The sequence below is a fragment of the Vigna unguiculata genome, chromosome 4 (assembly GCF_004118075.2).
Source record: "Vigna unguiculata cultivar IT97K-499-35 chromosome 4, ASM411807v1, whole genome shotgun sequence".
NCBI lineage: Eukaryota > Viridiplantae > Streptophyta > Magnoliopsida > Fabales > Fabaceae > Vigna > Vigna unguiculata.
Window position 1 is genome coordinate 34157235 of NC_040282.1, and position 72089 is coordinate 34229323.

The following is a 72089-nucleotide window of genomic DNA, read 5'->3' on the forward strand; positions in this document are numbered from 1 at the left end:
AAAATAATCCACTAATGAATAATAATTCTGATTCTTGATCATGGTGCAAGTTTTTAAAGCTTTCTTTCATCATCGTGTCCACTTCTCAACACAATCATAATTGCAATGTCAAGATTTCTCAACTGCCAGTTATATGTTGTTATTTCCAGAGTAAAAACCAAAAGAGGCTGTTCGAGGTAAAATCTAAATTTTCTAAATTTTTCAACAAACAAAATTCAAATAAAACTCATGCTTCAATCAATATTTATTAAAGTTTAATAAGTTAAATCCATGAATGAAATATATTCATTTGCTTCCTCATTCCAGGACTTTGTCCCACGTCTTAAAAATTTTAGAGTACAAAAAAGATTTATAATTTAAAATTAAAAAAAATCATAATGATAACTAACAAATATTTCTATATAAATATTAATAGTTTCTCCTTTTTTATAGACAAAGTTAGTTATTTTTTATTTTTTTTAAAATAATATTACATATTACACTCTTTGTGAATCTGATTAATTAATAATTTGTTATTAATAAAAATGCAAATAATTTTTTTTACTTTAAATACATTTATTTACCAAATTAAAAATTTAAACTTTTTTTTACTTGACTTGCTAGATATGCTTTTTATATTTTTCAAAAAATACTTTTCATCTTCCAAAAATTAAAAAATGTTGAGGAGAATAAAAACAACTTTTCAGTTTCTTTCAACACTATTTTCAAGATAAAAAATTTTCTCTTCCAACACATCTTTATAATTAATTAGCATTAATTATGAAGAAACCAACAACTTTTTTAGTGTCTCAATACAATGTTATATTTGAATTTATTGTATTATAATTTTAAATGAAAAATATTTTAAAAAAATCTACATACCTTCTTGAAAAAGTTTTATACGGGGTCCAAAAATCTTCTCAAATTAAAGTCATTTTGAATGACCAAAATCTCTAATAGTATCTAATCTAATATATAATTATATACAATTGCAAAGCTAACAATACTCTTTTGAATTCTAATGTGCATTGTCCCAAAATATACATAATTGGTGATCTTCATAATTAATATTTTGAAGTAAGAATGACAAAATAACAACTTTAGTAACTTTTACAAAGTTTCTTGGAGAAGGTAGCTAATTTTTATAAAATAAATCTAATTAAAAATTATAATATAATAAATTAATTAGGATTTTGTGTGAAATTTACGAATATTACACGACTGAAATGTTTTGTAGCATCAAAGAGTGAATACTTTAAAATATAATATTAAATCTTATTTGATAAGATAATATTTACTATTTCAGAATTTTTATAGTGAAGTAAATGCAAATCATAAACTACATTTTATTTTTATAATAAATACAAATTATAAAGGCATAATCCAAGTTTTTAAATTTTTGAACAAACAAAATTAAAATAAAGTTCTGACTCCATGAATTTGTCTCATTAATGATAACATAGACTTTTAAAAAGTTCAAAGTAGAAGAAATATTTATAACTAACAAATATTTTTTATATAAGTATTAATATTTTTTCCTCTTCTACAGAAAAATTATGTATTTTTTTAATTTATTTTAAAAATAGTCATTACATATTACACTTTTCTTAAAATCTGATCGATTAATAGTTTCTTAATAATTAATAACAATATTAATAAATGCAAATAAAATTACTTACCTTAAATATATTTAATTACCAAATTAAAAATTAAGACTTTGTTTTTTTTATCTAGCTTACTGAAAAATATATTTATATTTTTCAAAATCTACTTTTCATCTTCAAAAAATATAAAGATGTTAAGAAGAATTAAAACAATTTTCTAGTTTTTTCTAACACCACTTCCAAGCTATATTTTTTCAACATCTCAAAAAACTTTTCAGTTTCTTCCAACCTACTTTCAAGATATATTTTGACGGCTTTTCACATATGAATGTCTTTGCCATTAAATAACATTAAATATTAGAAACCAACAACTTTTTGTGTTTCTCATTGCAATGTTACATATGAATTTATTGTATTAAAATTTTAAATGGAAAATATTTTAAAATCTACCTACCTTTTTAAGAGAGCTTTATACAGTTTTCAAAAATCTTCTTAAATTTCAACATAGCTTATTGAATAAACTTTATAAATCAACACTTATGTCTTTCAATATAAATGTCAAAAATATAAAGAATAAATGAAAAACTTTTCGTCTTCCAAGAATTTTACATTTTGAAATATGACTTGTGGGACTCAATGAATCATGAGGTATCAATCAAACACATAATTAGAGTTTAAGACATTCACCAAAAATATTATTTATCAATTTAAAGTATATAAAAAATATAAAAATTTTATATCATCATGTTGTTTTTTGAGATGTTATATGCTTCTTTAAATAGTAAAAACATATTATTATATGCTTCATCTTCTTATAGGTATGTAATTTATTATTTTTGATTTCAAATTTAACTTATTAGTTTGTAAAAACATACATAAACTTATTTATCTTTTTGCTTCTTCTTCAATTGTTATCTTTCAAAGTATTGCATGTTCTGTTCCCTATTGGAGGAAAATCATTGTCTTTTAAAGAAATAATATTTTCAGCATAGCTTAACATTTCTATCAGTAATATTTTTTGTGTTTGTTGTTGCAGATAAAAAATAAATAAACAACCAAAGACAAAATGAAATACAACAACAATGCTTCTCAAAGCAACAACAATATGTTTTTTTATTATGTTCTTAATTCATTTATCTTATGTTTTCTATTTTTACACTTGACAATTTTTTTAAGACATCATATTTTCATATATAGATTATTGCATAACACTCATTGTTCATTACTATTACAAATATATAAAATCTAAAAAACCCAGCACGGGTAGAAAAACTAGTTCTTTAATAATTAGTAAAGTTTTTTCAGCACAATTGTAATACAATTTTGTAAATAATTTTAGATAGGGCCAGTATGCTAAACACGGGTGTGGTCGAACAGACCCCAAACATGAAAATGGGTTGCAGCGTGGAACTCGTCTCGCAAAAGAACATGATAACGAATTAATCCGTCAGTTATCACAGAAAATGGTACACACAATACACAATAACACACTTCATAAACACATAATATTAAAGAAACTCTAATCCAAAAAACCAAAAAAGGCAAATCAAGGGACCACATGGAAAAATCAGACAACCAAAAACCAATGGCGAAACATACGATATGAAAAATCAGTAAAACTCCAGAACAATCAAGACAATTACAAAACAAAATCATCTAAATCAGGACAAGGGATAAATAAATAAACATATGCGTGTGATCGTCACTGTTTAAACAAATTTTATTTACTATTATATAATAGTTTAACGTGATTGTTATAAGTTTTGTTATCATGATTCAATATATTGTAGTTCAAAAAATAAAAAATTTATTTTAAATTTTAATTATTAGTTTAATTTTTGTTTTTTTTGTGTAATTTTGTCTAAGTGGTATATTATAAATTTTATTAGTGTGTAAAAATAAATTTCATTATATTTAAAAGAAAAAAATGAAAGTAAAGAGACATATAAAATACTTTTTAATTTGAATATATATTTTCCTTATAATATATACATGTGTGACATTTTACGATGATATATACGTTTTCATTTGAGTAATATATTCGTCTCACATAGAACATATTTATTTTAAAATATGTTTATCGATTATTGATGTTTTTATTATCTTAGTTTTGGAGTACATCATGATAAATATAATTAGATTTAGTAAATTTTGAACTAGCCCACTCATTCTCTTGTGTTTTTATGGAAGCATATAGTACTAGTTAATACAACTCACTAGAGCCAATCCTGAAATTTTAAGTATATATACCTCTTTAGTTTTGTTCGGATGCTACAAATCGCATCAAATTTGGAAACTAAAACAATTGCACAGACATTTTATTTTAAAATCAAGTCTTCATAAAAGTTTATTAAAATTAAATCATGGAGAATTTTCACAATATGTTGTCCTCTTTTTGATTCAAATATACAACTCGGAATAAAGAAAAGACATGAAGAACCATAAAATAATTTAAAATTTGATTTTGAAAAAAAAATGTAAGAAAACGAAATTTAAATTGTAGAGAATACCGCAACCATATACCAAAAGAAATAACCTCTTACTAGTTAACATTATTTTTTTTTATTAGAAGCATTAAAATTAGTTTCTCCCATAAATTAAAATTAATCTATTTCGAGAACTAATTCATGTGTTAATTTCATAGAATATATATATATATATATATATATATATATATATATATATAATTTTTTTATTTTGTATACACATTAATTTTTACTTATAAAAAATCAAATTCATGTTTTTAAAAGCACGTATACAAGTTTGTTTCAAATATACCCTACGCAAATATCCAGAAATATGATAAATTTTCTGTTTCTGTTAATGAGAAGGGTGGAGAGAGCAAAACAAAAACACTATAAAAAAATCATTAAATATTAATTAATTTTAAAAATAAAAGTTAATTAGTTTTAATATAATTTATGAATTAAAAATTAGTAATATTTAAAATAGTTTCTATTATAAATAAACATTACAATTAATTTGTAAATTAGAGTCTAAATTAATTTATAATATTAATTACCAAAATTTTAATTACTAAAAAACTAATTTTTAAATTAATCTTTAATTTAAAATTAGAAGAATGCTTGAACATTTATAAAACGTTAGAAAAAGAATCCAGCTAATAAAAAGTATCAAGTATTGGAATAACAAAACATACAAAAAAGAAATAAAAATATATAACGTAATGTATAGGTTCTTCTTGGAGTATAATGAACGGCTCTGTGTCGATTAGCCAGACAGACTATGAGGCATATAAATTTTATCAGTGTTGTAATGAATAATAGTTCACAACAACTGTTTACTATTTTATATCGGCAACTACATAATGCCTAATCATTATCTGAAACTGTTTTATGTACTTCTCCCGCTCTTGCTGCGTGGTGCAGCAGGATCCATGATCGGATTCAACAGTAGTGCAGAAATAAAGTGCATTGACAGGGAAAGACAAGCACTTCTGAACTTCAAATATAGCCTCGTGGATTTCTATGGCGTGCTGTCTTCATGGAGAGATGACGACAACAGTCAAGATTGTTGCAAATGGGAAGGCATTCAATGCGACCAACAAACAGGTCATGTAACCATCCTTCGTCTCCCTGGTCACGATGCACACTATTTGAGTGGTACACTCAATATCACTTCATTGTTTGTCTTGCAAAATATTCAACATTTAGATCTCAGCTACAATCTTTTTTTAGGGAATTTCATCCCACAACTCATGGGCTCTCTTACCAACTTAAGATATCTCAATCTCTCATATTCTTATTTTTGTGGCAGCATTCCTACCCAACTTGGAAACCTCACAAATTTACTGTCTCTAGATCTAAGAGGCAACCGTTTTCTATTTAGAGAAATACCTTATCAACTTGGAAGTCTTGCACAATTAAGGTATCTCGATCTCAGTTACAATTATCTGGATGGGGAGCTTCCTCGTCAACTTGGAAATCTGTCACAGTTGAGGTATCTTGATCTCAGTGCAAATTCATTTTATGGAGCACTCCCATTCCAGGTTGGAAATCTTCCTTTCTTGCACAGTCTTGGACTTCCTGGCAGATTCTATATCGAACCTAAAGATGCTGAATGGTTGTCTAATCTCCATTCCCTAACAAATCTAGCCTTATATTCTTTATATAATCTTGACTGGTTGCCAACCATTGTTTTTTCAAACTTAAAAGAGTTGGGACTAGTTGGTTGTTCTCTTTCTGATACCGATATTCACTCTCTGTTTTATTCACGTTCCAACTTTTCCAATTCCCTTACCATCCTTGATCTTTTTTCTAATATGCTCACATCCTCAACATATCAATTATTGTCAAACTTTAGCCTTAATCTTCAAGCGCTTTATCTTTCTCATAATTACATCCATTCGCCTCCTCTCTACTCAAATTTTCCTTCTCTAATTACCCTTGATCTTTCTTACAATAATATGACATCATTTGAAGGTACTTCCATCTTCACTTCAAAACTTCAAAATCTTTATTTGAGAAATTGTAGTCTTAGAGATGATAATTTTGTCATAACAGCTATTACAGTTGTGAACTCTTCATCTTCCCTTGCCTCGCTTGATCTCTCCTCAAATCTGTTGAAATCACCATCCATATTTGACTGGTTTCGTACACTTGAACTTTATGATAACATGTTGGAAGGTCCCATTCCAGATGGATTTGGGAAAGTAATGAACTCTCTTGAAGTTCTTTACCTCTCTCATAACAAACTACAAGGGGAGATTCCATCTTTCTTTGGGAACATCTGCACATTGCGGATATTATACCTCTCAAATAACAAGTTGAGTGGGGAAATTTCAAGCTTATTTCAAAATTCTTCATGGTGCAACAGACACGTGTTTCAGTATTTGGATTTATCCCTTAACAATTTTACAGGAACATTACCTAAAAGCATTGGATTACTATCTGAGTTGCTGATGTTGTCCTTGGATGGAAATCATTTGGAGGGTGATGTCACTGAATCCCATCTTTCCAACTTTTCCAAATTAGAGGAATTATCCTTATCAAATAACTATCTGTCTCTAAAATTAGTCCCTGATTGGGTTCCTCCTTTCCAATTATTTTACTTGGGACTAAGATCTTGCAAGTTGGGACCCACTTTTCCCAGTTGGCTGCAGACTCAACGCTCCTTAACTTACCTGAATATTTCTGATACCAGGCTTAACGGTTCAGTACCAGAATGGTTTTGGAACAACCTACAAAATATGGAAATTTTGGATATGTCACACAACAATCTAACAGGTCCAATTTTCAATTTGCAACCAAAGCTTCTTTTCGGTCCCCTTATATTTCTGAATTCAAATCAATTTGAGGGTATAGTTCCCTCATTTTTGCTACAAGCTTCATTCCTTCTGCTCAATGAAAATAAATTTTCCTATTTGCCTTCATTATGTGACCAAGGCACAGCTACAATCTTGATGATTCTAGATTTATCAAACAATGCAATAGAGGGGCAACTTCCAGATTGTTGGAATTCTGTACACAATTTACGGATTCTAGATTTAAGCCACAATGAACTATCAGGGAAGATTCCCGAGTCCATGGGCTCCCTTGTGCACTTGAGTGCATTGGTTTTACGAAACAACAATTTGATGGTGAATTTCCTTCTACTTTGAAGAATTGCAGCTATTTAGTTGTGCTGGATGTGAGTGGAAATATATTATCCGGCTCAATACCATCATGGATTGGAGAAAGTATGAACCAACTAGTCATCTTGAATATGCAACAGAATAACTTCTCCGGAAGCATTCCTAATGATCTTTGTAATTTGAAGCACTTGCAGTTGTTGGATCTTTCGTGGAATATGTTATCAAAAGGAATTCCAACATGCTTAAAGGGTTTGACTGCCATGTCTGAACAAGGATTCAGTGGAAATACTATGTTACATTATGCAGTTAGTGCAAAAGGATACATGTTCTTAGATATGGATGCTTACATGTTAAACATAATATCGAGGTGGAAAGGTGTGAAACATGAGTTCAAAATTCGACGACCGTCTCTCAAAAGTATTGATCTTTCTAGTAATAATTTAACGGGTGAAATACCAACAGAGATCGGATATTTGGTTGGGCTGGTTTCTTTGAATTTATCCAGAAATAATCTGAGTGGAAAAATTCCTTCAGAGATGGGAAATTTAAGTTGGCCTTTGTGGTGAACCACTTAACAAACCTTGTCCTGGAGATGGAAATCAGACAACAATAAAGCCTCATGAACATGGAACATTCAATGATAACAAAGATAGTGTTTTCTATGAGGCATTTTACATGAGCATGGGGATACTTCATTGGATTTTGGGGCTTATTGGGGCCAATACTACTTTGGCGTCCTTGGAGAAATTATTACATCAGATTTGTGAACAGACTGATAAACTATATATATGCGTGGTTCTGGTGAATGTGACAAAGTGTTCCTCTCGTAGCTCAAAGGCAGAAGCTATGTTATAGCTCCCTTATGAGATTCCATATTTTTACTATTAACGAGTGAATTAGTTTTTGAAAAGTTTTTTCTCCTAGAAACTTGGTAAAGCGAGATATAATACTCAAATCACAGTACTTCTTCTGCTTATACTTATTTTCTTTATGCAGCCTTATGTACTTTACGAGCGATCTTTTGTAACATTTTAGTTCATATTTGTTCGTTTCAGGATCTGAGAATCTCTTTTCTATGGTCCACAATTCTCTTATACTGCAGTTACTAACTATAATTTTTCGAAACAGTTTTCGTTTCTCTCTTGAATGCTGAAAATTTTGATTTATTTATTACTACCATTAGAAAACATGGTTAACGGATAACCTTAGTCTTCAAGCATACAATCACATAACGAAATTAACCCTAAACTATGAAAGAGTTAGATGGAAATACGTAGAAGGATTAGTCCTTAATTTCTCGTTAAAGGATTTCTGAGTAACAAAAATGAAAGAATTCATGTTATTCCTAGAGCTGAGAAGGTTATTCCAAAATCCCGCAAAACTTGTACATATATTTAAATATATTATGTCTTTATCTTATAATTCGCCGAATTAATTTTTGTTTAAAAAAAGAATGCAGGTGTTGCAGATGCTCTACACGCTTCTTGATCAGAGAGAAAATCAAAGTTGGGTTGCACAAGTGCAAGATATTTATTTAGTTTTGTCCTTTACAGAATTTTGTGTGTAAGGAATAAATTGAAAAATCTTGTTTCCAGAAACTTGTTACGATTTGGTTGTATTTTATGGTATATTCTATATCACTATAATAATATATATATATATATATATATATATATATGAAGATTTCTATTTTTTTTTACATTTTCATATACTAATTTTACTTTTTAAAATATAATTATTTATTAAATTTTTAAAAATTGATCGTTATTTTATATACTTTTCTAAAAAATGGTCTATTTTTATTTTTTATTTTTTGTTCTATTTATCAATCGTTATTCTCTCATCTTTTCTGATATATTTTATTTTATTTTTAATAAATATAATTATATTTTATATATTAACTTAAAAACGTTATATTATCATCACCTATTAATATAATATCACGCATATTTAAAAAAATATATAAACACCGACGCGACAACATGTGTATGTACACTAATATTAAAAATATAATGTTATCTCCTATTCAATTAGTACTTATATGTGTGATATATCATAGGCGATAATAGTATGATTTTCATTTTTTGTTTTTATTTTTTATTTTTTAATATGATTTAACATGAGTTATTGATTAATGAACTATTATTTTTTTAAGAATTAATAATTCACACTGAATAAAGAAATAGGAATTAAAGTATAATTTTTCTATTCTATAATTTATCTTGCGCGTAGTTTCCTGTTATTTCTTATTTGTAACTCCGACTTAAATTTGTGATGTAAAGAAGAATACAAGAAGATAACTAACATCCCCACGCTTTGCGTTAGACCCCTGATCATATACATTTCTCCGTAAAAATTTCGACGCATATCATTCAAATTTGCATCAAACTGTAGTTGTGATCAAGGGGTTTGAGATTCAATCTATGATGATCTAAATTTTTATGAATTTATATTTTTGGAATTTAAATCTAATATAATTAATTAGATTTTTTTTTTTTTTTGAATTTTAAAATTGAAAATGAAGGTGGGTCTAAGTCTTGCTAAAGTAGTTGAGGACATTAAATAAAACCGATCTAGAAGTACAAAAAGTTCAGATTTAATACACGAACTTACCAATTATTTTAGAAATTCAAGACTATTAAATTGTTTCCATAAAAGACCAAAATTCAATTACTTTATTATCAATGGTATTTTTAATGATATTTATAATAATACAAGCAACAGTTTTTTTATTGTAATATAAAATACTAGTATATTTATTTAGTTTAAATATTATATATTACTTAAATAATTTGATATTGAATTTCATATATTATTTTTTCATCATATATTATAGTTTTAAATTATGTATATTTATCAAACATATTATTACTTTCAAATAATAACAAATATATATTGATTTAGCACAAACATGGTTGTTGTATTATACATTTTCTAGCTTTTCTTGTGGGTCAGAAAGATAGGGAACCACATAAAAAACTTAAACGTAAAACAAACGAACAGACTTTGATGTTTTAGTCTATGCAGAAATTTCATGCAAAGACAAATTTTGGTGATAATTTGAAATGATACCTAACCAGTTCTATAAGAATTTATAGGACAATTTTTCTAAATATACAATGAAAAATATTGCTGAAAAGTTGTTATCATTACTATATTTTTACATTTATTATGTTTTTATCACCGTATAATATTTCCACTACTTACTTTCTCTAAATCTGTCTATCTATCTATTTAGTTATCTAATTATCTCTATATAAAAAAGAATTAATGTGTTTTATAGTTCTCAAAATATATATAGTTGCATTTGTTTCTTCTAAAATATGTTTCCTAACTCTTTTAATTGTTTGGAAAACTGAATGTGTTGTCACATTAAATTTGAAATTGAAACAATTACAAAGACTTTGAGAAGTCTCTGCAGAAATTTTGTATAAAGACAAATTTGGAATTTGAAACAATTACATGGATTTTGAAAAGTCTCTGCAGAAATTTTGTATAAAGACAAATTAAACTTTCACATTCCTTGTTTTTCCTGAAATCTCATCGCTTGAGAAAGACCATCATTGTCATAAGAATAGAGTATGTGGAGGAGCGGATAATAAAATGGTGGTTCTAAAAGATCTTACAAAAATTAAAAAAATAAAAATAGCGCATTGATATATTCGATGTAAACTTTGTAAGAGTTTTGAAAAAATAATGTGTTTTATTTTATATGGACTTATAATTTTCCCATTCCCTAATAATTAACAAATTTATTTCAGCACAATAACAAATCAGTTTTTAGAGTATTCATTTCATCTTTTAATTTTGAAACTCTATTTTTATGTCAATTATTTATCCTTCTTTCTGTCTATTAACAGGACAAACTTATTTGATTCTTAGTACATTTCATTAAACGTGTCTCCTAGTTATCGCTATGTTAGTTGATATTGACATCAGCGCAAGAAAGGGTTTTAGCATTGATTTTTTCGACATTGTATTTCGGTTTTCAATTCAAAACACATTAAGGTGAAATAAAATAAAAAAAACTCTTTTGATTTTTTATTACAAATGGAAGCATGCACATCAACAGTAGACTTCATTATCTCTAAAATCAAAGCCCAAAACAATATAATTTTATAAAAAATAAATAAAGGAATAGGTTTCAGTCCTAAAAAACAACCGAAGCAGATTTGATTGTACGCTTTGGTTCACTAGGTAACCGAAACCTATTGTCGTATTAAAAATAAATAAATCATTCACTAATTCTCGCACTGTATTAAATAACTTCAAAAATTAGACTAAAATTTAATATCACCATATGAACTAGAAATAAGCAACATAGGTAAAATTTGAGAATTAGTACTCAAATAGATTTACATGCAATTTTGATGCCAAGAAGAGAAATAGAGAGAAAAGAGAAAAATTGGAAACGAAGGGTGCGCAATAGCGGCGCAATGTTGTGACAAGGAAGTAACTTTTCTAAAAGTTTAATCTTAAGTAGAAGAATATGCTTCGATTCTTTGTAGAACCTATATACTAGTATAGACTTCAGTTATTTTAGATCCGAATTCTATAGTTGTGCAAATAATTTAAAAAATGTCACTACCTTTTGAAAGACTTTTTATTCTTGAAACTAAAGCCTTTAGGTGATTTCAAATGTGTTTTGTGCACTATGAAGAAATCATATCCTCCCATCAAACAAATATATACTTCTTCATTCTCCCTTGATGAAGCACTTGGTGAAGACTTATCATTATCTTTACAAATTATATATGTTCTTCTACCTTTGCCTCCTTTCTCAATCTTTTTACATTATCTTGATCCTATTGCTTTGATTGTTTGGACATTCAATTTTGATATATCCCTATTTTTCACTATCAAAACAAAGTAAAATTTGTTGAATTAAAATCATATTTCTTATTCACGTATTTTATTTAAGGATAGTTTTTGTCATTGTTTCTTTTCTTCAAAAACCCTTCAAATTTCTTAACAAGTAAAGATAGATTTTGAGCCAATGTGTTCATCATTGTTCTTCACCATTTTCATCTTTTTACACAATTGTCTTCAAGGAAAGACTCTTATTCTTCTTCTTGTCACAACCTCCAATTTAACCAATAATCTATTTATTTCCAACTCATGTTCTCTCAATTTTCCAAATAAGGATATTACAGTCATTGAAGACAAGGCCTTCATAATGATAGTGTAGTGACTTTAAGTTGCCTGCTCCTATATGCATTTCAACATCCTTGATATTCAACTAATTTTTTTTTTTCAAAAACTTTTCCAATTCCAATAAGAGGATTTACAAGTTGTCTAATGGGTTTATGCACATATGTAATGATTTTTATTGCTACATGGTGAAGAGTTCATAGTCTTGGATCAATGAATGCTTTGTAGCTCTAAACGTTCAGTGTACCTTCATTTGTGACTTCTAGTGTATTCCACATGTCCTTTGTTGAGATGCACTAAGACACTTTAAATAATTCATCAAGATTTAAAACATATCTCATATTTTTTTCATATAGTCATATTAAGCCTTTTTTTTTCAGCATTAGACCATCTATACCAAGGTTTTTCAATGAATTCATTGTCAACAACATGCATAGGGATGAAAGTATCATTTTGAATTGCATCCTAGATTCCTTTACCAATGGATTTAATACATATATTCATTCTTATTTTCCAAAACTAGTAACTAACCCTCTAAATATAGGTGGTAAAATGAAACTTGTTCTCAAGTATTTTCTTGAAAACCATATTGGGGCTTGACTAAATTTCAATAAGATGTTGATACTAATTGTTAAATTTAGGGTTTGAGTTTAAGAGAGGGAACACAATGAATTGAACTAATTCCAATTTTTGAAATAAAATAACAAATGGTTCTCTCCTGCTTACGTATGCAAGCCAGAAAATCAACACAAATCACAACCAGACTCATTCTTATACAATCAGAGTCATCAAACGTGCATCTTAAATATAAAATAGAGCCAAAACATACAAGATACTTCAAGAAAATGTGAAAACTCTATCTTCCCTTACCTTGACAAAAGCTACTATGAGGAGGAACCTTAAGAGGAAGGAACACCAAAACCTGGAACTGCTTAAGAAACTGAAAACAGAACATAGGAGGGCGTAAAGGAAACTAGTTCAGAGTTGAACATGGAACTAAAGCTTAGGGACAAAAAATGAAAATGGAACAGAAGTTGGAGATTTATTTACTTGGAAGAAAAATGTTCGATGAGCTCGAAGTAAGAGCTCGCACTAGCCCTAACTCAGCTTCTGCTTGAATAAGTACAAGCAAATGAGTTAGAGCGGAAAAAAAGAACTGTGAAGAGTAAAGATATTTGGAGGATGAGCTATGGTAGAAAATCTAAACAATTTTTCTGAAAATACCAAAAGCTAAAAGACTGACTTGACTTATCACTTGACCTGGATCAAGTTAAGGGATAAAAAGTGGATCTCACTGTGAGAAAAGAAGTCCCACATCGATGGGAACTTACTTGGGGCTTACTTTTAATGTTATAAAAGGAGTCCAGTGTTTCCTTAGGAAATCATTCCAAAGTCTCTCCCTTTCTATTCCTTTTGCTTTATTGGCTTGAGAGAAGAATTAAGAGAGAATATTAGTTTCTCCTCTAAGAGAGAAGGTTAGTTTTTCCTTTAAGGTTCTCCTTGTATTAGTTTTTCCTATTTTCAAGAGAGGGGTTGTCATTGTTTATCCTTGGAGTTAGAGAAAATGGTATGTAATTTTTCCTTTCCTTGAATAAATTATATTCATTGCCTATTATCTATTTTTGTTCCTTTATTTTCATCTTTTATTTTAGTTGTGAGTAATTGTACTAGTACTCTGATACCCAAGGTATCAGAGCCGTTGGTTCATGTGATTATATTCCGTTGATATTGTCATTAGAATAGTGCTGTGATAGTGGATAAAGTGTGGTAGTGTGAAAGTGCATGTCAAGGAAAGTTCTGGCTAGGAAAGACTTGGTACTTAAGTGTGTCCATTAGTGACCCACCTTTCTTTCCTGGGAATTACTTGGTGCACCAGTTCACGGTCTGCCTCCATTGTTCTAGTAGACAGTACTATTCATAGTGAGAAGTGCATAAGTCGATTTTAAAGCCATGACAACAAGATACGAGATAGAGAGGTTCAATGGGAAAAAATTTCTCATTGTGGAAACTGAAGATGAAGGCAATTTTGAGAAAGGACAATTGTTTAGAAGCAATTGAGGAAAAACCTGAGGGCATTACAGATAAAAAGTGGAAGGAAATAGATAACAATGCTATAGCAAATTTGCACTTAGCATTGGCAGATACGGTTTTATCCAGCATTGCGAAGAAGACTACAACGAAGGAGATTTGGGATACTCTCACAAGCCTGTACGAGGTTAAGTCACTTCACACAAGAATATTCTTGAAGAGAAAACTCTATACTCTTCGAATGAGTGAGTCCACATCGGTGACATACCACATGAACAATCTAAATACATTGTTCAGCGGCATATTTCAACATAATTGAAAATGAACGTGCGGAGCTTCTACTACAGAGTTTACCTGATTCGTATGATCAACTTGTCATCAACATTACAAATTACAACGTTGCTGACCTCCTACACTTTGAGGATGTTGCCGGAGCTGTTCTTGAAGAAGAATCCAGGTGAAAGAACAAAGAGGATATGGTGGAAAGTGCAAGGCAAATAGAAGTTTTGGTGATGACGAGAGGTAGATCAACAGAACGTGGATCTAGTGGGAGTCAGTCTCATGATAGATGTCAAAATAAGAAGCATCTCAAATGCTACCATTGTGGCAAAAGAGGGCATGTGAAGAAAGATTGTTGGCATTTGAAGAATGGAGGAAAGAACTCTGAGGCATCAACCTCACAAGGTTGTATGGAAAATACCTCGGAGGACGAAGATATTCTGTGAAGAAGATGAGAGATCTGGTAAGTCATGAAAGCTCAAAAGATCATGGTAGACGTGTATGTGCTTTTGGGAGATACGTTGCAGGATGCTAATGCAATGATTGCATCGACAAGTCAAGAAGAAGCGGTGTTGACGTGACATCGTAAAATTGGGTATACTTGGGTATAAGTCAGAGTGAAGTTTGCAAATCCAGGCAGAACGTAATCTTTTACTCGGGCTCAAGAAGGTTGTTTTTCCTCTGCACGAGCACTGTGTGGTAAGCCAACAAACATAGTCATAGATCGCAGATTACTAGTTTGACTACCGGGAAAAAGGAAAACATAAGAAGACTTGATTTATTCTGATGTAAGGGAATCACCAGAGTTATCACTAGGAGAATCAAAGTTTACTCCAGGAGATTGTGGGTGTACTACATCAAGAGGAAGTCAAATGTGTTGTTACCAGTTCAAGGAATCTAAAGCACGAATAGAGCTTGAAATTAGGGGAAAGTAAGTGCTTGGGCTATGCTAACAATGTGAAAGGGTACCACCTGTGGGTCCCACTACCCACAAGGTTATTATTAAGCAGAAATGAAATGATGCTCCAACCAGAAGGCGTTAAAAAACAAGAAAACTTGGTTTGCATGGTTGAACAAATCTCAGTACGGTTTAAAGTGAGCGCTCGGGTGTTCGTACTAGAGATTTGATTCCTTCATAAGCCTCGGTTACAACAGACTGGGTGTTTAGACCATTGATGTTGTATGTGGATGACATGTTGGAGGTAGGCCCCAACAAAGTTCAAATCTAGGAATTGAAGGCACAATTGGCTAGGAAGTATGAGAAGAAGGACTTGGAACCAGCAAACAAGGATTTCAGGGATGCAAATTCACCGAGACAAAAAAAGATAGGAAGGTTTGGCTTTCTCAGAAGAAATACTTACTGATAATCTTGCGGCGCTTCAACATGCAAGACTGCAAGCCAATTTCTACCCCACTTTTTATCAATTGTTCCTCACGTATGAGTCCTAGCAGTGAAGCGGAGAGGACGGAGAAGTCTCAAGTACTGAGTGCATCGGTGGTGGACAACCTTATAAATGCTATGATGTATACAAGACCAGACATTGCACAAGCAGTGCGAGTGGTTAGTAGGTTCATGGCAGGTTTGGTGGACAGTAGTGAAGTATTGACAAGAGGTCCTTAGATAGAACCTCAGGTGTTGCATTGCGTTCGGAGGATCAGAATTATGTGTCAATAAAGTCTATGTGGATTTGATCCTACTGAAGTCTATCAGATGAACAAGCAACATGAAGGCAGAGAATAAAGCATGGTGTGAAGATTTGATTAATTTCATCAAAATCTTCAAGTGGGAGATTGTGAGAAAAGAAGTCCCACATCGATGGGAACTTACTTTGGGGCTTACTTTTAATGTTATAAAAGGAGTCTAGTGTTTCCTTAGGAAATCATTCCAAAGTCTCTCCCTTTCTATTCCTTTTGCTTTATTGGCTTGAGAGAAGAATTAAGAGAGAATATTAGTTTCTCCTCTAAGAGAGAAAGTTAGTTTCTCCTTTAAGGTTCTCCTTGTATTAGTTTTTTCTATTTCTAAGAGAGGGGTTGTCATTGTTTTATCCTTGGAATTAGAGAGAATGGTATGTAATTTTTCCTTTCCTTAAATAAATTATATTCATTGTCTATTATCTATTTTTGTTCCTTTATTTTCATCTTTTATTTTAGTTGTGAGTACTTGTACTAGTACTCTAATACCCAACACTCACATAATATTTTATTTTACCTTTTTCTCATAAAATTTATGTAAAAAAATTATGTTAAGGGAAAAAATAAAAACCATTATGTAAAATATGTTTAAAATTTCAGGAGTAAAGAATATTATTTAAAATATTGAATTATCAATATATATAAGGAATTCAAGAGTCTTGAAATATTGACTTTTAATTGAAATATTATATATATATATATATATATATATATATATATATATATATATATATATATATATATATATATATATATATATATATATATATATATATATCCTATTTAACAGAGTGGCCTACATTAATTTATTCTATAATGAAGATATTACACATTTTCAATCCTGACCACTAGATTAAAGAATATAAGAAGGTATTACTTGTACCAAGATAAGAGTATGAATTGAAATGACAAACACAAAAAATGAAATTTTATAAAAGAAATAATAATCACCTAATTATCATTTGCGTGCAAGGAATGCAATCACATCAAATTTAAAAGTTTTTTGTAATCAAGCATTTCTTAGAAAGGGACATTTTCAAAACGTACTTTAAGGTGAACCACACATGTCAACTAGTGACCTTTTTTGATATTGTAATTAAAAAGACTAGGTTGCTATTTTTTTTTTCAAAAATGCTCTTGATAATATAAAAAAGAAAGCAGTTGATTGGTTGTATACTTTATAAGAAAGTTAGAAATGATCTCAGATAATAAAAAGTATAAATAAGTATTAGCATAAACAAGAGAGAAAGAAAAACGAATTTAAATTGAATACCACCAAAGGGTAGTTAAGGAAATAAATTATATACACGTTAATCCGCTAGCCACACTATCAGCCATATATATAAATCCTATTGGTTGGTTTTGCCATGAATAGTTCAAAACCTCTGTTTTAGTGTTACTTATTTCATCAGCTACTACATAATGTGTAGTTATTATCTGAAACTGTTTTATGCACTTCTTCTGCTGTTGTTGCATGCTGCAGGACCCATTCTCGGGTTGAACAATAGCGCAGAAATAAAGTGCATAGAGAGGGAGAGACAGGCACTTCTTAACTTCAAACATGGCCTCATAGATGCCTATGGCATGCTGTCAACATGGAGGGATGATGAAAACAGTACAGATTGTTGCAAATGGAAAGGCATTCGTTGTGACCATATAACAGGTCATGTAACCATCCTTCGTCTCCCTGGTTCGAATACACAATCACAATTTTTGAGAGGTGCACTGAATGTCACTTCATTGTTTGCCTTGCAAAATATTCAACATTTGGATCTCAGCTACAATTATTTCATAGGGAGTCACATCCCACAACTCATGGGCTCACTAACCAACTTAAGATATCTCAATCTCTACAATTCTTTTTTTAGTGGCAGCATTCCTATCGAAATTGGAAGCCTTACACATTTACGGACTCTGGATCTTGGTAATAACGCTTTTTTCTGTGGGAAAATCCCTTATCAACTTGGAAACCTTACACGCTTAAGGTATCTCGATCTCAGTCACAATTTTCTGGACGGGGAACTCCCTTATCAACTTGCGAATCTGTCACAGTTGAGGCATCTTGATCTTAGTCATAATTCATTTTCTGGAGCACTCCCTTTCCAGGTCGGGAATCTTCCTTTCTTGCACACTCTTAGACTTCCTGGCAATTTTGATGTCAAACCTAAGGATGCACAATGGCTCTCTAATCTCCATTCCTTAACAAATCTTGCCTTGTATTCTTTACATAATCTTGACTGGTTGCAAACCATTATTTTTCCAAATTTAAGAGAGTTGGGGCTAGTTGATTGTTCTCTTTCAGATGCCCAAATTCAATATCTCTTTTATTCACGCCCCAACTTCTCCACTTCTCTTACCATCCTTGATCTTTCTTCTAATATTCTCACATTATCAACATTTCAACTTCTGTCAAACTTTAGCCTTAATCTTCAAGAGCTTTATCTTTCTAATAATAACATTGTTTTATCATCTCCTATCTACTCAAACTTTCCTTCTCTTGTGATCCTTGACCTTTCTAATAATAATGTGACCTCATTGGTCTTTCAAGGTAGTTTCAACTTCAGTTCAAAACTTCAAAATCTTTATTTGTCAAATTGTGGTCTAAGGGATGATAACTTTCTCATCTCAGCTATTTCAATTTCGAATTCTTCATCTTCACTTGGCTCGCTTGATCTCTCCTCAAATCTGTTGAAATCATCATCCATATTTTACTGGCTCTTCAACTCCACTACCAATCTTCGTACACTTGAACTTAGTGAAAACATGTTGGAAGGTCCCATTCCAGATGGTTTTGGGAAAGTAATGAACTCTCTTGAAGTTCTTTACCTCTTTGATAACAAACTGCAAGGCGAGATTTCATCTTTCTTTGGGAACATCTGCACATTACAGGAGCTAGACCTCTCAAAAAACAAGATGAGTGGGAACATTTCTAACTTGTTTCAAAACTCTTCATGGTGCAACAAACAAGTGTTTCGGTGTTTGTTTTTATATGATAACCAGATTACCGGCATTCTACCTATAAGCATTGGATTGCTATCTGAGTTGGAGTACTTGTTCTTGAATGGAAATTGCTTGGAGGGTGACGTCACTGAATCCCATCTTTCCAGTTTCTCCAAATTAGTATTCTTGGAGTTACAACATAACTCATTGTCACTAAAAATTGGTCCTACTTGGGTTCCTCCTTTCCAATTAATGTCATTGAGATTAGGCTCTTGTAATTTGGGCCCGAAATTTCCAAGTTGGCTTCAGACTCAAAGTTCCTTAGTGTTTCTTGATATTTCTAATAGCAAGCTTAATGATTTCGTACCAGACTGGTTTTGGAACAACTTGCAAAATATGGAAAAGTTAAATATGTCTAACAATAATCTCATTGGTGCAATTCCCAACTTATCATTGAAGCTTCTGTATAGACCGTTCATATTTCTGCATTCAAATCAATTTGAAGGCAAAATTCCACCCTTTTTACTGCAAGCTTCAAAGCTCAATCTCTCCAAAAATAAATTTTCAAATTTGTTTTCATTCTTATGTGATCGAAGCATATCTGCAAATTTGGCTTCTTTAGATTTATCAAACAATCAAATGAAGGGAGAACTGCCAAACTGTTGGAAAAATGTTGATCGGTTATTGTTTCTTGATTTAAGCAACAATAAATTGTCAGGGAGGATTCCTGTGTCCATGGGCAGCCTTGTTAAATTGGAAGTCTTGGTTTTACGAGACAATAACCTAATGGGTGAATTACCTTCCACTTTGAAGAACTGCAGTAATTTAATTATGGTGGATGTGAGTAAAAATATGTTGTCTGGTCCAATACCATCATGGATTGGAGAAAATATGCAGCAATTGATAATCTTGAACATGCGAGGGAATCACTTCAGTGGACATCTTCCAGTTAATCTCTGTTATTTGAAGCGTATTCAATCATTGGATCTTTCAAGGAATTACTTATCGAGAGGTATTCCAACATGCTTAAAGAATTTGACTGTAATGTCTGAAAAGATCATCGACAGAGGTGCAACTCTAAATAATATATATTGGTCTACCAATCTTACTTACCATGAACCTTTTGCTGCTTTTTTATCCAGTTCTGATAATTATACACTTAACATAACATGGATGTGGAAAGGTGTGGAACTGTGGTTTTCAGATCCAGAGTTACAACTTAAGAGCATTGATCTTTCAAGTAATAATTTAACAGGTGAAATACCAAAAGAGATTGGATATTTGGCTGGGCTAGTTTCTCTAAATTTATCTCGAAATTATCTAAGCGGAGAAATTCCTTCAGAGATGGGAAATTTAAATTCACTGGAATCCCTTGACTTATCAAGAAATCATATCAGTGGAGGAATTCCTTTTTCTCTTTCTCAAATTGATGATCTAGGTAAGTTAGATTTATCACACAACTCTCTTTCAGGAAGAATCCCACGAGAAAGACATTTTGAAACCTTTGAAGGCTGTAGTTTCGAAGGAAACAGAGATCTTTGTGGTTTTCAACTGAACAAAAGTTGTCCTGGAGATGGAGATCAAAGGACAGTAAAGTTCCCAGAAGTTGAAGCAATCAATGGTGATGAAGACAGTGTCTTTTACGAGGCATTATACATGAGCATGGGGATAGGATTCTTTACTGGATTTTGGGGCTTATTAGGGCCAATACTATTTTGGCATCCTTGGAGAAAGGATTACATGAGATTTGTGAACAGACTCATAAATTATATATTTGAATGGTTATAGGGAATGCAACAAAGTAGAAGGTATGTTGCAGCTTCCATGATATTCCTTATTTTTATTATTAATGACTGAATTAAATTCTTGAAAAAAAAAAATCTCTTAGAATTGGTAAAGCGAGATATAATTCTCAAATCACTACTTCTTTTGCTTACACTTGTTTTTTATGCACCAATATGTACTTTATGAGCGATCTTTTTTAGTTCATATATTCGTTTCAGGATCTTTGAAAACCTTTTTCTATGGTCCACACTTCTCTTATACCATAGTTACTAAATTCTACTCAAATGCAATGATTACTATAATTTTTCTAAAAAGTTTTCGGTTTTCTCTCAAATTCACAAAAAATTGAGAAACTTGATTAGTACCATTGGAAAACATGTTAACAGAAAACCTTAGTCTTTAAGCATATAATCAGATAACGAAATTAACCCTAAAGTATGAAAGAGTTAGATACTAAATACGTAGAAGAATTTGTCGTTAAAGGATTTCTGAGTAACAAAAACGAAAGAGTTCATGTTATTAGCTGAGATGGTGATTACAAAATCCTGCAACTTCAAAACTCCTACATATATATTTAAATATATTATGTCTTTTTCTTGTAATGCACCGAATTAATTTTTGTTTAAAAAAAGAATGCAGGTGTTGCAGATGCTCTACACGCTTCGGATTAGGGAGGAAATCAATGTTGGGTTGCACAAAGGCAAAATATTTATTTAGTTTTGTCGTTTACAATATTTTGTATGAAAGAAATAAATTGAAAAATCTTGTTTCCAGAAATTTGGTTGTATTTTATGATATAATATATTGTAATGTTGTTTCATGTTCAATTACTGCTTATATTTGTGACACCCGATAATTCATCTTCAGCATTGTTTTTCTGTTACTTCTTATTTGTAAGAACTCTGAACTAAATTTGTAATGTAACGAAGAATGCAAGAAGATACCTCATTCGTTCATAGTTACTGCGTTTAGCTCCTTTCCCCGAGATTCAAGAAGTATATTGGACTTTTGTCAAACACTGTGGCCTAATTATTTTTAGCCGTTTCTATCAGCACCTCCAATAATTTAATTTTTCTAAAATTCCTAAAATAACGTTTTAACTTTGTTTTAACTTTGGCCTGCTCACTAATATACACATCTAAAAAAGTACCGAATGTTAAAATATAACTGAATTTCGACATATTATATATATATATATATATATATATATATATATATATATATATATATATATATATATATATATATATATATATATATATATATATATATATATATATATATACTAGTGAAAATATATGTGTGTTCATATTTTTTTATTTTTGTAGAAATTTGAGTTAAAATTAATAAAAATGTACCTGTCCAGAGATGTGAATTAGTATGGTCACCAAACCAACTCAGAGCTGGTGATATATCAAGAAAAAGAGTAGTGTCGTCATAAAACCGACTCAAAGTTGGTGATATATGAAGAAAAGGAGTAAGGTCATCATAAATCTGAGGCAAAGTTGGTGGTATATGAATAAAAAAGAGTGGCGTCATCATAAAGCCGACCAGAGTTGGTGTTATACGAAGAAGAATATTAGCATCGTCATAAAGCCGAGGCAAAAATGTTGATATATGTAGAAGAAGAAATATCTCCATAAAACCGAGGTCATTGCAAGAAGCTAGAATGAAGTCTTACTAGGAACGACCTCTCTGAAAGAAGCTAGGATTGAGGAGATGGTGTGCGAGGAGATGGTGCGTGTGAAGATAGAATCGGGATCTTAGATTATGTAAAGTAATTATTTTAGTTAAGAAAATGTTTAAAAGAAGATATGTTAGTTGTTATTTGGGAGAATAATTTTAGATTATCTCTAAGCACCAGTGCAGGAAGGGCCTTTGGCAGCGGTTGTTTATCATATTCTGCACCGGTTCGGGAACCGAAGCATATTGGGGCGAGGCCAAAAGAGCACAGCTTTTGGCCTCGGTTAAGAACCGAAGCCATAGAGTGCCCTTCTGCCTCGGTTCAGACGAACCCGAGGCCATAGAGCCCACCTTTTGGCCTCGGTTTTCTGTGCCACCCGAGGCCATATGAGCTTCTTTTTTTTTTTTTTTTTAAATTCGATACCCTTTTGGCCTCGGTTTTGGTTGCACCCGAGGCCATATGGGCTTCTTTTTTTTTTTTTTTAAATTCGATACCCTTTTTGGCCTCGGTTTTGGTTGCACCCGAGGCCAAAAGTTTGCTTTTTGCTTCGGTTCTGGTATGAACCGAGGCCATATGGGCTTCTTTTTTTTTTTTTTTAAATTCGATACCCTTTTTGGCCTCGGTTTTGGTATGAACCGAGGCCTAATACGCTGTTTTTTTTTTAATGCAGTTTCTGATTTGGTGTTATTCCCACATTTGAACCTGCAAATTTTATTCAGCACCCAGCACAGACCAGAATAGACCAGAACAGAATATTTTAAAACACATCTACAATTCAAATTCATTTAAAAGACAATTACAAATCTTTTGTAATCAACATACATGTTCTAATCAATACTATGGTACATTTCAATTATATATTTGGCACATGCTATCCTACCAAACTTGATGGACTTTGCGGGAATTGCTGCAGGACTCTTGAATGTCTACAAAATAATAGATTAAGTTAAGTTAGTATATAAAAAGGAAATATTGCAAAGTATTCATTTTAATTCAAATATATATTACTGTTTCCCAATTTGTTGTAATACGAGCACGCACAGTGGTTGTCATCCATTGCATTATATAGTAACCGCACTCATATGAGCCAGTTTGTCTATTACACTACATTATATTAACAACGTTACAATTAATTAATGAAGAAAATCAAGCAAACAATCATGAAGATATGGATAGAAATATCAAACCTGGAGAGAACACCATACAAGACCTTTTGCCTTAGCCGTTGATCTCCCTAACAACATGTTATGTGCAGCAATTGAACTATGATATAGGGAATAAGTTAGGATATTTTTATATAACATGTCATATTCATAAGATTGATATTGAGGTTCTTACCAATCTATCACTTGTCTAAGATGGTTGGGGGGAGGGCGATGCAAAGAGCAAAACCACACAGCAAGGTTCTCCCTTAGGGAAACCACAAGTAACTGCCAATGACGCCTGATAAGAAAATAAATTCATTGTTATGCATTAAAATGACTTATTATATTCATATAAGTTAACAAAAATGACTTACCCAGCAACATAAGGGACAAAATAAATTTCTTTTCCACGTTGAAAGCATTTGGTCACATATGCTTGAATGTCATCAAACTTGTTGCCTTCATGGGTGAGTTGGGGGTCTATAAACCCATATACATCATTCAGCCCCATAGTTTCAGTGACACCAGACAGATACCTAAACCAAAAATTGATTTGATATAAGTAAATACATAAATATATCAAATAACTATATATAATGACTAAAAGACTTACATCATCCATAATTGAATAATGGTAATATTGAGTTCTTCTTGTCCTCGTGCAAGCTCCAAGACATCTTGGGAATGCAAGTAAAGTGGGATGTCAAGATCTCTCCCAAAAATGTTAGAATCCCAAGGAACCTGCATCGGCTTATCAGCTATGATTTCTGCAAGTTGGAGCAATGCACCAAGAGGATCATCCAAAGAGAGAAGAATCTTCTTTGATTGAGGTTTTTTCTATATTGATGCAATTTCAGTTAAAATGGAATATAATTTAAGTTTGAATATAATAAACATGTAAACTTAAAAATGTAGTATATTTATGGGTTTAAGAGTTTGTACCGGGGGGTCAGTATCAACCAAATCTCTAGGCCAGGCGAGGAAACACTGGAATGCCTGTGCCATAGTATACACCTCATATGTTGGCACAGGAACTAAAGCATACGGCATGAGAACCTCCTCTACCGTGACCTTAACCTCATCCTCTGATAACTCCATGCCATGAAGAACTGTGGCTGCCTCAAATACTTTTCCACGAGCCACTAGTGTCTTCTCTGTACCATCCCAAATATATAGCTGACATGGATGAGTGTCATCCATGTCATCCCCGGGTGGAGCTGAACAACTCCCCTTTCCGCTTCTACCTGTTAGAGCCAACGATTTATTAATGTTATTCAATTACTTTATTAAATATCATTTATTCAATTCATAACTTATAGAAAACAAATTTACCCGTGGGAGGCACAAATGGGTCTAGTTCTGGCGGATGATCCACTGGCGAACGAATGCCATAATGCTCAAATTGGCGCATTAGTTCTTCTCTCACTTGCGCCGTGATCATTTCCTTTAGTCTTTGTTCATAATCAGCACCATGACTGCATGAAGACTGACGAGAGGAGGAACCAAAAAATTGGCGTATGCCGACTCCTGATCCAGCACCACGCACACGTCCAGGGTGCTCAGGTCGTCCAATTGCAGCAGCAAGTATGTTATGACGACCTTCTGGAATGAATCCTCCTTGGGAGGTCTGCTCAACCAACGAATCCTACAAGGTAACAAAAACATTTATAAATCAAAATACAATATAAAACATGAACGAGCAATTTATCTTCACTGTTTCTTTTCTGCTTGTACCGTGATGACCCACACTTTGGACATTTTTTCAAATCTTCAAATTCTTTTCTGTATAATATGCAATCATTAGGACATGCGTGTATCCTTTTATACTCCATACCCATCGGACAAAGAATTTTCTTGGCATCATAGTTTCGAGTGGGTAGAGTATTTCCTTCGGGAAGAATTTCATTCAAGAGCACGAGCAATTCTGTGAAGCTTTTATCTGTCCAACCATTGGTCGCTTTCAAATTCATAAGTCTTAAAACCGCTGATAATCGCGTGAACTTAGTTGAACCAACATACAACGGAGTTTCCGCATCAGCAGACATCGTCTCATACACATGCGCTTGTGCAAAAGCTTCTGCGCCAACATCCCGTATCATGTCCTCTATATTGTCTTCTTCTACTCGCTCTTCACATCGCTCTTCACATCGCTCTTCCCGTCGCTCTTCTCGTCGCTCTTTCATGGAGGAATTGGCAAGATATTCAGATCGAGAAACAGTTGGAATGTGTATTAATTCGCCGTGCCATGTCCATATTGTATAACTTTTAAGGAAACCATCACAAATAAGATGTTCCCTAACTTGAGTTGCATTCAATTTTCTTCCATTCAAACAGTTGACACACGGACATCTGAACTTCACCTCATCATCACTTCTCCCCTTATAACGTTGCGCAAATTTTATAAATTCTTCTACTCCATTCTCATACTCAGCGCTAATACGTGGTAAATTAATCCAATCTCGATCCATACTGAAATTGCGTGAACAATTTCAGTAATCTTTGAATCAATGCTCACATCGTAATCAAGGTCTGACCCTATCCCGTTTAAGAAGATTCACTTTCCTTATTTTATTGGTACATATTACTTTTAAAATACATATCTTAAATTTCACGAAATTTTGCCAGCATTTCGCATTGGCCTTCAGGATACACGAAATGAAAGTGATTATAAACCACAATCAAATATGCACCCGAAGATCAATACAAAACACAATTGACAAATATTCATGAATTTTAAGATATGTATTTTAAATATATATGCACTAATAAATTACTAGAAAGTGATTAATCTTCTTAAACTGTCCAATCGGACAATTCAAGATTCAATACATTTAAATTATTAGTATTGTATCCCCTTATATCTAATTTTAAAAAAATGTAATTTTTTCAAAATGAAAACTCGGGGACAATACATAATTTACGTATTGAATCTCAAACGAGAAACTAAGGCTAACTCACATATAAGAAAAAACAAACAACATGTTTTAACAAATAATTAATAAAATATATAAAGCAAACAACAGATTGGCATCATAGGAAAATATTAGAATTAGGAACCTGGGAGCGCATAAAAAGAGCAGATGACACTGGAAGATGATGTAATTCACCGCGTTCGAAAGCTACAAGAGATAACAAAAAACACAAGAGAAAGTCATAAGTAACAAATAAAAGCAAAAACAACAATTTCCTTAACATCATATATTACCTATTTAATTATAGTGTTTTTACAATTCTCTTAAATTAAATTCAGACTTAATGCTCTACGTCTGAAGACACAATGCTCTTAAATTGAGACTCAATCCTTTCACAAAATTAATCAAAACACTCCAAAAAATTTCTATCTCAATCCAAATTAACACTCACAATAACTAAAATTTAAAATTAACATACACAAAAACAGAAAATCAAACAAAAACGCGTTCGAAATTTACCTTAAAGAAAACCGCGGCGCGACAATTGCGGCAAAAGAACGAAAGTGTTCGCGTGGTGGTAGAGGGACGCCGGAACACTTGCAGAGAGACAAAGAGAGGGACGAGACAGCGACAATGGTCTCGCATGGTGGTGGACGGACGCGAGACGAGACGGCGGCAAGAGCTCGCGTGGTGGTGGCTGGAGGCGAGACGAGACTGCGGTGGCTGGATGCGAGACGAGACGGCGGTGGTGGCAGGAGGCTCGCGTGGTGGTCTCGAGTGGTGGGCTCGCCGGAAGTCGTGGAGAGAAGAAGAAACAGCGACGACGGCAGCGCAACAGCGGCAGTGGCAGCGGCAGCACGAGAGGCGGTGGCAGTGGCAGCACGGGGCTCGCGTTGATGGAGTGGCCGGAACTTCCAGAGAGTCGCCGGAATTTGCAGAGAGAAATGGCCGGAATTTGAGCCCTAATTAAACAATATGGCCTCGGTTCCACGTAGAACCGAGGCATATAACCCCTCTTTGGCCTCAGTTTCCTAACACCCGAGGCCTATAACAGGTTTTGGCACCGGCTTTTCCCTAACCGAAGCCTATAGGTCCCAACGTCAATGGCATTTTTGAAATTTCTGGCAATCTTTTTGGCTTCGGGCCTCCTTAACCGAGGCCTATTACAGCGTTTGGCACCGGTTTCTTAAGAACCGAGGCCTAAAGCTACATTTGGCACCGGTTTTTGGCTGAACCGAGGCCTATAAGTTGCCTTTAATTTCAAAATTGCCACCGCACCGTTATATGCTTCGGTTGCTCGTCAACCGAGGCCTATAAGGCGAGGTAAAATCCCAAATCTGCACTAGTGAAGGCTATTGTTATTCATTAACTGATTATGTACATCTACAATATTTGTAACCGATTTATCTTCTATAAATAAGAATGTTACTCTCCACCTCCACCAAATCTAAACATAGAAGTACAACAAGAAGAAAAGGTGAACCGGAACGCAACTCAAGAGAGACCTACGCGACAGCAGCAAAGCATCTTAGAGTTACAACGGCAGAATAAAGAAATCAAATTAAAAGCCGAGGTTGACCAGGCACGTACGATATCCTCTCTATAAATTAGAATAATGAAATGTGGACATAAAAGAGGATATCCTCTCTATATATTGTTATAGATATATTAAAAAAATAATTATTTTTATTTCAAAATATTATTTTTTCTAATATATTATATAAAAACAAAATCAAAAAAATTTACATATACATATAAATTAATATATTTTTTCTAAAATATGTATTAAAAATTAACCTATATCAACGTAAAACGAAATTTAAAAAATGACGTAAAATTTGAAAATAAAAAAGTAGAAAGACTTCAAATTCTAGTCTACACAAGTAAAGATATCAATCTTGCTGCGTTTATAGTCGTTAAGGGTGTTACACATCTCTTAAAAAACAATGTAAGACAAGATATTGTATTGTAAGTTCTACAACATTTCTTATATCGTGTGCTAATTATTATAGGTTTAATTCCACTTACACATTTATAATATAATACAGTGTGGTAAATCTTTTTCACATTGGTCATCAACTACGGTTTCTCCATTTTAGAATTTCAGAGGCTTTCCACTAAACTCCTATCACACTGCATGATGGTCTTTTTTTTATTGGTAGTGGGTAGTTCAATAAACCATGTCTGATGAAGGGATGAGAAAATATGAATCAGTGAGCATGTGAACGCTGGGAATAGATGCCAACCACCACCTCTTTACTCTCCCAAACTCCTTATATAACAAATCCTTCCTGCTTCTGCCTTTCACACTTCACAACTAAGAATTAGCTGAAATAATGACTCGTTTTCTGGAACCATTTTATGCACTTCTCCTGCTTCTCATGCATGCTGCAGGACCAGTCCTCGGATTCAACAATACCTCTGAAATAAAGTGCAATGAGAGGGAAAGACAAGCACTCCTCAGCTTCAAACTTGGCCTCGTAGATGTCAATGGCATGCTGTCTACATGGAGGGATGATGAAAAGGGTCGAGATTGTTGCGAATGGAAAAACATTCAATGTGACCATCAAACAGGTCTTGTAACCATCCTTCGTCTTCGTGGTTCTGAGACACAATATTTGAGAGGTGCACTCAATATCAGTTCATTGTTTCCCTTGCAAAATATTCAATATTTAGATCTCAGCTACAATTTTTTTATGGGCAATGAAATCGCAGAACTCATAGGCTCACTTACAAACTTAAGATATCTCAATCTCTCCAATTCTTTTTTTAGTGGCAGCATTCCTATCCAACTTGGAAGCCTTACACAATTAAGGTATCTCGATCTCAGTTACAATTATCTCGACCAGGAACTCCCTTATCAGCTTGGAAGCCTTAAATATTTAAGGTATCTCGATCTCAATTATAATTCTCTTGAAGGGAAACTCCCCAGTCAACTTGCAAATATGTCACAGTTGAGATACCTTGGTCTCAGTTGTAATTACTTTTCTGGAGCACTCCCTTTCCAGGTTGGGAATTTTCCTTACTTGCAAACTCTTATACTTGCTGGTGATTTTGATGTCAAACCTAAGGATGCCAAATGGTTGTCTAATCTCTGTTCATTAACACATCTTGCCTTCGATGGTTTACATAACCTTCACTGGTTTCAAATGTTTCACTGTACTAAGCTAAGAGAGTTGAGACTAGTTGACTGTTCTCTTTCAGATACCCATATTCATTCTCTATTTTATTCACCTTCCAACTTTTCCAATTCTCTTATCATCCTTGATCTTTCTTATAATATGCTCACATCCTCATCATTTCAGTTGTTGACTAACTTTAGCCTTAACCTTCAAGAGCTTTATCTTTCTCAAAATAACATTGTTTTCTCATCTCCTGTCTTCTCAAGTTTTCCTTCTCTTGTGATCCTTGACCTTTCTTATAATAATATGACATCATTTATCTTTCAGGGTAGTTTCAACTTCAGTTCAAAACTTCAAAATCTTAATTTGCGAAATTGTAGTCTCAGGGATGGTAGTTTTCTCATATCTGACATTTCAATTACGAATTCTTCATCTTCTCTTGCCTCGCTTGATCTCTCCTCAAATCTGTTAAAATCATCATCCATATTTTACTGGCTCTTCAATTCCACTACCAATCTTCGTACTCTTGCCCTTTATGAAAACGTGTTGGAAGGTCCCATTCCAGATGGATTTGGGAAAGTAATGAAATCTCTTGAGTTTCTTGACCTCTATGGTAACAAACTGCAAGGCGAGATTCCATCTTCCTTTGGGAACATGTGCACATTGCAGAGATTAGACCTCTCATATAACGAGTTGAGTGGGGAAATTTTAAGCTTATTTCAAAATTCTTCATGGTGCAACAGACACGTGTTTCAGAGTTTGGATTTATCTAATAACCAGGTTACAGGCATGGTACCTACAGTCATTGGATTGCTATCTGAGTTGGAGTACTTGTACTTGGATGGAAATCGTTTGGAGGGTGACGTCACTGAATCCCATCTTTCCAATTTTTCCAAGTTAAGACACTTATATTTGTCAGATAACTCTCTATCTCTAAAAATAGACCCTAATTGGGTTCCTCCTTTCCAATTATATGTTCTGAAACTAAGATCTTGCATGTTAGGCCCCACTTTTCCTAGTTGGCTTCAGACTCAACGCTCCTTAGCTTTTCTTGATATTTCTGATAATGGGCTGAATGATTCAGTACCAAAATTGTTTTGGAACAACTTGGAAAATGTGCAATATTTGAATATGTCTTAGAATAATCTCACCGGTGCAATTCCTAATACATCGATGAAGCTTCTCAATAGACCATTTATAATTCTGAATTCGAATCAGTTTGAAGGAAAAATTCCATCGTTTTTACTACAAGCTTCAGAGTTGAGGCTTTCTGACAATAAATTTTCAGATCTATTTTCATTCATATGTGACCAGAGCAGCTCTGCAATGACTATTTTAGATTTATCAAACAATCAATTGAAGGGAAAACTCCCAGAGTGTTGGAAACATGTAAATCGGTTACTGTTTCTTGATTTAAGCAATAACAAATTGTCAGGGAAGATTCCTGTGTCCATGGGCAGCCTCGTTAAATTGGAAGTCTTGGTCTTACGGAACAATAACCTAACGGGTGAATTAGCTTCCACTTTGAAGAACTGCAACAATTTAACTACATTGGATGTGGGTGAAAATATGTTGTTTGGTCCCATTCCATCATGGATCGGAGAAAGTATGAAGCAGTTAATAATTTTGAACATGCGAAAGAATCACTTTTCTGGAAATCTTCGCAGTGAACTCTGTTATTTGAAGCATATTCAATTCTTGGATCTTTCAAAGAATATGTTATCAAAAGGAATCCCAACATGCTTAAACAATTTGACTGCAATGTTTGAAAAGAGCATCCACACACGTGGGTTTATAAATTATATAAAATTGCTGAACATGAATGGTGTATCTTATGCAAGTTTTCCTTCGGGCGAGTATACTCTTAACATAAGCCTGATGTGGAAAGGGGTTGAACAGGGATTCAAGAACCCAGAGTTAGAGCTTAAGAGCATTGATCTTTCGAGTAATAAGTTGACAGGTGAAATACCAACAGAGATCGGATATCTACTTGGGTTAGTTTCTTTGAATTTATCAAGAAACAATCTGAGTGGAGAAATTCCTTCAGAGATAGGAAATTTAAGTTCACTGGAGTCCCTTGACTTATCAAGAAATCATATCAGTGGGGGAATTCCTTTCTCACTTTCTGAAATTGATTTTCTTGGGAAGTTAGATCTGTCACACAACTCTCTGTCTGGAAGGATACCATCAGGAAGACACTTTGGAACTTTTGATGTCTCTAGTTTTGAAGGGAATGTTGGTCTTTGTGGTGAACAACTTAACAGAACTTGTCCTGAAGATGGAAATCAGAGAACAATAAAGACTGAAGAACATGGAAATGATGATGAAGATAATGTTTTGTATGAGGCATTGTACATGAGCATGGGGATTGGATATTTCACTGGATTTTGGGGCTTATTCGGGCAATGCTACTTTGGCGTTCTTGGAGAAATACTTATCTCAGATTCCTAAACAGGTTGACATATGCTATATATGTGTTGTTGGTGCTCTGATTGCAAGAAGAAGGTACGTTTGTCATATATATCAATACCTGCTTCAAAAAAATATGGAATACATATTTTTTAATAGAAAGCTCTAATTAAATTAAATGCATTCCGATTGTTAGGAGTAGTTTGTTTTATTTGATCCTAACTTAACTAATTCAGTAATCACTCTTTACTATAACACTTTTTGCTTTAACTATAGTGTGTAACTTAGAGAGAGGAAAAAAGAAAAAATAGTTTACATGATTGAACTGTGTTTAATTTTGTTTACTAATAATGATGAAATAGTTATATGTATCAAACGCAACATATTTTATTAGATGTTTTTTTTTTTTAGGTTAAAAGAAGAATATCGAATTTTTTTTAAATATGATTTTTTCGAACAGTTAAATTTTATTTGAATGCTAAAAATATTATTAAAATATTAATTTATTATCACATTAAATGATTTAATAAAAATACTATTTTTTTAGAAAAATGTTTCATTTTAATTCACACAAATTAAATTCCCATATTTTATTTATGATGTAATAAACGACATCAATGGTTATACAAAAATTGCAGGTTATTGCAGTTGTGCTACACGCGCATCCGATTGATCTCGGGTGAAGGAAATCATGATTGGTATCTATACAAGTGCAAGATATGTATTCAGTGTTATAGTTTGAATGTTTTTAGTAAGTAATTTATGTCAAAATGTTGTTTCAAGACTCTGATTTCACTGAGTTGTTTTGCATAATACATTTCTAACGTCGTTACTTTTTAATTTTGGTTAAAATATATTTTTTGTTTCAATTTTCACGTCAAGTTTTTTTAAATAAGTCATAATTTTGGTTTTGTATTTAAATAGGTCCCAATTTTCGTCAATTTTGTTCAATTGGATCTTTTGTACTAACACCGTTTAAATCATTAACGGCCATGAACAGTGACTGCCACGTGTCACTTCGTGGTTTTTTTGAATTTTTTTTATTTCTTATTTTTTTTTACAAATTTTAAAAAACTTTTTAATATTTTTTTTAAATATATACGTGTCAACCCAGGAGCGTGTCACGTGTCACTTCGTGGTTTTTTTTGAATTTTTTATTTATTTTATTTTTTTGAATTTTTTTTAAATGTCCACGTGTCAACCCAGTAGTGTGTCATGTGTCAAAGTCAATATTCTATTTTCAATTTGGTCCCTATATTTGTTATTTTTGTTCAAAAAGGTTCCATTTTTGTTAACATTAATCAATTTGGTCCCTATCGAAGATGTGACCAAATTTAATTTTTATATCAAAGTTATAATGATGTGAATTTTAATATATTATATAAAAATATTTAATAAAAAATGTGAATTTTAATATAAAAATTAAATTTAGTTTTAATTTGGAGAGGGACCAAATTGGTTAATGTTAACAAAAATTGGGACCTAATTGAACAAAAATAACAAATATAGGGACCAAATTGAATTTAGAACATTGACTTTGACATGTGGCACGCTACTGAGTTGACACGTGGACATCTAAAAAAATTAAAAAAAACTAAAACAAAACAAAAAAAAAAACCACGAAGTGACACGTGGCACACTCCTAGGTTGACACGTGTACATCTTAAAAAAATTAATTTTTAAAAAAAAAATAAAAATAAAAATAAAAAAAAATTCAAAAAAATCACGAAGTAACACGTGGCAGTCACTCTTCATGGCCGTTAATGATTTAAATGGTGTTAGAGATGTCAAAATGAGTTTCAACCCGTGAGCCAACCCGGCTCACCACGGGTTCGAGCCGGGTTGGGTTGAGAAAAATTCAACTTTTTCAAAAGTGGGTTGAACTCAACCCGGCTCACTTAACCCACGGGTTAAACGGGTTCGAGCCGGGTTGAAGGTGGGTTGGCCCACTTAACCCACCAACATTTTTTTACAATTTTTTTAATTTTTTTAAATTTTCTTTTATTTTTTTTAATAATTATTTACTATTCCTATTATATTTGTTCACAATTTCATATTTTTAAATGCTAGAATGTTGCTTAATTATAATTGAATAGTTTAAATGTTAATTAATTTGATTGTCAAGTTATATATATGTTGATACTTTAATCTTTAACTATAATCTTTATAGTAAATTACTCAAGTAACCGTCTTATAAACAATTTTTTCTAAATTAGCATGAAAAAAATATATAGTTTTTTTATTTATATTTTGTTGAATAACATGACAGAAAATTTGTAATATTAGCCATGCTTCCTTAGACTAATGGATACTTTCTTGGAAATAATTCTTCATATATTGGTGGTGAGCATGATCAAAATATTGGTTCTTGATTTTACTATGATTGTCATTTCATGGGTTACTTAAAAATTTATTTAAATATTTGAATACTAAAAAAAAAAAAATTTTTAGGTGGGTTGGTGAGCCAACCCACTTAACCCACCAACCCGTGGTGGGTTGAGCCGGGTTACAGAATTTCTAACTCACCAGAAAGTGAGCCGGGTTGGGTTCACTTATTTTCAACCCGGTTCGTGGTGAGCCAACCCGTGTGAGTCGGGTTGACCCACTTTGACATGTCTAAATGGTGTTAGCAAAAAAGGACCCAATTGAACAAAATTGACGAAAATTGAGACCTATTTGAACACAAAACCAAAATTAGGACTTATTTGAGAAAACTTGATGAAAATTGGTACCAAAAAGGTATTTTAACCTTTAATTTTATATTTTATTTTCAACACAACTTTTCTAATAACTCTAAACCTAATATGATTGAACATACCCGTTTATTTATTTATTTCTAGTTAAGGGTCTGGTGTCGCAGCGGATGATAATGAATAAATACAGTTAATATTAATCGGAGTATGTCAATTCATAAATTTAATAAATTTATTTAAATATTATTCTGTTTATTTGATGTGTGTAATATATAACTTGAATCAAAACAATAGAACCATATACAATTCAACATCCATTTTTTTATTCTGTCAAATTATCTCCTGAAAGTTTAGTTAATTAGCAACTTGCACGTTTGAAGAAGAGTTTTGGCCCGGAATTAACATACGAATCAGTTAATTTCACAATTATATTGCTATTAAAAAATGGTTGTACATTCTATTTTTGTTTTTTATTTTTTTGAAGAATGACAAGAATATGTAAGAATCAATTCCAAGAGGCGTGTCCGTAGTCGTATGCGTGTGACATGATGTGTACATGGTCATGATTGCTGCAAACGGCAAGACATTGAATGCAACAATGAATTTGTTCAATTCATGTACACATGTTTCATATTCTCGGTAAATATTCAACGTTACAATCATAATAACTATTTTTTCTTCATCTCTTGTTTTCATCCCCAATAATTTTCTCAATACTTTTCATTCATGTTTCAAGTCAAGTCAACTATCACTTTCTATTGTACAGAAACTGTTTCAAAGTCTCCGTCACGTTTCCTGGCATTATTTTATTAATAATAATAGTATGAAACATTTGACGTTAGTTATGAAACGTGTTAGTCTATTTGTCATAAGTTATTGGTGTGAAAACTCCTTTTCTGTTTGATCGCACAGAGCCCAACAAAAATTCTACACATGAATCATGATGATGATATTTTGAGTGCATGTAATTAAAAGTAGTGGGTGCATCAAAAAGCATATTTGGTGGAAAAAATGACACCACCCCAAGCACTATACTCTACCAGAACGCTTATATATATTCAATCGTTTTGGTTTTGCCATTCACACTTCACGATTAAGAGTAGACTGATCAAATTCAAGATCCTTGTTTCACTCTTACGTATTTCATATCACCAAAAAAGTCATGACTACTTGTTTTCCTAGACTCTGTTGTGCACTTCTCCTGCTCTTGCTCCATGCTGCAGAATCCATTCTCGGATTGAACAATAGCACAGAAATAAAGTGCATTGAGAGGGAGAGACAGGCACTCCTCAACTTCAAACATGGCCTTATAGATGACTATGGCGTGCTATCCACATGGAGCAATGAAGACAACAGTCGAGATTGTTGCAAATGGAAAGGCATTCAATGCGACCATCAAACAGCTCATGTAACCATCCTTCGTCTCCGTGGTTCGGATACACAATTTTTGAGAGGTGCACTCAATATCACTCCATTGTTTGCCTTGCAAAATATTCAACATTTGGATCTCAGCAACAATTTTTTTGAATGGAGTGACATCCCACAACTCATGGGCTCACTAACCAACTTAAGATATCTCAATCTCTCCTATTCTGATTTTGGTGGCAGCATTCCTATCCAACTTGGAAGCCTTACGTATTTAAGGTATCTAGATCTCAGTCATAATAATCTTGATGGGAAAATCCCTTCTCAACTTGGAAATTTGTCACAGTTGAAGTACCTTGATCTCATTGGAAATTTATTTTCTGGAACACTCCCTTTCCATGCTGGAAATCTTCCTTTCTTGCACACTTTTAGGGTTGATGGCAATCTTGAAGTCAAACCTAAGGATGCACAATGGCTCTCTAATCTCCATTCCCTAAAAAATCTTGCCATGTATTATTTACAAAATCTTGACTGGTTACAAACGATTACTTTTCCAAATTTAAAAGAGTTGAGGCTAGTTCACTGTTCTCTTTCAGATACCCAAATTCATTCTCTGTTTTATTCACCTTCCAACTTTTCCAATTCTCTTATGATCCTTGACCTTTCTGATAATATGCTCACATCCTCAACATTTCAATTACTGTCTAACTTTAGCCTTAATCTTCAAGAGCTTTATCTTTCTCAAAATAACATTGTTTTCTCATCTCCTGTCCACTCAAACTTTCATTCTCTTGTGATCCTTGACCTTTCTGATAATAATATCACATCATTTGAAGCTACTTCCATCTTAGCTTCAAAACTTCAAAATCTTTATTTGTCAAGTTGTGGTCTAAGTGATGATAACTTTCTCATCTCAGCTATTTCAATTACGAATTCTTCATCTTCACTTACCTCGCTTGATCTCTCCTCAAATATGTTGAAATCATCATCCATATTTTACTGGCTCTTCAACTCCACTACCAATCTTCGTACACTTCAACTTTATAATAACATGTTGGAAGGTCCCATTCCAGATGGATTTGGAAAAGTAATGAACTCTCTTGAAGTTCTTCACCTCCATGGTAACAAACTGCAAGGCGAGATTCCATCTTTCTTTGGGAACATCTGCACATTGAAGAGTTTAATCCTCTCCAAGAACAAGTTGAGCGGAAAATTTTCTAGCTTCTTTCAGAATTCATCATGGTGCAACAAGCACGTGTTTCAGATTTTGGATTTATCCTCTAACAACATTACAGGAACATTACCTAAAAGCATTGGATTGCTATCTGAGTTGGAGTACTTGTTATTGGATGGAAATTGCTTGGAGGGTGACGTCACTGAATCCCATCTTTCCAGTTTTTCCAAATTAAGGTACTTATCTTTGTCAAATAACTCATTGTCTGTAAAATTTGTCCCTACTTGGGTTCCACCTTTCCAGTTACAAAATTTGGGACTAAGATCTTGCAAGTTGGGTCCTAGTTTTCCTAGTTGGCTCCATACTCAAAGTTCGTTAAGTGACCTCGATATTTCCGACAATGGGCTTAATTACGTACCGGATTGGTTTTGGGACAACTTGCAAAATATGAGAACATTGAATATGTCTCACAACAATCTCAGTGGTCCGATTCCTAATATATCATTGAAGCTTCACTATGCACCATCGGTAATTCTAAATTCAAATCAGTTTGAAGGCAAAATTCCATCATTTTTACTACAAGCGTTTGATTTGAGGCTTTCTAACAACAAATTCTCAGATTTGTTTTCATTCATATGTAACCAAGGCAACTCCGAAATGTGGACTTTAGATTTGTCAAACAATCAATTGAAGGGACAGCTCCCTGACTGTTGGACATCTGTTGATGGGTTATGGTATCTTGATTTAAGCAACAATAAATTGTCAGGAAGGATTCCTTTGTCTATGGGCAGCCTTGTTGAATTGAAAGTCTTGGTTTTACGAAACAATAACCTGACAGGTGAATTAGCTTCGACTTTGAAGAATTGCAGCAATTTAATTATGTTGGATGTGGCTAAAAATATGTTGTCCGGCGCCATACCATCATGGATTGGAAAAATTATGCAACAGTTGATAATCTTGAACATGCGAGAGAATCACTTTTATGGGAATCTTCCCATTGAACTCTGTTATTTGAAGTATATTCAATTATTGGATCTTTCGAATAATATGTTATCAAAAGGAATTCCATCATGCTTAAAGAAATTGACTGCCATGTCTAAAAAGGGCATCCACACACGTGGCACTCTAAATGGTATGTATTTGATATATATCCCTTATAGTAAAATTTATGACTATTTTGTTGAGGAAGAGTATTCCTTTAACATAAGCTTGATATGGAAAGGTGTGGAACAGAGGTTCAAGAATCCAGAGTTAATTAAGGGCATTGATCTTTCAAGTAATAAGTTAACGGGTGAAATACCAAAAGAGATTGGATATTTGGCTGGGTTAGTTTCTTTGAACTTATCAAGAAATAATCTGAGTGGAAAAATTCCTTCAGAGATAGGAAATTTAAGTTCACTGGAATCCCTTGACTTATCAAGAAATCAAATCAGTGGAGGAATTCCTCTTCCTCTATCCGAAATTGACAATCTAGGCAAATTAGACTTGTCACACAATTTTCTTTCTGGAAGAATCCCATCAGGAAGACATTTTGAAACCTTCGATGCATCTAGTTTTGAAGGAAATATGTACCTTTGTGGTGAGCAACTTAACAAAAGTTGTTATGGAGACGGAGATCAAACAACAGGAAAACTTTCGGAAGCGGAAGCAATAAATGATGATGAAGATAGTGTTTTCTATGAGGCATTGTACATGAGCATGGGGATTGGATACTTCACTGGATTTTGGGGCTTATTAGGACCAATACTACTTTGGAGTTCTTGGAAAAATGCTTATCTGGACTTCTTAAACAGATTGACAATCGGTATGTATGAACAATGTGGCAAGTGTAGGTGACCTGATTGCAGGAAAAAGGTATGTTAGTCAGATATATCAATATTTGCTTCACAAATAAATAAATCAGAATACATATTTTGAACAAAAAACTGTAATTAAATATAATCTAATTATTAGGAGAAGTATTTTATTTGTTCATCCTAGTTTAACAATTTTAGTAATCACCCTTACTATAAATAATACTTATTGCTTTAACGGAAGTGTATTACAGAGGGAAAAAAAGAAAAAAATACATTTCATGACTGAATATTATGTTTCATAATTCAATGATGAAATATTTATTTGTATCTAATCATGTAACATATTTTCTCAGATGATATTTTTATTTTAAAAGAAGAATATTGAATTTTCGTAACTATGATTTTTTTAAATATTGTTAAATATTTAATTTATTATCATATTAAATGATTTAGTTAAAATAATATATTCTAATTTGACACAGTCAAATATAATTCCGTCGTTATTTATGTTGTAATAAACCAATTGACGGTTATACAAAATTTGTAGGCTATTGCAGTTGTACTAGGCACTTCTGATTGATCTCGGAAGAAGGAAAGCACCGTTGATAGCCATGTGTGTGAAGTTTATACCATCACTTGACTGATGAATATGTACATCTCCTTTTTGTTTGCAATTGTGATAAAAAGTTACAAATATTCTGAAAAGAATTATAAATAAATTTAGGATTAAATATATTTTTGGTTATTAAGTTTTAATGAAATTTGAAATTAGTTTTTTTTTTTTAAGTTTTGACTAATTTAGTCTTTCATCTTTAGAAATGTATGAATTTAGTCATTTTAACCAAACTTTGTTAAGTTTATCTAAGGTTTATCATGATAGATAGTATTTGAATTATTTACACTTATTGATCTTCGCAACTCAAATATTGTCATAAAACATGTTTGAAACCTAGTATTTGAATTGTTTACACTGATTGACACATCTTTACTTCAATGTTAACTTAAATATTATCATAAAACGTGTTTGAAACATTAGATAAACTTAACAAAATTTGGTTAAAAGGACTAAATTCATACATTTATAAATATAAATGATTAAATTGGTCAAAACTAGAAAGAACTAATTTCAAATTTCACTTAAAATTTGGATATTAAAAATATATTTAACCCATAAATTTCAAGTATTATATTATACATTTTGTTATCAGAAGTTATTCCTACAAAATATTAAATAATATAAATGATGACGTAATATGTTATTTCCTAATGTAACTCTCACACTCCGACTCTCACGGTTGAATTATTTATACTTATATATAACCACAAGATTTTTATTTTTGATGTCTATATTTTTTTTTTAGTTTTATTCTTAATTTTTTTTTTCAGATTAGAATAATTATTTTATTAACTTTATTTTTTACGTAATTTTTCTTTTAAATTTAGTGGATTTTTCCAATTTAATTAACGTCATTTTAAACTCAATAATTTCTTAATTACAAGTCTACAAAATAAATAAAAATGATTTATAATAAAACAAAAGAAAACATTTGTATTTAATTTTATAAAAAATTATATTTATATGTAAAGAGAATTCATCTTGTGTAAATAAATTTTATTTCCATTTTACCTTTTCATAATATAATTACTAACTAAATTTAAAAAAAATATAATTGTTAACTAAATTTTATAAATAATTACTATTTTGAAATATATTGTATAAAAGTACGCGTAATCCATGTATTTTCACTGTGATAAATTAGGATTCTTCATTTTTTATGTATACATTTGCTTTTTCAATTTTATCATTTAAATAAAAGTTTTCTTAAATTAAAATACTTATTTTTTAATGTCACCCTTTAAGAATTTTTTTTAATTAAACCGTTTTTTTCATTTTGAAATTTATTTTTGTACTTAATTATTCTTTAATTATAAAACCACCTTCAAAATAAATAAAAAATGTTTATAACAAAATAATAAAATTATTTATATTTTTTATAATTATAATAACAATATTGTATTTAAAATACTTTTATTATTTTAAATATTTTTTTTAGATTTTTTCTTCATATATAACAATAACACTCACCTATACATACAAAAAGGCATATCTTTTAAAATACAAAAGTTCAATAATAACTAAACACATTATTCATATCTACAAATTTATTATTATAATTTTAGCTAAAGATTAAAAATCAAACAAATAAATACTTACATGATAATTATGGTGAACATGAATGTAATATAAATATTTTATGAAAAAATATTTCTTTTGTACAAAAGGATAAATTGTAACATTTACAAGTATATTTAAATAAAATAAAAATCTACATCTTATTATTAAAAATAAAAATAAAGTTCACCGTATCTTAAAATCTTTAATATTTTCATTCTTTAAAACTTTGACTTGACCAGTGAAAACTGAAATTCACAATTATATAATTAAGTTGTTCAGTTAGTTATATGCACGTTGTTTTCATCACATAATATTCTTACTCATCATTCTCTTATTGATGCACTAAAAATTAATTATATTTTGTATTATAATTAATTAGACAAGACATATCAGTTATATTATTATGTAGAATGAACTATAGTTTCGAATAAAATAAAAGTTCTTTTTTTTCATATATATATATATATATATATATATATATATATATATATAAATAAATAAAGGAGGTGTATTGAAAATTTCATATCAATTAAATAATTAAGATCAATTATATATATATATATATATATATATATATATATATATATATATATATATATATATATATATATATAAACCTCATCTTACACATAATTTTGTGAGGTTGAGTTAAATTTAAAATTTATTTTTTATCATGATATGTTGCAACAAAATTTTGTTGTTTTATAGACTTTACTTTTCTAATGATATGAGTGACACAATCCTTGTACATTATTGATGAAGTTTTGTTTCTCATCTCCCTTCCCATTTTTATCTCCATATTTTTTCTTTCACTACCATAACATCATCCCAATCAAATCCATTTGAAGAAACTATCCATCGACACCATTTATACTTTCTCCCTTATTTTCATTACAACATCCACATAACCCTTAGAATTGTGATTGTTCTTCTCTTTACAAGGTCACAAATGTACCCCTTTATGAGTGTTGCATAATATGTCTCCCATCTAATATTATTATCAAAATATCTAATATCAAAATTAATGTGAGGAGTATCAAGAGTATTGTCCAATTACATAACAAAAGAAAATTCATGTTCGTAAAATTTCACATCTTTATCATGGATTCCAAATCATACAATTCTCATCCCTTTTGCCCATAAGGTTACCCACAAATTTACACTTTCGACTTTTATTGGTAAATTTATCTCCCGACGTTGATGATGCACACATAAGCAACCAAACAATTTCATGTTATTAAACCTAGGCAGTTCATCAAATAATTTTTCATAAGGTGTTAAATAATTAAGCACGTTAGACAATATGTATTTGATTAAATGACATGTTGCTAATACACATTCAACCCAAAATTGCATTGGTAAATTATCCTGAAATTTGATTGTCTATGCCACATTCATGATATGTTGATGTTTTCTTTCCACTTTCCCATTTTGTTATGGAGTACCCATACAAGATGTCCCAAACATAATTTCATTCTTTAAAGAAAAATCACACACAATTAAATTTGATGTTGTTGTCACTTTGTACTTTCTTTATTTTCATATCAAAGTGTCTATGAATGAAGGCGATAAAGTTCATAAACATAGGCATAACAAATAAACCAAAATTGTACGTGAATAATTATTAACAATGGAAGTACCTACAATGAGTTGAGGTTATTAAATACATTAAAATTTAATTATATATATGAACATTTGGTATATAATAGTGTTGTATAGATTAATAAATATATTGTCCAATAACTCATATAATTCTCAAGAGTAATAATAATATTTTTTCCTCTTGTTAGGTCTTGTAAGAAGTCAATATTAGCATTATTTATGGTACTACAAATGAACGCCCCAGAAGAGCTACTATGCTTCTACCAAAACGTTTAACAGAAACTTTATAAGTTTCAAGGATATTTGTCTAAATAGATATCATATTGAGACAAACAATGAAAGAGATATGAAATATCTTTATATCATTAGACTTGGGTTGAAAAAAAAAAGTGTATTGGAAAAATTATCAATCTTCTCTTATGGCTTGTACTAAACATATATCAGTACAATTAAAACTCAAGTCATTGTAAACCAGAAGTTTATGAATCAAAATGAATTCTATGTTTGGCATGATCAATTAGGTCATCCTAGATCTATTATGATGTGAAAAATTATTGAAAAACTCATGTGAACACCCATTTAAGAGTCAAAAACTTCTTCAATCCAATGATTTCTCATGCATTGCACATTTAAAAAAGGAAAGTTGATAATAAGACAATTACCAGAAAAATTAGAAATAAGTCAATCTCCTTTTTATAACAAATACATGGTGATATTTGTGGTCCAATACACCCATCATCTGGATCATTTAGATATTTCATGGTTTTAATTGATGCATCAACTAGGTGATTACATATTTGTTTATTATAAACTCGCAATAAGTCATTTGAAAAGTTATTAGCACAATTAATCAAGTTATGAACTCACTTCCCAGATTATCTAATTAAAAAAATTTGTCTTCATAATGCTACTCAATTTACATCTCATGCTTTACATGAGTACTATATATCAATTGGAATTGAAGTTGAACATTCACTAGCACATGTTCATACTCAAAATGGACTTGAAGAATCAATAATAAATCGTCTAAAACTGGTTGCAAGACCATTACTTATGAGAGATATTATTCTATTAGCTACTTGGGGATATGCAATTTTGCATGCTACAATATTTATTCGCATCAAGCCAACAAGTCATCACAACTATTCTATTATGCAGTTGGTTTTAGGCCAGTAGCCTAATACTTTTCATTTAACAATTTTAAGGTGTGGCGTATATGTTCTAACTTCCCCACCAAAAGGGACTATGATGAGTCCTTATAGAAAATTGAGAATATATGTTGGATATAATATTTCTCCATCAATAATAAAATATCTTGAACTTTCAACCTAAGACTGATTTACAATTCAATTTGCCGACTGTCATTTTGATGAATAAGTTTTTCGAACATTAGGGGGGAGAAAGAAAATAATTGAAAAAAAATATTGGTTGCATGAATTATCATTATCTCGTCTTGAAGCATGGTAGACCTGTTGGTTGCAAAGACACGCTTGAAGTGTTGCAAACTTATTGGTTTTAAAGATAAAAACTCTCGAATGAGAAAATGAGCTAAAATGCAAGATGATCTAATAAAAAATATGGAAATCCTAAAATATTTGTTTGAAAAAATTAATGATTCGGTTTTAGAAGAACCTCAAGTAGCTGAAGACAATAGTTTATGTATTTCTCAATCAAAAGAAGAATATATTAAAAGTGACATAACAAAACATATTCTTCTAAATTTTTTTTTCACTCATGATCTTCAAAGAAGTGGTGATATAGAGATCCAAAAGATTTGTTCATGTGACAATCTGATAGATTTATTTACAAAGTTTTAACCAAGGAGAACTTTTGAGCAATTAGTTCATAAGATTAGATTCTGTCATCTTAATAATATAAATTTACATGGAGTGAGAAATAGAAGATGTGATAAATAATATTATATCAGAGAATAAAGAATTATGTACTCTTTTTTCTTCGGTAGCTTTTTATCTCAAAGAATTTCTTCTACTAAAGTTTTAACTAGACACATTATTTAAATTGTATCATTTGGGTTACCTTTTGTACCCAGACTTAATAAGCTATGAATATTTGTTGTTCCAAGAATAGAGCTTCTTTTTCAAGTTGCAGCGGAGGTGAAACAAAGAAGAAGAAGATGGAACTTCTGATTTTGAAATCAAACTTACAAAAGTATTATTATTATAGATGTTCAAAATTAAATCTATATAAACTTTTATATTCCACATGAAACTTCTGGAATTCTATCTGTTATATATTTTTGGTAAGTCTATTTCAGAAGTTTTATTTCAGATTTGCGTAATAAATAGACTTTCAAAAGTTTAATTTCAAAATATATGAACAGACTTCCATAAGTTTCAGAATTACCAAAGTTAGATTTTAAAAGTTAATTCACTTCGTTTTTCCTAACTCTGTAATAATCAGACACAAAATAAGAACTTTAAGGAAAAAGTTACAAAATATTTAGGTAAATGTAGATGGCTTTTTCTGTAATAATCACTAAAAAAGTTCATAACTGATCCAGAAATACAAAATTTTAACTGATTATATACACGAATTTAGAAATTATTTTAGATGTTAAAGATTATTAATTTTAAATTATATTTTTTATTTTCATTAAATAAGTTTCTATTTTTTTTTTCAAAATTAAAGACCAAAATTAACTTCTTTAAATTTTTATTTTAATTTAAATTTTTATTATTTCAGTGACTAGTTTAAATTGAGAGACTATTAATCCGTTCTCTGAAAACAATTTTTCTAGTAAAATGGTAACAATTTGATTAATAGCTGAGTTTAACACTTTTGGATGATCTACAAACTTGATAAAATAGAATAAAATCATTATCAATGGTATTCTTACATAAATCATATTTATTATAATTTATAATAATAAGACACGCTGTAGTTTCTATTTTAAAACAAAATACTGATATATTTATATTTAGATATTAAATATTACTTAAATAATTTGAAATTGAATTTGATATATTATTTGAATTAATCATTAAAATTTTAAATAATGGTAACTAAAAATATATTTAGAACCAACATTTTAACTGAAAACTAATTTCAAAATAAATTTATTTGATAGTTAAATCTTGGCAAATCAATGTTAGTGACCGACTTAATGTCGATTCATAATAAAAATTATTTTATTTATCTATTTAAAAATTAATTATAATTTAATTATCAATATTTTATAATTTATAAATTAATATATAAATTAGTCACTGAAATAATTAATTATTTTTAATCATTAAAATTAATTATTGTTTAAGAATTATGTATATTTATCATTAGTACTTTCAAATAATAACAAAATATATATTGATTTATCATAAACAGTTGTTGTCTTATACTTTTTCTAATTTTCTTGTGGGTTACATCAAAATTTTAAAAGTAAACAAGCGAACAGAATTTTGATATTTTAGTCTTTGCAGAAATTACATGCAAAGACAAATGTTGGTGATAATTTAAAGTGAATATATCGTTTACACCTATAACGAGTTCTATCAGAATTTATAGGACCAGTTTTCTAAATATACAAATGAAAAATATTGCTGAAAAGTTGTTATGATTAATATATTTTTATTATAATAATAATCATATCAAAACTTTTAATCGTATTTATTATGTTTTATCATCATAAAAAATGTGGAGATATAATATTTGCACTACTTTCTCTTCGCTAAATCTATTTATCTAGAAGAATTAATATGTTTTAGTTTTTAAAATATATATTAATTGTATTCGATTTTCGCCTAAAAATATGTTTTCTAACCCTTTTAGTGGGTTAGAAAATGTCTTATCACGTTAAATTTGGAAATTGAAACAATTACATAGACTTTGAAAAGTCATTGCAAAAATTTCGTATATAAAGACAAGTTAAACTTTCACATTCGAGTGAAATCTCATTGTCATAGAGTGGAGGTGCGGATAAGAAAATGAAAGTGATAACAGACCCTATAAAACTTACAAAATGCTGTATTGATACATTCCCTCTAAACTTTGCAAGAGTTTTTGGTAAGATAAATATTTTAAGGTTAAATTATTTTTTTAATCCTAGTATTTGTTAAATGTCAAATTGGTCTTCTAATTTTTCATTGTCTCAATTTGATTTTTGTTTTTTTAAAAATGATTCAAGTTGGTTCTTAACGTTAATTTTGACCTAACAGTGTTAAAATCAATTGTACGTGTCAATTTCTGATTTTTAAAAAAAAATTTAAATTTTTTAAAATTTTGTTTGAATTTTTTTATTTTTTACCAGTGTCAATGTAAGGAGGGACAATATTGCTTCATTCGTACAAAAATTAGGATTAAATTGAAACTAAAAACAAATGTAGGGATCAAATTGAATCATTTTGACACGTGACACAATCATGAAGTGACACGTGTAAAAAATAAAAAATAAAAAATAAATTTAAAAACAAAATCAAAAGATTCAAAAAAAATTCAAAAAAATTCAAAAAATAATTAGAAATTAACACGTAATGTTGACTTTAATACCGTCTGATTAAACTAACGGTAAGAACTAAATTGAATATTTGTTTTAAAAAATAAGGACCAAATTGAAAAAAAAAAAAACTGACATTACTTGATAAATAGAACACAAAAAGTAATTTAACTATATTTTAATTTATAAAAACTATCGATTTTCACATTTTTAAGTTGACCATATAGCTAACATCTTTTTCAAAGCTAAATTTACGTTACTGGAAGAATCATATCCTACAACTAAATAAAAATTTACTTCATCCTCTCTGGATGAAGTGCTTGATGAAGACTCATCATTATCTTGCTAAGTTACGGGCTCTTATATGGTTGTGCCTCCTTTCTCAATTTTCCTGATACATGATGATAACTATAAGTACATGATGATAACTCAAAAATAATAGTACTCATTGTTTAATATAAATGTAAAATATACAAAATATACCGTGCAACTCTCAAGAATAGTATCCTATCACTGTCATCATATAGTGTCATTAAATAATGATTTTATATTATCATTAATTTAATTAAGTCAAATAAACAAATATATAATATATTATTTATTCTATGAAAAACAAGTTATTAATCACACTTATTTTAGCTACTGAAATACTTACATAGATTTTAGATATTTTATTGTGTTTTCATAAACTTTATATAAAGTTAAAATGTCAAGAAAAAGAGAGAGTTAATAGTTAAAAGAAGTATAGTTAGATTTTAAGGTGTACAACATATTCATAATAATGTGCTGAAATTTATTTATTTATTTATTATTGTTGAAAAAAATCATCATCAATTAAGAATATTACCGTTTTTATCCCCAAAAATCATCCTATTAACAGAGAAAAGATAAAAATAAAAAACAAGGAACATAATAATATAACTTGAAACCTCAAAATCAGATACAAAAACCACGATAATCAGAGAATAACACTAAGTAAAAATTTGTATAACACGTAAATTACCCTCCCATGCCCTTTGACCCCAAATACACCCACACTCTCCAAAGCAAAATTAAACCCAAACCTCACAACACTGTACTATAAGAGTATAAGAAAAGTCAAATACTTAAAGTGTGTTTGATCAGGGCAAAGAACATCATAGACTTAGAGCCTATTATTTAATCAAAAACGCCCACCCCTTGGTTATCCTAGGCGATGTGGGACTTTTCAAGACATGTTATTTTCATTAACTCAACATTCTCTACCTTGATTAAAATAAACACATCTTCATCGTCTATACTAGCAATCATACTCCACCATAAGGAGTATCACTTGGAATCAAGTTGTAAGATCCAGGAAATTCATACAATTAATAATTAATAAAGTACAAGTAATTGTGGGTTGAGAATAACCTAAGAGAATTTCTTGACAAGTCTTATATAAGAAATAGTACTAGCTTAAGTGGTTGATAGTACTTAGTTCTGTTGAGGGAAGTGTTGAATTTTATTTTACTGTTAAAGTGTGGGATTTTTGTGTGTTGTGCTGCGAAGGTGAATCAAAAAGTATTTAGGGTCTTGTAAATCATTTTTTTCCTTGAGGCTAGATGTAGTTTTCATAGATTGGTGGCATCTGCGGAGGTGTTGGTTAAAGAGAAATTGGGAGGTCATGAGTTAAAAGGGTCATGGGGTAAAATTAGGAAATTATTTAGGAGAATTGGATGCTCTGGAAGATAATTAAAAGGATTCAGGAGGTGAAATGAAATTTAGATTTAGCAAACCAAGGATGTATTACAAGAATTAAAATAAGATGTAAGTACTGTGCAATATTACCATTACTGTATACTTGTTTTATTTAGGAACGTAGAATTTAGGTTTATGGTTGAATTGGTTATAGTAATATTGTATTTTCTTTATTTGAATTTATAAAATTCTAGAGATAATTGGATGTGGTTCCTTATTTCATGAAATCTGAATGGGTTCCAGTAATTTAAAAGGCATGAGTTACTTTAAGAAGAAATGATTATATTATATTATAATAACAAATGTTCATTTAGGTGAAAATAAAAGTGAAAAATGGTATGATTTGTTATTTGGAGGAGTGATGAATCTGGTATATAATTATATTGTTAACCGAAATGATTGTGGTTAGATATTTATATAACCAATGTAATGGTATAAGCACGTGCCAATCAGGATTTTAATTAATGTAATTGGTTATGACTTTAGTATTATAATAATATAATATATAAGAAGCCGTGATGTTCATTTGATTTTTTTTGGTATTTGATTTTGTAGTATTAATAATTCTATGCATATAAATAGAGTTACGGCCACTGCAAAAGAATTTATTCGAATTGGGAAAAATTGTAGCAAGGCTTCAAAGTTTACGTGCTTAGTTGCGACAATTGTGTTTATATTTTTAGGTATATAATGGCAATAGGATGCTTGCAGGTTCGTTTTAAGTCTTGAACAGTCTACAAGTTAAATTATGGAATGTGCGAAAATAATTTTTTTTATATAAAGTAAAGTCAGTACAATGTGGTTGCTAAGGAAAATATTTGGTGTTGTTTTGGATGTATGTTGAATTGTAAAAATACGCACTTGGTATTCTAAGTGTGTAGAAATGATTGCTTAATGTGTTAGGATCAATTTTGCAGTGCCTAAACTAGTAGAATTTATTTTTACTGGTGTGGCGCCTCGCGACGGGTATGCTTCCGCCAGGTGATAAGTCACAAATAGAGGGGTCATTAGCGTGGTGCCTAGTGGTATAGGATTACTGCCATAAGGCTTGGAGCACAAGTTTGCTTGGCGACGCTTAGGCAACGTCAGGCCATAGTGCAGGGATAAGGATCCATTGCAGATGGATTTGCATGGATGGGTTTGATGACTTGGCCAGGGATATGCTGGATTAGTTACGAGGGGGGAGGTTCATAACAGAGATTTGAGATGCGTGGTTGATGCGGGCGGGGAGGTCCGTATCTATCGTACTCTTGTGTGGGGATATGAGCGGGTAGGTTCATATGTTCCGTGATCACACTTGAGACTACTATGAGCGGGGAGGTTCATAGTCGGTGTTCACGCATGTTGGACTACGAGCAGGCAGGTTCGTAGAGTTGGACTACGGGCGGGGAGGTCCGTAGAGTTGGACCACGAGCGGGTAGGTTTGTGGGAGCATGATAATCCCTAAGGACCAAGGCTGTGAATGGATCTTTCTCATATAGGTTATGAGATTGGGGGTATAATGTTATAAAAAGGTCAATAAACTAAAATTGGCTAAGTTAGATTGGGTGAGGGTCAATTCTTATTATCTTATTGTTTGTATTATTTTTCTTTCTCAGCTCACCCTTCTTGTTTGTTTGTTTGTGTTTGGCGATGATCACGTGACTTGTTACGTGGGAGCATATGTGAGTTCAGGTGAGAACGCTGATGCTTAGCGATAGAGTGGGGCTGACGATGGGAGATTTTTTGTTATATTTTATTTTCCTGCATTTTGTAATAGACATTATGATGCTTTTATCTATTACGAACATGTAATAAAGATAGAGTAGTATGATTGGATTATCGCGAGAAAAGTTTTAAATTTTCCCGCGCTTGAGAACTTTATATAATGTCTGAATTTCCAAAAGAAAGATTGTGAAATATGCTTTATCTAGTAATATTCATTTGGGGTGTTACATTGTTGTCCCAAGAATTTTCACTTGGAGTCAAACCATCCCAAGAATTTCTACTCAGAATCAAACCATCCCAAGAATTTCCACTCGGAATCAAACCGTCCCAAGAATTTTCACTTGGAAACAAACCATCCCAAGAATTTCCACTCGGAATCAAACCATCCTAAGAATTTCCACTTGGAATTAAACCATCCGAAGAATTTTCACTTGGAATCAAACCCATGCTAAGAATTTTCATTTGGTATCAAACCATCCCAAGAATTTCCATTTGGAATTAAACCATCCCAAGAATTTTCACTTGGAATCAAACCATTCCAAGAATTTCCACTTCGAATTAAGTCGTCCCAAGAATTTTCATCCACCTTGCATCAATGCTAACCAATGCCCGTGTATAATCACCACAGGCCTTGCATAAATATTAGCCAATGCTCGCGCATAAACACCATACACCTTTCGTCGAAACCATGCCGCAACCTACAATGCAAAACCACCGAACATTGCGAAAAGCCACAAATCGAATATTCACACTTCGCAGCCACCGTGTGGTTTTATTCCCTCGCCAGAGACGCAACACCTGCCAACGTAACACCACCATGGCACCACGATATATTGCCGACAACAAAGCACCGACAACGATCCTTCCATCAAATTTCTCAATTTCTCATTACAACTTTAGCAACCAAAAGATGATTCTCCAACAACAAGGAATTAATCTTTTCTGATGTGGAAGATCAGATTACGCTGCAACCTCAAAGCATATTAAGAAAAAAATCCTTTCGAACGATAGCTCTTGATACCACTACTGGGACAAATGCATCATCAATTAAGAACATTACCGTTTTTACCCCCAAAAATCACCCTATTAGTAGAAAAATAAGATAAAAACAAGGAACATGAAACCCCAAAATCGAAGAAAAATCACGACCATCAAAGAGTAACACTATGTGAAAATTTGTTCAACACATAAACTACCCTCCCATGCCTTTTGACTCCAAGTACACCCACACTCTCCAAAGCAAGAATTAAACCAAACCTCACAACACTCTATTACAAGAGTATAAGAAAACTCAAATACAAGTTTAAAAGTGTGTTTGATTGGGATAATTATATAATCACTAACCCCCACCCCTTAGTTATCCTAAGTGATATGAGACTTTTCAAGACATATATTATTGTCATCCACCCAACAATTATAATACTATAATTATAATATTATTAATAGTATTTTTAGGTGATTTACGAATTTATTTGATTGTAAATTATTACTAGTATTTTTTTAGGTGTTTTACGAATTTATTAATTTCATATTGACTTAATTAAATAAAGAAAAAAACTATATATTTATCTATGGGCTATCAATTTATTATGTATTTTATAAAATACATTATTTTGCATAAAGTTTTTAAGGAAATAAAAAGACAGAAACAATGTGTCTTTTGAAAAAAAAAAAAGCTGTCAAGAAAAAACAAAGTAACCATTTTGTCAATCCACCAGAAAAGGGTTGGAGAAGGTGCTAATATCTTTTTTATCCTTTCTATTGTTTAATTATTGCGTTGTTATCCACCTTATCAAGGGAAGAGAAGGTTTTATATTAATCTTTGGATACACAATAGAAGTTATAATATACTATGTGTGGTAATTCATTTCCACATTAGTTCTCAACCAGAGTTTCTTATTTTAGAGAAACTGTTTCAGAGGCTGCTCCACCTTTTCTTGCATTATATATTATGACCCAATAAACTCCTCAATAAGTCATAGCTATGTGTGCAGAGATGACAAAATATGAACTGTTGTGTACACCAATTCCGTATATAACCAATCCTTCATGCTTCTGCCTTTCACACTTTCACCACTAAGAATAAACTTTCACAGTTCAAGATCAGTGTTATACTCTTATTTCATACCACCACAAATATAATGACTACTTTTCTGGAACCATTTTATGCACTTCTCCTGCTTCTCATGCATGCTGCAGGACCTACTCTCGGATTCAACAATAGCACAGAAATAAAGTGCATTGAGAGGGAGAGACAAGCACTCCTCAGCTTCAAACTTAGCCTCGTAGATGGCTATGGCATGCTGTCTACATGGAGGGATGATGAAAACAGTAGAGATTGTTGCAAATGGAAAGGCATTCAATGTGACCATCAAACAGGTCATGTAATCATCCTTCATCTCCGTGGTTCGGATACAGAATATTTGAGAGGTGCACTCAATATCAGTTCATTGTTTCCTTTGCAAAATATTCGATATTTAGATCTCAGCTACAACTTTTTTATAGGGAGTCACATCCCACAACTCATCGGCTCACTTACCAACTTAAGATATCTCAATCTCTCCTGTTTCCTTTTTAGTGGCAGCATTCCAATCCAACTTGGAAACCTTACACATTTATTGTCTCTGGATTTAAGTCAGAATTTTCTTCTTCGCGGAGAAATCCCATATCAACTTGGAAGCCTTACAAATTTAAGGTATCTAGATCTCAGTGAAAATAATCTTGATGAGAAAATCCCTTCTCAACTTGGAAATTTGTCACAGTTGAAGTACCTTGAACTTAGTCAAAATGCCTTTTCTGGAACATTGTCTTTCCAGGTTGGCAATTTTCCTTTCTTGCACACTTAGACTTGCTGGTGATTTTGATGTCAAACCCGAGGATGCAAAGTGGTTGTCTAATCTCAGTTCCCTAAGACATCTAGCCTTCAATGGTTTACATAACCCTCACTGGTTGCAAATGATTCATAGTCCAAATTTAAAATAGTTGAGGCTAGTTGACTGTTCTCTTTCAGATACCCATATTCAATCTCTGTTTTATTCACCTTCCAACTTTTCCAGTTCCCTAACCATCCTTGATCTTTCTTCTAATATGCTCACATCCTCATCATTTCAGTTGTTGTCTAACTTTAGCCTTAACCTTCAAGAGCTTTATCTTTCTCAAATAACATTGTTTTCTCATCTCCGGTCTTCTCAAGTTTTCCTTCTCTTGTGATCCTTGACCTTTCTTATAATAATATGACATCATTTGTCTTTCAGGGTAGTTTCAACTTCAGTTCAAAACTTCAAAATCTTAATTTGCGAAATTGTAGTCTCAGGGATGGTAGTTTTCTCATATCTGACATTTCAATTACGAATTCTTCATCTTCTCTTGCCTCGCTTGATCTCTCCTCAAATCTGTTAAAATCATCATCCATATTTTACTGGCTCTTCAACTCCACTACCAATCTTCGTACTATTGACCTTTATGAAAACGTGTTGGAAGGTCCCATTCCAGATGGATTTGGGAAAGTAATGAACTCTCTTAAAGTTCTTGACCTCTATGGTAACAAACTGCAAGGCGAGATTCCATCTTTCTTTGGGAACATCTACGCATTGCAAAGTTTAGACCTCTCACATAACAAGTTGAGTGGAAAAATTTCTAGCTTGTTTCAAAATTCTTCATGGGGCAACACACAAGTTTTTCAGAGTTTGTATTTATCTGATAACCAGATTACTGGCATCCTACCTATCAGCATTGGATTACTATCTGAGTTGGAGGACTTGTACTTGGATGGAAATTGCTTGGAGGGTGACGTCACTGAATCCCATCTTTCCGGTTTTTCCAAATTAAGGTACTTATCTTTGTCAGATAACTCTCTGTCTCTAAAAATAGTCCCTAGTTGGGTTCCTCCTTTCCAATTATATTTTTTGACACTAAGATCTTGCATGTTGGGCCCCACCTTTCCTAGTTGGCTCCAGACTCAACGCTCTTTATTTCATCTGGATATTTCTGAGAATAGGCTTAATGGTTCAGTACCAAAATGGTTTTGGAACAACTTGCATAATGTGGGATATTTGGATATGTCTAAGAATAATCTCAGTGGTGTAATTCCTAATATTATATCATTGAGGCTTTTCAATAGACCGTCCACATTTCTGAATTCAAATAATTTTGAAGGCGAAATTCCGCAATTTTTACTACAAGCTTCAGACCTAACGCTTTCTCACAATAAATTTTCAGATCTGTTTTCATTCATATGTGACCAACACACATATGCAATGGCCACTTTGGATTTATCAAACAATCAATTAAAGGGACAACTCCCATACTGTTGGAAATCTGTTGATATGTTACTGTTTATTGATTTAAGCAACAATAAATTGTCAGGGAAGATTCCTGTGTCCATGGGCAGCCTTGTTAAATTGGAAGTCTTGGTTTTACGAGACAATAACCTAATGGGTGAATTAGCTTCCACTTTGAAGAATTGCAGCAATTTAATTATGTTGGATGTGGCTGAAAACATGTTTTCTGGCACCATACCATCATGGATCGGAGAAAGTATGCAACAATTGATAATCTTGAACATGCGAGGGAATCACTTCTCTGGACATCTTCCTATTCAACTTTGTTATTTGAAGCACATTCAATTCTTGGATCTTTCAAGAAATATGTTATCAAAAGGAATTCCATCATGCTTAAACAATTTGACTGCAATGTCTGAAAAGAGTATCAACACAAGTGACACTCTAAATCGTATATATTCGATGGATATCATCACTTATATCCAAATTTATGGCGCTTATGGTCACAAAAGTTACACCCTTAACATAAGCTTGGTGTGGAAAGGTGTGGAACAGGGGTTCAAGAATCCAGAGTTACTGCTTAAGAGCATTGACATTTCAAGTAATAATTTAACTGGTGAAATACCGAAGGAGATTGGATATTTGGTTGGGCTAGTTTCTCTGAATTTATCCAGAAATAATCTGAGAGGAGAAATTCCTTGTGGGATTGGGAGTTTAAGATCACTAGACTCCCTTGATTTATCAAGAAATCATATCACTGGGAAAATTCCTTCTTCTCTTCATGAAATTGACGGTCTGGCCAAACTAGACTTGTCACACAACTATCTTTCAGGAAGAATTCCACGGGGAAGACATTTTGAAACCTTTGATGGCTCTAGTTTTGAAGAAAACATTGATCTTTGTGGTGTACAACTCAAAAAAAGTTGTCCTGGAGATCAAACAATAAAAAAGATTTCAAAAGCTGAAGCAATCAATGATGTTGAAGATAGTGGTTTCTATGAGGCATTATACATGAGCATGGGGATTGGATACTTCACTGGATTTTGGAGCTTAGTAGGGCCAATGCTACTTTGGCGTTCTTGGAGAAATGCTTATATGAGATTCCTAAATAAATTGACAAAATATATATGATCAGTTGTATTCAATGTGAGGACAAAAAGGTATGCTTGTATCTTCTCCTTTTTCAAATTCATGATTTATCTCCTGCCTTAATTGAATGTATTATGTTATAGGTAGGGATGGAAACGGGTCGGGTCGGACACGGATAGTGCTTATCCGCAATTCGACTCGCAAAAAAAAATCTGTTCATTACCCGTCCGTTTATCTGTCGGGTATCCGCTTAAAAAATACCCGCGGATAATTTTAAAACCACGTGGATATCCGATACTCGTAAATATTTTAAAAAAAATATATTTTATAAATTTTTTAATATAAAATTATTAAAATAAAATATTAACAAAATAAAATTTTAATTATAATTAAATTTGACATAATAAAATATACTGTTAATTTTAATTAATTTAATTAAATTTAACTTAATAAAATATAATTTTAATTTTAATTTTAATTTTTTGTAGGTAACGGGTACCCGCGGATACGAATAGTATGATACCCGTACCCGACCTGTTTATAAGCGAATATTAAAATACCTGTTACCCGCTACCTGCAGGTAATAAATACCCGCGATAGTAACTATCCGTCACGGATTTTATCTGCGAATATCTGCGGAGGCGAGTATTTTTGCCATCCCTAGTTATAGGCATAAAAATATGAAGTCCCCGAGCCAGAACATTCCATATGTCATCTCCTCTGTTGTCCCTATTTAACCTGATGTTTAAGTATTAATCCGATATGAATAATTTCTCCTTTAATATTATTCAGAATAATTTAAATATCTTAATGACGATACATAATTTGTTCATAAAATATACTTAATAGCAAATAGGTAGATACAATTAGATGAAGACTTCTAAGATGATAGATTTTTTAATCAATTTGGGTTTATTTGCTTTTGAAGTATCGGGGTTGCTTTTTTAAAAAATTACCAAAAGGATGGCACGACTTCATTATTAATAAGTTATTTCCATCATTGACGATTTCTTACAAAGTCGTTGTACATAGTATGACTTCAATATTAATGTTGAAGTCATATTATTCAATAACAACTTTCATTATGCTTATACTAAAAGTAGTGTATTGGTTAGACGAATTTTTTAAAAACAAAATTACACTGAAATTGTGTAAGGATTAGAAGACTTCTACTATAAGCATTTTCGTATTTTTATTGTTTTAGTTTTACGGAAGTCGTGAAGTTATTACATGACTTCAATTTTTCCAAAACTCTTTTAATGCTTTTCAATTTTTACACAATCACCTTTTTCTTATTTTTAAATATTTGTTTAAATAATTTATTAATCAAATAATAAATAAACAGGATACAATTGGATGGAGACTATAAGAAGATACCATCAACCCTCAAATCTAACACTACATAGTCCCAGTCTCATGCTCTGAACTTAAAGGCTTAAAGGCTGAACATAAAGTTTGTTTACGATTTTTCACTACATATATCACAACTCATTTATTTTAAGGTTAAATCATTTCGTCCGTTTTCATTTTTAAAGTGAAATTTTAAGTAGGTTCATTTCTTTTATGTATTTCAATTTGACTCTTATTTTGAAAATTTTGATACAATAAAATTATTTATGTTAGTACTCTATTAACAACATTAAAGAGATAACACATGACACTTCAAGATTTTTTATTTTATTTTTGGTTTTGATTTTCTTTTTTAATTTTTTTGAAAAAAAAATTGATATGTATCAAGCTGACGTCGAGTCACGTAACAGTGGTAGTGTGATGTGGCGGTAACTAAATACCATCGCTTTAGTCTCAATTTGATTTCTGTATTTTTATTTTGTCTCAATTCAGTTCCAATTACTTCTTTTAAAATTAAACAATTTTGTCTCCTTCAAATTAAAATCAAATTTAATTTTTATATAACTATTATGCAAACATTTTTATTAAAATTTACTTTTTTATTAATATTTTTAACAAGATTAAGTTTATTTAAATTTATATTTTACATTGAATTTTATTTAAAATTATTTTAAAGTTAACAAAAAGTAATAATAGAAAAAAAATTAAAATTAAATTCATCTAACAAATATGCTAAAATTTTATGTTGTTTGTTCTCTTCTTTTGCAATGATCATCTATATTAGTATTTGCAATGATCACCTACATTACTGTACGCAGAGAGAGAGGAAGCATGTGGTGGTGTGCCTATGGAGGAAGATGATGTCGCTATCTTCATGCTATCGTTTAGTTTTTGTTGTCAATCTTTTGAGAGACTTTTGAATTTATTCTTTTTAATACTGAAAAACAATTTCTTCAATTTTTGAATTAATTAACAATGTTCTTTGTTGATGCTGTGAGATGAGATTTTTGCAAAGATATATAAAATAGATATAGGGATAAAAGGAAACACCCAAATTTATATTGGTTCGATTCTAACGAATCTACATCCAATTTTCTTTCTAAGCAACCTGAGCTAGAAGATTTCCACAATATCAAAGAGTTTACAAGATCAAGAACTTGATAACCTATCAAGACCCACACTATAATTCAATGCTACACACAATTGCATAAGCACTATCACCTGCATAGTGATGACAAAATAAGGAATTTAGAAATGCAAAAAAAATAATAAAAGAAACGAGTACACCTGAAGTGTAGTTGTTATAAGACAACCCTATTGCCAAGCAAGAAGACTTAAGATAAAATTCATCTTGATTAATTCTTGATAAACTTCTAAAAACCAAGTAAAGATCTCTCCAAGAATGCAAAAACTCTTCTATCTCAATAATCCAGTGCTTAGATTTCAAAAACATATATTTAAAATGTGAATGAAGCTTGTACAAATATAATACACCAACTGCGTTCCAACTTCTTAATGATAATTGAATGCTTCATTGAGGACGCTCAATGATCAAAATGTCGTCAGGAATCTATACTGTTCATGCATAAGAAATCTATCCTGTTCATGCATCAGGAATCTGCATTATGCTCTTCATCTCAATTCTAGAACTCCTCGAAAGCCAATAGCATGGTTAATTTATTTGAAATAAAATAATGAGTGTAATTATGTAAAATCACCATGATCACTCTCCAATATCTGCATGCCAGAGAGATGAAAGCAAATCCCGAATCCCTCAAATCATTGCTGTTTTTCGCTTTTAAATCAATGAAAAAGAACACAAATATTCCCTACATTCATCGCTTATTATCATTCGTGCATAGAGATGGCAAATAAACCCATCCTCGTGGGTATTGCCCGAACTCGTTCCTGTTTTAACGGGGAATCCCCGCATTAACTGGGTATGGGTATGGGTATGGGGAATCCCCGACTTTCTCAATTGGGTATGGGGATGTACATATCCCCGCCATAACACCTGTCCCCGTTATATCTCCGTCTCCGTTTAAATTATTAAAATATTCATGATTAATTAAGTAATTATATATATATATATATATATATTTTTTTTTTTTTTCTATTTTTTTTTCTTCTAATTATTTGATTTGTCATGAAACTCATTCACATCTTCAATATATTTTTCATCTTATCATAACCTTTATGTAATTATGTCAAAATGATGTATGTGAATTAAAAAAAAATTATGTCTCACATTTGAATATTTTTATTATTTTTTAATATTTTTATTTATTGTATATTTTCCTTTCACATGAGAATGTTTAATACTCTCATTTTAAGTGTTTAATAGCATAAAACTTTCATTTACTAGGTAATATAAAAAAAATTATTTACTTATTGTTATTAATTTTTGTTTCATTTGAAGAACTTTGTTTCGCTAAAATAATTTTCGTTATTTCTCAACCATTGAGTATATATGTTGATATTTGAAAAGTTTTCTTAGATCTCTAAGGTATTTTTGATCTTATCATACCCTTACTTATACATTTGTTTTTCTTTGTGTGATTTCTTTCGATAGTCTCCCAAATTGTTTCTAAGACACACATTTGTTAATTTTTTAATATTTTTATTTGTTGTTTATTTTAATCATGTACAATATTATTTTGATATATTTTATCTAATTATTTTTATTTTTTAACTCATTATCAATCATAGTGTAATTTTTCACTATAATTGTATAAATAACGTTTATTTACTATAATATAAAAATTTAATGTAATTGCCATGATTTTTTTTTTACCATCATCCAACATACATTGAAGTTCAAAAGGTATAAGATCTATGTCAAAATTTTATTATTATGTTTATTATTTGTTCTTTGCTTAATCAAGTGATGTATTATAACTTTTATTAGTGTATAAAAAAGAGATTCATTAAAATTTTAAAAATTGAAGTAAACAAACATTTAAAATATATTTTAATTTGAATATTTGTTTTCCTTTTATATTTTTTTAAAAATATTTTTAAATTATATCAACTAGGTTTTTGCAGTTTGCAAATTTAATAAATGTTTTGGTTTTGATGAAATTTTATTTGGTATTCTAATATAAAATGTAAACAATTATAATTTATTTCAAAGTATTTGATATCAAAGAATCCTCCTATATGCGTTGTTCACGGTGGTGGTTAACTGGTGCAGGTTCGTGATTGCGCGTTGCAGAGAAGCTTCAATGGTGGTTGTTCTGGTTCGCGGGATGGTTGGTGCGTGAGGAAGCTTCGCGTTTCCGTTGCCGAAACTCACGGTGGTGATGGGTGACGCCACTACAGTTGCGTTCGTGTGCGAGGAAGATGGTGGCGCTAGTACGTTTTTGTTGTAGGTGCGGTGGCTCTGTTGCCTTAATGTGAAGCTGGTTGGATGCGTTGCAGGTGCTGCGACTGTTCCAAATCCAATGGCTTTTTCCGGCATTGGATGCGTTTTCTGGCGCTCTAGTTCGTGGGTGCAGTTTTATGGCTTCGGTTCTATTTTGACCTGAGGCAAAAATGGAACACTATGACTTCGGGTAACAACCGAGGCCAAAAGGAGTGTCTTTTGGCCTCATCCCCATATGCCTCGGTTCCAGACCCGAGGCAAAATGAGGAAAATAACCGGGACAAAAAGCCCTTACTGTACTGGTGTTTAGTAAAATGAAATTTGTTCTCAAGTATTTTCTTGAAAACCATATTAGGGCTTGACTAAATTTCAATAAGATGTTGTTGATACCAATTGTTAAATTTAGGGTTTGAGTTTAAGAGAGGGAACACAATGAATTGAACTAATTCCAATTTTTGAAATAATATAACAAATGGTTCTCTCCTGCTTACGTATTCAAGCCAAAAAATCAACACAAATCACAGCCAGACTCATTCTTATACAATCAGAGTCATCAAACGTGCATCTTAAACATAAAATAGAGCCAAAACATACAAGATACTTCAAGAAAACGTGAAAACTCTATCTTCCCTTACCTTGACAAAAGCTACTGTGAGGGGGAACCTTAAGAGGAAGGAACACCAAAACCTGGAACTGCTTAAGAAGCTGAAAACAGAACATAGGAGGACGAAAAGGAAACTAGTTCAGAGTTGAACATGGAACTAAAGCTTAGGGACAAAAAATGAAAATGGAACAAAAGTTGGAGATTTACTTACTTGGAAGAAAAACGTTCGATGAGCTCGAAGTAGGAGCTCACACTAGCCCTAACTTAGCTTCTTTTTGAATAAGTAGAAGCAATTGAGTTAGAGAGGAAAAAAAGAACTGTGAAGAGTATAGATATTTGGAGGATGAGCTATGGTAGAAAATCTAAACAATTTTTCTGAAAATACCAAAAGCTAAAAGACTGACTTGACTTATCACTTGACCTAGACCAAATTAAGGGATAAAAAGTGGATCTCACATCATATTTTATTTTACGTTTTTTTCATAAAATTTATGTAAAAAAAGTATGTTAAGGAAAAAAATAAAAACCATTATGTAAAATATGTTTAAAATTTCATGAGTAAAGAATATTATTTAAAATATTGAATTATCAATATATATAATGAATTCAAGAGTCTTGAAATATTGAATTTTAATTGAAATATTATATATATATATATATATATATATATATATATAATATTTTAATTAAAAAAGTGGCCTACAATAATTTATTCTATAATGAAGATATTACACATTTTCAATCCTGACCACTAGATTAAAGAATATAAGAAGGTATTACTTGTACCAAGATAAGTGTATGAATTGAAATGACAAACACAAAAAATGAAATTTTATAAAAGAAATAATAATCACCTAATTATCATTTGCGTGCAAGGAATGCAATCACATCAAATTTAAAAGTTTTTTGTAATCAAGCATTTCTTAGAAAGGGACATTTTCAAAACGTACTCTAAGGTGAACCACACATGTCATCTAGTGACCTTTTTTGATAATGTAATTAAAAAGACTAGGTTGCTATTTTTTTTTTTTCAAAAAATGCTCTTGATAATTTAAAAAAGAAAGCAGTTGATTGGTTGTATACTTTATAAGAAAGTTAGAAATGATCTCAGATAATAAAAAGTATAAATAAGTATTAGCATAAACAAGAGAGAAAGAAAAACGAATTTAAATTGAATACCACCAAAGGGTAGTTAAGGAAATAAAGTATATACACGTTAATCCGTTGGACACACTATCAGCCATATATATAAATCCTATTGGTTGGTTTTGCCATGAATAGTTAAGAACCTCTGTTTTAGTGTTACTTGTTTGATATCAGCTACTACATAATGTGTAGTTATTATCTGAAACTGTTTTATGCACTTCTTCTGCTGTTGTTGCATGCTGCAGGACCCATTCTCGGGTTCAACAATAGCGCAGAAATAAAGTGCATAGAGAGGGAGAGACAGGCACTTTTTAACTTCAAACATGGCCTCATAGATGCCTATGGCATGCTGTCTACATGGAGGGATGATGAAAACAGTAGAGATTGTTGCAAATGGAAAGGCATTCACTGTGACCATCAAACACCTCATGTAACCATCCTTCGTCTCCCATGGAAAGGCATTCATATTTCCAAGTTGGCTTCAGACTCAAAGTTCCTTAAGGCTGCTTGATATTTCTAATAACAAGCTTAATGATTCCGAACCAGACTGGTTTTGGAACAGCTTGCAAAATATTGGAAGGTTAGATATGTCTTACAATAATCTCATTGGTGCAATTCCCAGTATATCGTTGAAGCTTCTTCACAAACCGTTGATATTTCTGCACTCAAACCAATTTGAAGGCGAAATTCCACCCTTTTTAGTGCAAGCTTCAAAGCTCAAGCTCTCCAAAAATAATTTTTCAAATTTGTTTTCATTCCTCTGTGATCAAAGAACATATGCGAATTTGGCCTCTTTAGATTTATCAAACAATCAGATGAAGGGAAAGCTGCCAAACTGTTGGAAATACGTTGATCGATTATTGTTTCTTGATTTAAGCAACAATAAATTGTCAGGAAACATTCCTGTGTCCATGGGCAGCCTTGTTAAATTGGAAGTCTTGGTTTTACGAAACAATAACCTAATGGGTGAATTACCTTCCACTTTGAAGAACTGCAGCAATTTAATTATGGTGGATGTGAGTAAAAATATGTTGTCTGGTCCAATACCATCATGGATTGGAGAAAGTATGCAGCAATTGATAATCTTGAACATGCGAGGGAATCACTTCAGTGGACACCTTCCAGTTAATCTCTGTTATTTGAAGCATATTCATTCGTTGGATCTTTCAAGGAATTACTTATCGAGAGGTATTCCAACATGCTTAAAGAATTTGACAGCAATGTCTGAAAAGATCATCAACAGAGGTGCAATTCTAAATCAGATATATTGGTCTATCAATCTTACTTACCATGAACCTTATCATTCTTTTGCATCCAATTATGATAATTATACACTTAAAATAACATGTATGTGGAAAGGTGTGGAACTGTGGTTTTTGGATCCAGAGTTACAACTTAAGAGCATTGACCTTTCAAGTAATAATTTAACATGTGAAATACCAAAAGAGATTGGATATTTGGCTGGGCTAGTTTCTCTAAATTTATCCCGAAATTATCTAAGCGGAGAAATTCCTTCTGAGATGGGAAATTTAAGTTCTCTTTCTCAAATTGATGATCTAGGCAAGTTAGATTTATCACGCAACTCTCTTTCGGGAAGAATCCCACGAGGAAGACATTTTGAAACCTTTGAAGGCTATAGTTTTGAAGGAAACAGAGATCTTTGTGGTGAACAACTCAACAAAAGTTGTCCTGGAGATGGAGATCAAACGACAGTAAAGTTCCCAGAAGTTGAAACAATCAATGGTGATGAAGACAGTGTCTTTTACGAGGCATTATACATGAGCATGGGAATAGGATTCTTTACTGGATTTTGGGGCTTATTAGGGCCAATACTACTTTGGCATCCTTGGAGAAAGCATTACATGAGATTTGTGAACAGACTGATAAATTATATATGTGAATGGTTATAGGGAATGCAACAAAGTAGTCCTCGTAGTTCAAAGGCAAGAAGGTATGTTGCAGCTTCCTTATGATATTTCTTATTTTTATTATTAATGACTGAACTAAATTCTTGAAAAAAAAATCTCTTACACTTGATTAGTACCATTGGAAAACATGGTTAACAGAAAACCTTAGTCTTTAAGCATATAATCAGATAACGAAATTAACCCTAAAGTATGAAAGAGTTAGATACTAAATAAGTAGAAGAATTAGTCCTTAATTTGTCGTTAAAGGATTTCTGAGAAACAAAAACGAAAGAGTTCATGTTATTAGCTGAGATGGTGATTCCAAAATCCTGTAACTTCAAAACTCCTACATATATTTAAATATATTATGTCTTTTTCTTGTAATGCACCGAATTAATTTTTGTTTAAAAAAAGAATGCATGTGTTGCAGATGCTCTACACGCTTCGGATTAGGGAGGAAATCAATGTTGGGTTGCACAAGGGCAAAATATTTATTTAGTTTTGTCGTTACAATATTTTGTTATGTAAGAAATCAATTGAAAAATCTTGTTTCCAGAAACTTGTTATGATTTGGTTGTATTTTATGATATAATATATTGTAATGTTGTTTCATGTCCAATTACTGCTTATATGTGTGACATCCGATAATTCATCTTCAGCATTGTTTTTTTTGTTACTTCTTATTTTTAAGAACTTAGAACTTTGAAGTTGTTATGAAATAAATCGAATAACAGATAGAATAATAGATAATAGAGAAGAAACAATAGAGAATAGAGAATAGGGAGCAACTGTGTCTTATTATTGATAGGAAGAGTCTTATTTATAGATATAACATGTACTCCATAAAGAAAACAAATCAAAACGTAGTTAATATAAATATTTACATAAAGAATAATGAAATCATATGATTATCAATCATATGAGTAAATGTATCAAATCAATGGACAATCATTAATTCATTAATTCATAACATTCCCCATTGATTTTCCATTGATAAAAGAATGTGTCTCGTTAAAACCTTACTAGGAAAAATCCAACCCTTTGGGATAAAAAAAAACTAGTGAAGGAAAAAGAGTACAACATTCTGTATTCTTTAATACAATATTGTTCATCACATATTATATTTCTCCCCCTTATGTAAACTTACATCATTAAGGTGACGGGGTCCGAACTCGTGAATCATTTGCTCAAAAGTTCTTCTTGACAAAAACTTCATAAATAGACCTTCCATATTTTCACATGAATGAATTTTTGGATATCTATATCATCCTTTCAATTGAACAATACATTATTGTCTTCATATATGGTTGTTGATTCCATCTTTGTCAGGGATAGTCACAAGTTTCTTGCACATGTTGAATTATAGACTTTAACCAAACATATTCACAACTTTCCTCGTAATTCTGTATGATTAGACGATATTGCTACTATGGTTTGTTTCATATACCTTCATGAAACCATTGTGCTACCACATGTAAACAAACATATTGTTTGTGATCAACCATTGTGACATTGTGAGAATATGTAAAATAACATGCATATACATAACCCATTGGTCTGAATCTGAATCATTTGGATGTAGTACCCTTAAAGTAACGAAGTATATGTTTTACTCCAAACACTTTTCTTCTTGTAGTTGAAGAACTATATCTTGCTTAACAAATTTACAGCAAATGCAATATTAGATCGAGTATAATTAGCAAAATATATTAGTGTTTCTATGACACTAAGACATGGTGCTTCTGGACCAAGAAAATCTTCATCATTTTCTTGAGGTCTAAGAAGAGTCTTTATCAACATCTAATGACCTCACAACTATTGGAGTGCATAATAGACATGAGTTGTCCATTTAGAACATTTTAAGCACCTTAATTATATAAGCTTCTTGACGTATAAAAACACCTTTATTTAAATACTCAATTTCTAATTTCTAATTTCAAATAAGACTTTGCCCTTCAAAGATCATTCATCTCAAATTATTTCTTTGAGTAATCAATTGCCTTTGTGAGCTCATTAGGAGTTCCAACGATGTTTATTATGGCAAATTTATTTTTGGATCTTTTTATATAAATACAAGAACAAATAAGATCATTTTTATATCCTTCTTTTAATAAGTACTCAATAAAGATCATTTTTATATGCTTCTTTTAATAAGTACTCAATAAGACGGTTATGTCACACACGTCCTGATTGCTTTAATCAATAAAAGAACATGTTCAATTTTATTGAATAACCCTCTTTAGAATTTGTCTTGTTGGGCAAATAAAATCTTTTAGGGATTTTCATATAAATATGATTTTCAAAAGAACCGTACGAATAGGTTGTAACATCATCCATTAGATGTAAATGCAAACCTTGTTGTGCAACTAGGATAATCAAATATTGCAATGTTGTTGCATCCAATACTAGTGAATATGTTTTTTTCACAAATCAATACAAGGTTTTGTGAACAACCTTAAGGAGCCAAATGCTTTGTATCTAACAATTTCATCATTCTTAATTTGATTTTTACACAAAAATCCATATGTACCCAACGGGTTTCACAATTCCAGGTGTGCGAACTATACGTCCAAAAATCTTTCGTTTAGTAAGTAAATATAATTATGCTTCTTTGCATATTTTCATTTTGACCAATATTTTCTTTATCGACAATCTTCAATGATCATTGCTTATTGATCCTTATTGTCATTCATAGCATTCATCGCTATGTTATAAGTAAAAGTCTCGTCAATGTTAACTTCATTTTGGTTCCATATTATATGATTCATGACATAATTTATTAAGATCTCATCGTTTTCAACAATTTCAACCTTTTCGATTAGGTCATTTTGCATTTTAGCTCACTTTCTCATTCAAGAGTTTTTATCTTTAGAACCAATAGGTCTACCATGCTTCAAACATGTCTTTGGAACTAATATACGTGTAGTATAAACCATAAGTGAATGTTGATAATTTCTCCAATATACATTTTTTTTAAACTCAATCGTAGAGATATAAAGATATTTCATATCTTTTTCATTGTTTGTCTCAATATAATATTCATTTAGACAAATATCCTTGAAAGTCAATAAATTTTTATTCAACTTCTTGGTAGAAGAATAATAGTTCTTCTAGAGTCTTCAAATATATTTGTAGTACTATAAATAATACTAACATTGATGTCTCGTATTATCAAACAAGAGAAAATTTTATTACTCTTGAGAATTGTATAAGTTGTTACACTATAATTAAGACACATATCCTTTGATACTAGTGCAAACATTCGTTTTTCATATAAACGTAAATATTAATATGAGATTTTTTTTAAACACTTTCATAATCAATGAGGTGATTAATGCTTTCATTTGCTTTAGCAAAGAAAATAATAATATCAAGATGAGTAGCATCCATATGGCCATAATCAGAATCACCATCTTCATAAGTAAAGTGTGTTCCTGTGTTCTTCTCGTTATTTATAAGATGCTTTGGTGTACAATAAGTACAACTCAAATGGCCTTTACCACCGTAATGCTAATATATACTTTCATCTTTTTGTGAATATTTTCGCATTTTCCTTTTCCTTTTCTCACATTATTGTGTCACTTCTAGTGACAAAATGTGTCTTTGAAATTTTCTTTATAACCATGTCCATAATTAATATCACGATCACGATCATGAAAATATAAATCAAATTGCATTCACTTTTGGGAATGAAGCAGAACCAATTTGGACAGGTTTCATGATTTTCTATCAAAAGTCTGTTGCTTTATTCAGCCATACGAAGGCATGAAATAAATTCATAATATTTATTGTTGCATTCACTTATGGGAATGGAGCAAATTAGGTGATCTCATGATTTTTCATCAAACGGAACAATAACCTAACGGGTGAATTAGCTTCCACTTTGAAGAACTGCAACAATTTAACTACATTGGATGTGGGTGAAAATATGTTGTTTGGTCCCATTCCATCATGGATCGCAGAAAGTATGAAGCAGTTAATAATTTTGAACATGCGAAAGAATCACTTTTCTGGAAATCTTCCCAGTGAACTCTGTTATTTGAAGCATATTCAATTCTTGGATCTTTCAAAGAATATGTTATCAAAAGGAATCCCAACATGCTTAAACAATTTGACTGCAATGTTTGAAAAGAGCATCCACATACGTGGGTTTATAAATTATATAAAATTGCTGAACATGAATGGTGTATTTTATGCAAGTTTTCCTACGGGCGAGTATACCCTTAACATAAGCCTGATGTGGAAAGGGGTTGAACAGGGATTCAAGAACCCAGAGTTAAAGCTTAAGAGCATTGATCTTTCAAGTAATAAGTTGACGGGTGAAATACCAAAAGAGATCATATCTACTTGGGTTAGTTTCTTTGAATTTATCAAGAAATAATCTGAGCGGAGAAATTCCTTCAGAGATAGGAAATTTAAGTTCATTGGAGTCCCTTGACTTATCAAGAAATCATATCAATGGTGGAATTCCTTTCTCACTTTCTGAAATTGATTTTCTTAGTTAGATCTGTCACACAACTCTCTGTCTGGAAGGATACCATCAGGAAGACACTTTGGAACTTTTGATGTCTCTAGTTTTGAAGGGAATGTTGGTCTTTGTGGTGAACAACTTAACAGAACTTGTCCTGAAGATGGAAATCAGACAACAATAAAGACTGAAGAACATGGAAATGATGATGAAGATAATGTTTTGTATGAGGCATTGTACATGAGCATGGGGATTGGATATTTCACTGGATTTTGGGGCTTATTCGGGACAATGCTACTTTGGCGTTCTTGGAGAAATACTTATCTCAGATTCCTAAACAGGTTGACATATGCTATATATGTGTTGTTGGTGCTCTGATTGCAAGAAGAAGGTACGTTTGTCATATATATCAATACCTGCTTCAAAAAAAAAAATGGAATACATATTTTTTAATAGAAAACTCTAATTAAATTAAATGTATTCCGATTGTTAGGAGTAGTTTGTTTTATTTGATCCTAACTTAACAAATTCAGTAATCACTCTTTACTATAACACTTATTGCTTTAACTATAGTCTGTAACTTAGAGAGAGGAAAAACGAAAAAATAGTTTACATGATTGAACTGTGTTTAATTTTGTTTAATAATAATGATGAAATAGTTATGTGTATCAAATAATGTAACACATTTTATTAGATGATTTTTTTACGTTAAAAGAAGAATAACGATTTTTTTTTTAAATATGATTTTTTCGAACAGTTAAATTTTATTTGGTTGCTAAAAATATTATTAAAATATTAATTTATTATCATATTAAATGATTTAATAAAAATACTATTTTTTTAGAAAAATGTTTCATTTTAATTCACACAAATTAAATTCCCATATTTTATTTATGATGTAATAAACGACATCAATGGTTATACAAAAATTGCAGGTTATTGCAGTTGTGCTACACGCGCATCCGATTGATCTCGGGTGAAGGAAATCATGATTGGTATATATACAAGTGCAAGATATGTATTCAGTGTTATAGTTTGAATGTTTTTAGTAAGTAATTTATGTCAAAATGTTGTTTCTAGACTCTGATTTCACCGAGTTGTTTTGCATAATACATTTCTAACGTCGTTCCCTTTTAATTTTATATTTTATTTTTAGCACCACTTTTCTAATAACTCTAAACCTAATATGATTGAACATACCCATTTATTTATTTATTTCTAGTTAAGGGTCTTGTGCTGCAGCGGATGATAATGAATAAATACAGTTAATATTAATCGTAGTATGTCAATTCATAAATTTAATAAATTTATTTAAATATTATTCTCTTTATTTGATGTGTGTAATATATAACTTGAATCAAAACAATAGAACCATATACAATTCAACATCCATTTTTTTTTCTGTCAAATTATCTCCTGAAAGTTTAGTTAATTAGCAACTTGCACGTTTGAAGAAGAGTTTTGGCCCGGAATTAACATACGAATCAGTTAATTTCACAATTATATTGCTATTAAAAAATGGTTGTACATTCTATTTTTGTTTTTTATTTTTTTGAAGAATGACAAGAATATGTAAGAATCAATTCCAAGAGGCGTGTCCGTAGTCGTATGCGTGTGACATGATGTGTACATGGTCATGATTGCTGCAAACGGCAAGACATTGAATGCAACAATGAATTTGTTCAATTCATGTACACATGTTTCATATTCTCGGTAAATATTCAACGTTACAATCATAATAACTATTTTTCTTCATCTCTTGTTTTCATCCCCAATAATTTTCTAAATACTTTTCATTCATGTTTCAACTCAAGTCAACTATCAACTTTCCCTTCATATAAAGGTATTGTCTTTTTCCAGCGAGGTGGATTGGCTTGCATTTGCGATGCAAATCTCCATTGTCACACTTTTTCCGGCGAGGTGGATTGGCTTGCGTTCGTGATGCAGATCTGTGTACTCACAATGGTTGTGTCGAGACTTCTCCTTTGTTGTTCATCTTCCATTTATAGTTCACATTGTGTTGCTTTCGAAGTCCGTTGTGACGTCGTTCACAAATTGTTGCTTGTCTTCGAATGGGAGAGATGAGAGGAAGAGGAAGAGGTCGCGACAACAGCAGCCAAGTTCATAGGCTGCGACGGCAACAGCTAGTTCATAGGCCATGAAGGCGTTTAAAGGAGGGGGAGGGACCAGAGCATTGACGGTGGTGGTGGTTGTGTTTATGGAATGTCGTTGATGAGCTTTTGGTGTGGGTTGCGTTGATGTGACGAAGATAATTTCTTCTCTTTGATTAGCAATTTAGGTAACCCATTGATCTGTCTGTAATAAACTGATCCAAAATTATCCGAAACTGTCTAATCCGAATCTTTAAATGGTCGGGTTTGGATTTAAAAAAATAAATTTGGGTTGCACTGGATTAGGCATATTGAACCCGAATCCGGCCCAACCCGACGGTTGCTCAACCCTACCAATTTATATTATACACTATATAATATGACACTTCAACACTTCTCTCTAGAAATGAACATATTTATACAATTTACGTAACTTATACCAATACACAAATTTTAAGTATTTCTCAAGCACACAACAAACTTCAATTTCAAAGCAGCTAATCTCAGATAGTCAAATACTCAACCATCACACCATCACAACTAGTTCCTTTTATCAACATAACAATAACTTATACATATTTATTTATATTTACCTCAAGTTACGTATTGATCCTATTTATTTATATTTACCTCTAGTTACTCATTAGTCCTATCTATTTATTTATATTGACCTTTAGTTACGCATCGGTCAAATTTATTTATTTATATTTATCTCTACTTAAGCATCAATCCTATTTATTTATTTATATTTGTTTCTAATTATGC

General features: G+C 31.4%; 6 protein-coding genes and 1 pseudogene across 6 annotated transcripts; all 7 read left to right on the top strand.

The window, feature by feature from the left end:
* The first annotated feature begins 4911 nt into the window (after window positions 1–4911).
* Window positions 4912–7203, top strand: LOC114180796 (receptor-like protein EIX2). Its single transcript, XM_028067086.1, has one exon. It carries the CDS (start codon window positions 4912–4914, stop codon window positions 7201–7203), a length of 2292 nt encoding a protein of 763 aa, XP_027922887.1.
* Window positions 7204–16072: 8869 nt separating this feature from the next.
* LOC114180797 (receptor-like protein EIX2) lies at window positions 16073–21054 on the top strand. The gene is made up of 2 exons (XM_028067087.1): window positions 16073–16247; window positions 17810–21054. Exons 1-2 carry the CDS (start codon window positions 16073–16075, stop codon window positions 21052–21054), a joined length of 3420 nt encoding a protein of 1139 aa, XP_027922888.1.
* Window positions 21055–29128: 8074 nt separating this feature from the next.
* Window positions 29129–31054, top strand: LOC114180798 (receptor-like protein EIX2). Its single transcript, XM_028067088.1, has one exon. The coding sequence runs from the start codon at window positions 29129–29131 to the stop codon at window positions 31052–31054; it is 1926 nt and encodes a 641-aa protein (XP_027922889.1).
* Window positions 31055–31622: 568 nt separating this feature from the next.
* On the top strand, window positions 31623–32417 carry LOC114181032 (receptor-like protein EIX2). The gene has a single exon (XM_028067350.1). It carries the CDS (start codon window positions 31631–31633, stop codon window positions 32363–32365), a length of 735 nt encoding a protein of 244 aa, XP_027923151.1. The 5' UTR covers window positions 31623–31630; the 3' UTR covers window positions 32366–32417.
* A 3404-nt stretch (window positions 32418–35821) lies between these two features.
* LOC114181732 (receptor-like protein EIX2) lies at window positions 35822–40069 on the top strand. Its single transcript, XM_028068268.1, has 2 exons — window positions 35822–39409; window positions 39899–40069. Exon 1 carries the CDS (start codon window positions 36179–36181, stop codon window positions 39389–39391), a length of 3213 nt encoding a protein of 1070 aa, XP_027924069.1. The 5' UTR covers window positions 35822–36178; the 3' UTR covers window positions 39392–39409; window positions 39899–40069.
* A 13077-nt stretch (window positions 40070–53146) lies between these two features.
* LOC114180799 lies at window positions 53147–61251 on the top strand (annotated as a pseudogene).
* Window positions 61252–63425: 2174 nt separating this feature from the next.
* LOC114180800 (receptor-like protein EIX2) lies at window positions 63426–64748 on the top strand. The gene has a single exon (XM_028067089.1). It carries the CDS (start codon window positions 63426–63428, stop codon window positions 64746–64748), a length of 1323 nt encoding a protein of 440 aa, XP_027922890.1.
* Window positions 64749–72089: the final 7341 nt, after the last annotated feature.

Excerpts from the sequence above, each read along its gene's own strand:
- LOC114180798 (XM_028067088.1), top strand. The coding sequence starts at position 29,129 with ATGACTCGTTTTCTGGAACCATTTTATGCACTTCTCCTGCTTCTCATG.
- LOC114181032 (XM_028067350.1), top strand. The coding sequence starts at position 31,631 with ATGTTATCAAAAGGAATCCCAACATGCTTAAACAATTTGACTGCAATG.
- LOC114180797 (XM_028067087.1), top strand. The coding sequence starts at position 16,073 with ATGAGTCCTAGCAGTGAAGCGGAGAGGACGGAGAAGTCTCAAGTACTG. Across the intron at positions 16,248-17,809 it reads TAGTGAAGTATTGACAAGAG|GACCCATTCTCGGGTTGAAC; the intron begins GTCCTTAGATAG and ends TGCATGCTGCAG.
- LOC114180796 (XM_028067086.1), top strand. The coding sequence starts at position 4,912 with ATGCCTAATCATTATCTGAAACTGTTTTATGTACTTCTCCCGCTCTTG.
- LOC114180800 (XM_028067089.1), top strand. The coding sequence starts at position 63,426 with ATGTCTTACAATAATCTCATTGGTGCAATTCCCAGTATATCGTTGAAG.
- LOC114181732 (XM_028068268.1), top strand. The coding sequence starts at position 36,179 with ATGACTACTTGTTTTCCTAGACTCTGTTGTGCACTTCTCCTGCTCTTG.